Genomic DNA, 72089 nt, shown 5'->3' with positions numbered 1-72089 from the left:
AAACACAGTCAAACAGTTGAAGGAATTACAAAAGGAAATAGAAGAAATCAAGAAAGAACACATAGAAACAACCCTGGATATAGAAAAACAAAAGAGGAGACAAGCAGCTGTAGATACAAGCTTCACCAACAGAATACAAGAGATGGAAGAGAGAATCTCAGGAGCAGAAGATTCCCTAGAAATCATTGACTCAACTGTCAAAGTTAATGTAAAGCAGAAAAAGCTACTGGTCCAAAACATACAGGAAATCCAGGACTCAATGAGAAGATCAAACCTAAGGATAATAGGTATGGAAGAGAGTGAAGACTCACAGCTCAAAGGACAAGTTAATATCTTTAACAAAATCATAGAAGAAAACTTCCCTAACTTAAAAAAGATATACCCATAGGCATACAAGAAGCCTAAGGACACCAAATAGATTGGACCAGAAAAGAAACACCTCCCGTCACATAATAGTCAAAACACCAAACACACAAAATAAAGAAAGAATATTAAAAGCAGTAAGGGAAAAAGGTCAAGTAACATATAAAGGCAGACCTATCCGAATCACACCAGACTTCTCACCAGAAACTATGAAGGCCAGAAGATCCTGGACTGATGTCATACAGACCCTAAGAGAACACAAGTGCCAGCCCAGGTTACTGTATCCTGCAAAACTCTCAATTAACATAGATGGAGAAACCAAGATATTCCATGACAAAACCAAATTTACACAATATCTTTCTACATATCCAGCACTACAAAGGATAAAAGGGAAAAGCCCAACATACGGAGGCAAGCTGTACACTAGAAGAAGCAAGAAACTAATCGTCTTGGCAACAAAACAAAGAGAAGAAAAGCACAAAAACATAACCTCACATCCAAATATGAATATAAGAGGAAGCAATAATCACTATTCCTTAATATCTCTCAACATCAATGGCCTCAACTCCCCAATAAAAAGACATTGATTAACAAACTGGATATGCAACTAGGACCCTGCATTCTGCTGCCTACAGGAAACACACCTCAGAGACAAAGACAGACACTACCTCAGAGTGAAAGGCTGGAAAACAACTTTCCAAGCAAATGGTCAGAAGAAGCAAGCTGGAGTAGCCATTCTAATATCAAATAAAATCAATTTTCAATAAAAAGTCATCAAAAAAGATAAGGAAGGACACTTCATATTCATCAAAGGAAAAATCCAACAGATGAACTCTCAATCCTAAATATCTATGCCCCAAATACAAGGGCACCTACATACGTAAATGAAACCTTACTAAAGCTCAAAACACACATTGCACCTCACACAATAATAGTGGGAGATTTCAACACCCCACTCTCATCAATGGACAGATCATGGAAACAGAAATTAAACAGAGATGCAGACAGACTAAGAGAAGTCATGAGCCTAATGGACTTAACGGATATTTATAGAACATTTTATTCTAAAGCAAAAGGATATACCTTCTTCTCAGCTCCTCATTGTACTTTCTCCAAAATTGACCATATAGTTGGTCAAAAAACGGGCCTCAACTGGTACAGAAAGATAGAAATAATCCCATGCGTGCTATCAGACCACCACAGCCTAAAACTGGTCTTCAATAACAATAAGGGAATAATGCCCACATATACGTGGAAATTGAACAATGCTCTACTCAATGATAACGTAGCCAAGGAAGAAATATAGAAAGAAATTAAAAACTTTCTGGAATTTAATGAAAATGAAGGTACAACATACCCAAACTTTTGGGACACAATGAAAGCTATGCTAAGAGGAAAACTCATAGCGCTGTGAGCCTGCAGAAAGAAACAGGAAAGAGCATATGTCAGTAGCTTGACAGCACACCTAAAAGCTCTATAGCAAAAAGAAGCAAATACACCCAGGAGGAGTAGAAGGCAGGAAATAATCAAACTCACAGCTGAAATCAACCAAGTGGAAACAAAAAAGACCATAGAAAGAATCAACAGAACCAAAATGGTTCTTTGAGAAAATCAACAAGTTAGATAAACCCTTAGCCAGACTAACGAGAGGACACAGAGAGTGTGTCCAAATTAACAAAGTCAGAAATGAAAAGGGAGACATACCTACAGATTCAGAGAAAAATTAAAAAATATCATCATATCTTACTATAAAAGCCTATATTCAACAAAACTAGGAAATCGACAGGAAATGGACAATTTCCTAGACAAATACCATGTACCAAAGTTAAATCAGGAACAGATAAACCAGTTAAACAACCCCATAACTCCTAAGGAAATAGAAGCAGTCATTAAAGGTCTCCCAACCAAAAAGAGTCCAGGTCCAGACGATTTTAGTGCAGAATTCTATCAAACCTTCATAGAGGACCTCATACCAATATTATCCAAACTAATCCACAAAATTGAAACAGATGGAGCACTCCCGAATTCCTTCTATGAAGCCACAATTACTCTTATACCGAAGCCACACAAAGACCCAACAAAGAAAGAGAACTTCAGACCAATTTCCCTTATGAATATCAGTGCTAAAATACTCAATAAAATTCTGGCAAACCGAATCCAAGAGCACATCAAAACAATCATCCACCATGATCAAGTAGGCTTCATCCCAGGCATGCAGGGATGGTTTAATATACAGATAACCACCAACGTGATCCATTATATAAACAAATTGAAAGAACAAAACCACATGATCATTTCATTAGATGCTGAGAAAACATTTGACAAAATTCAACACCACTTCATGATAAAAGTACTGGAAAGAATAGGAATTCAAGGCCCATACCTAAACATAGTAAAAGCCATAAAAAGCCAACCAGTTGCTAATATTAAACTAAATGGAGAGAAAATTGAAGCAATCCCACTAAAATCAGGGACTAGACAAGGCTGCCCCCTCTCTCCCTACTTATTCAATATAGTTCTTGAAGTTCTAGCCAGAGCAATCAGACAACAAAAGGAGGTCAATGGGATACAGATCAGAAAAGAAGAAGTCAAAATATCACTATTTGCAGATGATATGATAGTTTATTTAAGTGATCCCAATAGTTCCACCAGAGAACTACTAAAGCAGATAAACAACTTCAGCAAAGTGGCTGGGTATAAAATTAACTCAAATAAATCAGTAGCCTTCCTCTATACAAAAGAGAAACAAGCCGAGAAAGAAATTAGGGAAACGACACCCTTCATAATAGACCCAAATAATATAAAGTACCTCGGTGTGACTTTAACCAAGCAAGTAAAAGATCTGTACAATAAGAACTTCAAGACACTGAAGAAAGAAATTGAAGAAAACCTCAGAAGATGGAAAGATCTCCAATGCTCATGGATTGGCAGGATTAATATAGTAAAAATGGCCATTTTGCGAAAAGCGATCTACAGATTCAATGCAATCCCGATCAAAATACCAATCCAATTCTTCAAAGAGTTAGACAGAACAATTTGCAAATGCATCTGGAATAACAAAAAACACAGCATAGCTAAAACTATCCTCAACAATAAAAGAAGTTCAGGGGGAATCACTATCCCTGAAATCAAGCAGTATTACAGAGCAATAGTGATTAAACCTGCATGGTATTGGTACAGAGACAGAAAGATAGACCAATGGGATAGAATTGAAGACCCAGAAATGAACCCACACACCTATGGTCACTTGATTTTTTACAAAGGAGCCAAAACCATCCAATGGAAAAAAGATCGCATTTTCAGGAAATGATGCTGGTTCAACTGGAGGTCAACATGTAGAAGAATGCAGATTGATCCATGTTTATCACCCTGTATAAAGCTTAAGTCCAAGTGGATCAACGACCTCCACATCAAACCTGATACGCTCAAACTAATAGAAGAAAAACTAGGGAACCATCTGGAACACATGAGCATTGGAAAAATTTTCCTGAACAAAACACCAATGGCTTATGCTATAAGATCAAGAATGGACAAATGGGATCTCATAAAACGGCAAAGCTTCTGTAAGGCAAAGGACACTGTGGTTAGGACAAATCGGCAACCAACAGATTGGGAAAAGATCTTTACCAATCCTACAACAGATAGAGGCCTTATATCCAAAATATACAAAGAACTCAAGAAGTTAGACCACAGGGAGACAAATAACCCTATTAAAAAATGGGGTCAGAGCTAAACAAAGAATTCACAGCTGAGGAATGCCGAATGGCTGAGAAACACCTAAAGAAATGTTCAACATCTTTAGTCATAAGGGAAATGCAAATCAAAACAACCCTGAGATTTCACTTCACACCAGTGAGAATAGCTAAGATCAAAAACTCAGGTGACAGCAGATGCTGGCGAGGATGTGGAGAAAGAGGAACACTCCTCCATTGTTGGTGGGATTGCAGACTGTTACAACCATTCTGGAAATCAGTCTGGAGGTTCCTCAGAAAATTGGACATTGAACTGCCTGAGGATCCAGCTATACCTCTCTTGGGCATATACCCAAAAGATGCCCCAACATATAAAAAAGACACGTGCTCTACTATGTTCATTGCAGCCTTATTTATAATAGCCAGAAGCTGGAAAGAACCCAGATGCCCTTCAACAGAGGAATGGATACAGAAAATGTGGTACATCTACACAATGGAATATTACTCAGCTATCAAAAACAATGGCTTTATGAAATTCGTAGGCAAATGGTTGGAACTGGAAAATATCATCCTGAGTGAGCTAACCCAATCACAGAAAGACATACATGGTATGCACTCATTGATAAGTGGCTATTAGCCCAAATGCTTGAATTACCCTAGATGCCTAGAACAAATGAAACTCAAGACAGATGATCAAAATGTGAATGCTTCACTCCTTCTCTAAAAGGGGAACAAGAATACCATTGGCAGGGAAGGGAGAGGCAAAGATTAAAACAGAGACTGAAGGAACTCCCATTCAGAGCCTGCCCCACATGTGTCCCATACATATACAGACACCCAATTAGACAAGATGGATGAAGCAAAGAAGTGCAGACCAACAGGAGCCTGATGTACATCGCTCCTGAGAGACACAGCCAGAATACAGCAAATACAGGTGAATGCCTGCAGCAAACCCCTGAACTGAGAATAGGACCCCCGTTGAAGGAATCAGAGAAAGAACTGGAAGAGCTTGAAGGGGCTCGAGACCCCATATGTACAACAATGCCAAGCAACCAGAGCTTCCAGGGACTAAGCCACTACCTAAAGACTATACATGCACTGACCCTGGACTCTGACCTCTTAGGTAGCAATGAATATCCTAGTAAGAGCACCAGTGGAAGGGGAAGCCCTGGGTCCTGCTAAGACTGAACCCCCTGTGAACTAGACTGTTTGGGGGAGTGTGGCAATGGGGGGAGGGTTGGTAGGGGAACACCCATAAGGAAGGGGAGGGGGGAGGGGGATGTTTGCCCGGAAACCAAAGAATTATTATTAAGTATTAAATAAATAAAAATAATTGAAAAAAATGGGTCACAATGTATACCGACCTTTCCATGCTGCTATGCAAATGGAATATTTTGATAATGTGACAGGTTTATAACTATTTCATCTTAGCTTCTCAGTAGTCTGTACCTTTATGCCTCTGAACAATAAATATGTTGCCCTATTATACACACAGAAAAAAAGAAAAGGAAGTTTCTTTAAAAATATTTCAAATTATAAAAGTATTCATTTTCTGTGTTAGCTGTGGGAAGGTTGTTTATTTGTTTTTGTTAATTTGTTTGTTTTAATTGAAAATTGAGACATATTTACAAAACATCAAAATAAGTGTGAAATCCATCACAATAGAATCCTCTGCATTCCAGTAATTTTTCTACAAGAGCAAAGTCCACTGAGAGGTCAACTATCTACAACAAACCTACTGCTTAATAATTGTCAGAGCTTTAAGTCTGTCTCATGTTCTCTACACTTAGATTTTTATAACTTTTGCATGAATGGGTGCAGATCTAATGTAATAGATCTAATAAGCTAGTATACGTGATTATGTCTCCTGCCCCCATGAGAAAGTACGTATTGTTTTGCTCTTTTGTTGTTGATGTTTGGGGAGCTATCTTTTTCATTATCCCCAATAGAAAATTAATCTAGTGATGAATTATTGAATAGAAACGAAAATTATGTATGATGATGAGAAGTTCCCCAAAACAGAGTGTACACAAAGTTAAATCTGAAATGTGTGTTGGTAGACATGCACACATGCTCTTGACTCATGTAGCTGACAAGCATTCAACTCCAGATCAACTTAAGTGATTTGGGAAATTAACTTATTTCACATAGAAGCAATCCAATGGGGAATATATTTTTTCTTAGTCGCTTCTTTAAGTGATCTAATGGTGAAATGGGATGTAAACAAATACTGTTACCCTGCATTTTTGTTTATACTAACATTTTAATTCATGTTCAATCTTCATGTGCTCTTTCTCTATTTTGTTTCTCTGTGTCTGTGTTTTGCATGAATATATAGGCACACATGTGTATGTGGCATACATGTGAGTGCATGTGCATGTGTATGTGTGTGTGTGTGTGTGTCTTATATGGTATTTGTAAACATAGGTAACATGTGTATATATAATTTGGATATACTGAAACTCACGTTTGATTTGTGGATCAACCATGTGACTGATCTACTCACAAATCTCTGAAATCCCATTATATCAAGTGAATAGAGAGAGAAGCTAATAGGCAGGTGGTATCTCCTATTCTACCCTTGTAAGGAGAAAGTATTTTTTGGCAAGAAAAGCCAAACTTCAGCAAAGACATACACACCCCAAAAAAACAGGTAAGGTTATGTCATTTGAAGAGAAAAGATATCAACTGGGAGAAAAATGAGTTTGACACATCTTCAATGCTTGAGAGACATGAGATTGAACTTCAGAAGATATAATGGGATGGGACCGACAGAATCTCTAAGGAGCCAAAATAAGCTAAACACTGGAAATTCTCATTACATGAGAGCTCACGGATTGGTAAGTATGGTAAAAATAATGATAAGAACTTTGCAGACCATATTCAATATCCATATAAGGCTACAATTTGAACAAGGTGAAATGTAGTCACCACCACAGTGCTAACAACTACTTTATCAGTTACAGTGTGAAATACAGAGTTTAACTGTAGACAGAAGAGAAGGATGATATCTGAAAACAGACAAGGCTGTGCTGGAACTGAACAGTTTTCCATGTAAGTAACCAAGCAAGAATACAGCAGCTGCCTGATGCAAAAGTGAGCAAAGAGGAATGAACTGCATAGACACTATGTGTACAGAAATACAGGCAATTTGGTAGAATTTTAAGATGTTGAGATGAAAGAATAGGAAGAAATTTCTATCTAGCAAGGCTCCATGTCTTGCTCTTACAATACCCACATTTAAGAGACCGAGGGAGAGGAACTAGGAATTTCAGGTTAGCCTGGAATACATATCAAGACACCACCTCTTTTTTCTCTTTTTTTAAATTTAAATCAATAGTCTGATTGATAGAATATCATGAACAATATTAAGAAAACAGTAATTTAAAGCCTACGCAATCATACTCTCTCTAAGAAAACATGTTCTATAAAGAGACTGGAGGGGTTGGGGATTTAGCTCAGTGGTAGAGCGCTTGCCTAGGAAGCACAAGGCCCTGGGTTCGGTCCCCAGCTCCGAAAAAAAAGAACCAAAAAAAAAAGAGACTGGAACTATTAAGTTACAGATAACAGCTGCCATATTGAACGATGCATCATGAAGAATTATGGTGTTGTTTGGTTGATCCTTCTTCTCTTTCATGGCTCATTTTACACTTCTTAAGATTTGTTTCTGTCCACATCATTATTGTGCAGACATCTAGATGTTCACTGCCTTTAAATTTATGTATGTAAACCAGTAATTATTTATTTATCCAATGATTATTTGATTTTAATTCATCTTCAAAAATGATGAGTCTTGAGGAAATGATAACTTTATTGTGTGGGTTTGAATATTCATAATGGCAAACAGAGAAAAATCTGGGCCCAACACACACACACACACACAAACACACACACACACACACACAAACACACACACACACACAGGGTGGTTGGAGAGACTATACCTGTGGCATCAGGAAAGCATAGAGATGAGTGGGTGGATCAGTTTTTCTGTATAACATTGATAACTAGTTAATGATAAGAATGTGTAAAAATCGAGATACACTCAAGGTTTTCTTTTCCTTCGTTTGAATGATAGCTTATACAGCCTGTGAAACTGAACTTAAACCGAAGGTAAATCTTCCGCCTGAGCATCATTAGTCCAGGACTACATGTTTCCAAATTCTTTTGTAAATATTTGGACACTTGGCTCAATGCTTAGCACACTTTGAAAAATTCCCTGGTGTTAAGAGAGAAAGTATAAGATATGAAATTATGTGAGAAAAAAATCTTTTCTAAGCTTTGATTTTTGTAACTGCAGACTGACTTTGACTCTGAAGTAACTGAGGCTTTAAAATACTAAAAAATTAATATCTCTCATCTACAATAATCCTAAAAATTGCTTACTGTTCTGTGTTTCTGGAGATGAGTGTCAATTATGTCAATTGCTCTTTGTGGCAGGAGAAGGGCTTGACTGTCAAATGCTTTGCAAATGCCAAGTTCTCTGAGGTCCCTGGAGAATGCTTCCTTCTGTTCACCCACATTCTTCTCTCATTGCCTTAGCTATCTTTACCAGCCCATCTCTACACACCCCCATGTACTTCTTTCTGGTGAACTTATGTATCCTGGAAATTGGTTACATGGGCTTTGTCACACCTAAGGTGTGGAGAGCCTTGTACTTACGACTCTCTCAGGAGGGATGTACCACACAGATGTTTTTCTTCACACTTTTTGGTATAACTGGGTGATGCATATTGGCACCCATGCCTTTGCCCAGGGTATGGCCCAGCTTCACTATGCAACCCAAATGAGTCATGGTCTGTGTGTCCATTTGGCAATTATTTCATGGAGAATGGGATGCCCTGTAGGTTTTTGACAAAACTAATTGAGGCCCAAATCTAATCACCCATCAGGAGTTGATAATCTCTTGGTCTATACAGCAGTGACATTCATGCTGAACACCATCATCTAAAGCCTAAATAAACAAGAAGTCAAGGCTGCATTGAGAAAAACTCTGGGTCTGAAGAAAGTTGTGATAACAAATAGGTAATTGAGGATCACAAAGTGCTTTTTCAAAAAGGTGCATAGTCTGTGAAAGAAAGAAAACAAAACCACTGTGCTCTTTCTGGCTGTCTTGAAACAAACTTTTAGAAACATAACTTTGTTTTAGAGTGTTCTCTACATTCACCACCATTCTTAATTGCAAATAGTGGTAAAGTACGATTACTATTAAATAAGTTTAGTAGATTAGTCCAGCACTTAAATATTTTGATATGGGCAGAGTTTAAACCACAGGCTAATGTCTCAGGGTCCTTGAAAGTTCTCTGTATCATTTTCTTAGCTATTTGGAGATCTTCCAAGAAATACTTCCAAGTGATCTCAGCTCATTTTGCTACAATTCCATTTTCCTAAGTACATGTAAATTCATTTCACTGGACTGGAACTCCTAAGTAGTTCTCAGGGGAGTGAATTGTTAGACTCTGCTTTGTGTACCATTTGGTCAGTCCACATGTCAGATTTGGGCTCCCAGCGCCTATGATTTTGGAACAGGAGTAATCATTCTTCCCTTTTATGATTTCTAACAGGGTGGTGGAAAAGAATTTCAGCCAGGTGATTCTCAAAATCAACATCATAGTTTCAGATAAACACAAACACACACACACACACACACACACACAAACACATCTGCATGCATGCACACATTATAAAGGAAAATAAGTGAGTTTACAAGTGACAGAAGACTAATATAAAAGGTCAGCTAGTGTTAGAAAATTAGATTCTGGTTGTTATTCCCCAATAAAATAAAATTAGAATCTTGGGTCTTTATGTGTATAATGAAAGAAAAATAGAATTCCATTTTGGTGTGCAGACAATATGGAAGATTTTAAAATATAAATTACAGTGATACTAAAACTAGAGTATTGTTTGAGCCATGAGTCACCCAAACATTAAGACAATGATTATATTTTCCTTAGAATTCTTGTTTTGAGTCTACTTAGAGGTAGGAAGAACCATTAAGGCCAAAGTTTTGGAAAAAAAATGACCGAGAAACTGAAAACAAAGCCTAAAATTTTGAAGAGACACACAGTCTTTTCATAGTATTTAAGTAATTCTTCTAAAACTTCTATTACTTTAAAAGGAAATCCAATAGAAAAATACATTAAAATATTTTTTAACTATCAAAGGAAAATAATTTAAAAAAATTTCATTGCTCTCTAATGGGGCGATATTAAGATGCCAGGTGTCCACCTAGTGCTGAACTGAGACAAAAAAAGCAGGAAACAATTTTTGGTATCTGCATCAAGTACATACAATCTCAACCTAAAAAAGAAAAAAACGCTAGGCAAATCCAAAATCAGAGACATTCTACCAAAGTAATTATTTCTCTTCAAAGGTCTGGTCATAGAAGATAAAAATAGTAATGAATTATCACAGAATAGAATAACGTACAGTATGTAATAATTGAATGTCAATGAATTTCTGGATTGGATATGGGCATAGAATATAGAAAGTGTACAGTAATACAAACATTGCTTTTATGATTTGGTCAACCTACTGTGGTACTTGTAATATGTTTTTTTTCAATTATCTAATTTTTGAGAATTAGTTATTAGATGGATTATGTAATATAAAATTCAGGAGTGGGGGTACGATACAAAAGAGTATTGTTTCCTATCAATTAAATCTGATTTTTTTCTGTATATTTTGACTTCTGCTTATTTTTTGTATTTATTCATTTTATTAATTTCTTTATGTCTCAAATGCTGCCCTCCTTCCTATTTTCCCCCTCAGAGTCCCTTACCTCAACCCCCATCCCTTTCACATTTCTTCTTTTAAAAAGACAAAACAACAGTAACTAAGGCATGTTTACTCCCTGAATAGCCATTCATTTGAACATGTATTAGAAAGTCTACAACATTGATAGTGCAGATATCAGAAATAGTTCCTAAAATGATCTTCAAAAATTATATATTCTCCAGTTATCAGCTATCAGCTATCAGGTATCAGCTTGACAAAACTGGAAGAATTCCAGAACATGAATATCCTTGTTCATATATACATAGAGAAAAATGATCAGACAACAAGAAAAACAGATAGCAGCATTCCTGGATTCAACAGAAGAGGACCTCAGTTCCTGTAATATATTCTGCATGAGTTTAGAGAGTCTATGAGCTAATACCTGAAAATAAACACCTACAATATCCAACAAAAACTAACCACAAACTGTAAACTTTATAAAAGTTAAACAAATATGTGGAAAGTATAATTTTTCAGCTATGTATGAGTATACTAAGGTATATTATATGTATATTAATAAAATTTAAATTTTATTACTGCAAATTTTTATTACAATTTTTTTAAATAAATAGATTTAATGTGACTCAGGTGATTGCTAACTTTTTCTGGCTTTGATTATTATGGATCAATACAATGTTTATTTGACTGTGATTATCACTTTGAAAATTCACGTAAATCAAATGATTTCAACAAGGAACAGCTTAGTACTTTTTGTTGTACTTATGTAAGTGTATTACCTGCTTGTCTACATGTGAGACATATGCATGCCTTCTGCCCAGGAGGTTGAAGAGCATGTGAGATTCCGTGATGCTGAAATTACAGCCACCTGTAAGCTGTAACATGGGAGCTGGGGATTGGCCCTGGGTCCTCTGCAAGTACAGACAGTGCTATTAATCACTGAATCATTTCTTCATATTCAGCAAACGCCATTTTTTTGTAAATATAGTGCCTAAGCTGCCTGTCTTTACACTTTACATCCAAAAATCGGTGCTCCGTCTTCATGGGATGGCAACACTCATTTTCGATGGCACCTGTAAAAAGACAAAGCTACACACTTGCTACCTATGTCATGGGGGCTCAGGTTCTGTCCACTTTCACTCTCTGATTGGTGGTTCAGTCTTTGGCAGATCACAAGAATCACTGTGAGTTGACTCTATTGTTCTTCCTATGGAGTCCCTCATATCATCTGGGCCTAAATTCTTCACCTGTTTTTCTTTGTTTTTTTTTTTTTTTTTTTTTAAGATTCCCCAAGCTCCAGCTAGTGTTTGGTCATGAATCTTTACACTTGTTTCTCTCAGCTGTTGGGTGGAGTCACTCAGAGGACAGTTATGCTAAGAATCTGTCTACAATCACGATAGAGTATCTTTAATAGTGTCAGGGATCGGTGCTTGACCACGAGGTAGTTCTCAATCTATGCTAACCATTGGTTGGACGTTCCTTCCATGTCTGTTGTATCTATATTTGTCTCAGAAGATCTTGTAGGCTGTGTTCATTTTGGTTTGAACGTTTTGTGGGTGTGTTTTCTTCCGTGTCACATCATTGGGAGTCATGCCTGGCTACAGAAATGGCAAATTAAGGTTCTGTATCTCTATTTCTAGAGTCACCCCAATAGACACCCTGGGGATTCGCCTTTTACCATTCTCTGGCAATTTCTAGAGATGTGCACCCCACACTTGTGATTTCCATTCCCTTTTCCCTGCAATCACTATACCTAATTCTTCCAAACTCACTATACTTAATTCCTCCTACATACTCCCTTCTCTACCTCCCCTTCTATTCAGTTTCCTCCCTCCCTCCATCCGAATCAATATCTATTCTGCTGAATGCATTTTAAAGTCAATATTTAGGAAAAAAACACTAAGTAAGTATAGGAAGTATTCCATAAGTACTTGTGGTGGAAGTTTAGGCAAGACATGAACATATTTAATTTTATAGAGGCCAAAATTACAACATATATTGTTAGAAGAGACACTGTCTACATTATATTCAACATGAAGGAAAACCATTTATATATTCTTTTAAGTTATACAAGAGAATCTATTAAAAGTGTTACACACATCACACAACTTTATTACTTTGAAAACTCTCTTTATTGCAAATATTTACACAATGAAAAGTACAAAGGTTTAAACTCATGTGAGTGTACTTTGTTGTAAAGTTAAAGTTTATATATACGGGTTGATGACAACAGCCATCTCAGATTCACAGGGGATAAATACATCAGGGAGTTCTCTATTACCTTACCTGTCTTCTTTCCTTTATTCCTGATGAAGACTCAACTCATCGGCAGCCCCTGCTGTGAGAGATAGTTCATAAAATGCCTAACGGTCTACAACCCAGAGTACATCGATAGAAAAGATAAAAGACAACATCTCCAAATAGTATATGCAATCGAAACTTTCTTGTAGTTTTTAAAAAAAAATTCAAAGAACAAACCACATCTGAGGTTATAACCACATATTGGAAACGGTAGCTGTAGGAAGCATTCAGGGGATTTTAAACATCTGCACCTAAGATCGAAACTGCCTCCGTGAACATGAAGATTTATTCCTTTGGCAAGAAAGTCAGTCTGTCTCTTGACAGTCGTGCAGTCTGTCCTTCACTAGAGTGACGGCCATGCTCTATGAATGTGTACAGATAAACACATACCGGTTTTCACATCTTCAAATAATTTCAAGAAGAACCTGAAAGAGAATATATAATGTTCCAGAGAAAAAAATACAGGAATTTAAATTAGCCAGCATTAATATGTTGTTAAAATTTTCTGCCTACAATATTTTAATAATTTTGACTCTTCCTGCTATGAATGAAAAGATGGTTATGTAATGTCTACCAACCCCCAAAACCTGTAATATTGTGAAAACTGTCTTATTTCTCCATAACTTGGGTCTTTGGTCACCAACCTTCTCATTGCCTATCTAAATTCTGTTCCTCAAATAGATCAGAAGACTATGTGAGGGTGTCACTCTCATGTAGAAGACCAAGGAACTTTCTGTACTTGCATGTATTTGCTCTTGGGAACATGTAAATGAAACTTTCAGTTTCAAGAACTAAAACATGGCCGTCGAATGGGACACACATGGAAAATAATCTTCCTGCCATCAGTGAACATTAGCACACTGGTAACAGCACAGACAATAAAATAATGTAATAATCCTGGAATAGTAATAATAATAATAATAATAATAATAATAATGATAATAATAATAATATAATGATGATTATTTTAATAATAATAATAATAATAATAATAATAATAGAATAATTCCCTAAAGGGATCACAGACTAAGTAAAGTAAATATTGAGACATGTTTTTCAAGGGTTATTTTACCCATGAAAGCTATTTTCACTAGGACAGACTCCTCATACTTGAAAATCACTCAACCTGTCATGACTTCACAGAGAGATTTGAAAATCAGGGTGGTCTTTTCTTAGGACAGGAGAAAGATTTGCCAACTTTCCAAAAAGAAAAGCAAACCACAGTCTGTGTGAGGATGGTTAGCTTGTGCATGACTAACACACACACACACACACACACACATACACACACACACACACATAAACACACATATCCACACACACACAGACACACAGACACACACACACATACACACAGACACACCAAGAGAGACACAGACAGACAAACAGACAGATACACACACACAGATACACACACATACACACACATAAACACACATAAACACACATACACACACAGAGACATACACACATACAAACACTCACACGCATAAAAATACACACACAGAGACACAACACAGGAACACACATACACACACATAAACACACATACACACACATACACAGAGATAGACACACACAGATGCAAACACACACAAACACTCACACACATAAAAATACACACAGAGAGACACACAGACAGACACATAGATACACAGACAGACACACAGATACACAGACACACACACAGACAAATAGACACACACACACACACACACACACACACACACACACACACAGACATCTCTGATGTATGCTTCTTAGAGTGTCCAGGTGCAAAAGGATGAAGTGGCCTCTGGAACTATTCGGTCAACAGAATATTGGTCAGCCTGCAAGTGAGTTGGGGGTTGCTCCAAGGTATTCAGTGTCACAACTCTGTTAGAAGGTATTCAGGGACGCGCTGTGTGCATATATTTTACTCAGGTTGAACAAGGGCTACACAAACCTTGAAGAGCGGGAAGGGGTTTTCGGGTGGATTTACATCGATGGAGGCTTAAGGTACCAGAAGGGCTCATTTGCTTGAGCTTTTATAATCTCTGTCCCAGCATTGGTCTGTTATTCAGGGATCTCCATTTGACCTCCTCAGAAACCGACTCCACTGAATGTGCCCCATCCCAAAACCTGAGGTTCCACTTGCTTGATTTCAAAAGATTGAAGGTTCGGACTCTGCGTTCTCTATCAGATTAAATACTCGGGAGGTTGTTCTCTAGACGCCATGAACTAACAAGTGCATCCATTGAGTTTCTGCATTAACCCATATGTCCCCTAATTCTGGCCGGTTCTCTCTGCACAGCGCTATTCCTCCATCTTCCCCACCAACCTTCAGCTCCTGTCTCAGTCGTCCGCACTTCAATCACAGAATCTGTTACAGTTTTCCTTTCAGAGAGGTTGATGCTTTCCCTCTCACCGGCCTTCTCCTTTCCTTTGTCCTCTCTCCATTTGTGGATTGTAGATAGAATATGATTTGCCTCACACCTGATACCATCCATAGGTAAACACGCGCCATGTTTGTGTCTCTAGGTCTCAGCTCGCTCTCGGGCTGTTTTTTTTGTTTTGTTTTGTTTTTGTTTTTGTTTTTGTTTTTGTTTTTTTTTCTAGTTTCAACTATTTTCCATGAAGCTTCATGATATCATGACCCCATCCCCATGAGGATATGCCCCACTCCCATGATGTCATGCCCCACCTACACGATGTCATGAGCCACACCCATGATGTCACGCCACCATCCCCGTGATGTCATGCCTATGCCCCTTGCAAGAATGGTTGTATATATTCACCAGGTAACATTCTGAATGCTGCACTGTCACCACACTCCTCCAGGCTCCCACCATTTACAGTCCCTCTTTCTATCCTCTCCCCATCTTCTCTGAGCGAGTGGAGTGCCCTTCTGGGTGCACCCTCTCCCCTGGCACATCAAGTCTTTGCAGGGTTAGATTCATCATCTCCCACCAGGTCCTGAAAACGAAGCTCGAGTAGGAGAACAGGATCCAAAGACAGGCGACGGGTTTAGTGAACCCTCGTGAAGACCACTGTGCTCCTCTGCCTCTTTCAGTCCTTTCCTCAGCTCTTTGGTTAGACTCTCTGAGCTCTATCCGATCTTTGGCCGTGCACCTCTGCTTCTGTGTCAGTCGGCTGCTCGGTGGAGCCTTGCAGAGAACAATAATGCTATCCTCCCGTCTGCAAACATGTCAGTGTTTGAGGTTTGCCCGTAGGATAAGTCTCACATCCGGCTACTTATCCTTTGTCCATTCCCTCATTTCTCTTCCATCTCTGTACCTGTGTCTTTTATAGAGAGGGCAATTTCTGTGTCAAAATTTTGGGGGTGGCTTTGTGTCCTTATCCTTCCACTTTTGGTCCTCTGTGGCTATGGAAAGTGACCATTTCAGTATTTGTATCCCCACTGCTCCGAGTCTCAACTAAAGTCACCCTCATACACGCTAGGGTAGCCTCACCAATCCCAGATTGCAGGCAAATCTTAGAGATAGCACCCACCCTGGACAGTCACTGATTTCTCTTTATTCTCTTGTCCCTCTGTCCCTCTTGCTCGTCTCTCTCAAGAAATGATTCTCAAACCCCATTTCCCGTCCCATCCCCTCAGCCACCCATTCCTTTCCTTCCATCTGCCTCCTCTCATTATTTTATTCCTCCTTCTGAGTGAAATTCAATAATTTTTCTTGGGTCTTTCTTCTTGTTTAGCCTCTTTGGTTCCTTAGATCTTAGTGTTTGAATTCTGTACTTTATGGCTAATACCCTCTTTTAAGTGAGTATGTACATGTTATTTTGGGACTCAGTTACCTCATTCAGAACAATACTTTCTCATTCCATCTACTCCACTGCATCTTCACAATGTCCTTATTTTTCATAACTGTGTAGTATTCCATAGTGTAAATGAACCACATTTTCTGTAGCCATTCTTTGGTTGAGGGGCTTCTGGGTTATTTATATTTTCTGCTCATTATGAAGAAAGCAGTTAGAACGTTATGGAGCACGTGTCCTTGCGGTATGGCAGAGGTTTTTTCAGATATAAGGCCAGGAGTAGTATAGCTGGGTCTTTAGGAAGAATATTCCCCATTTTCTCAGAATCCACTGGATAGATATGCAAAGTCATTATTCGAATTTGATCTTCCCCCAGCAAATGTTATTTGTATCCTGATATTTATCTGCTTCCTCAAAGGAGGTTGCCCCTGACTAGTCCTCTTTCATGGATTAAGGAGATCGCATATGAACCTTCTGTCCCTTTTAACTGTTCTTTAAATGTTAAAGCCTATGACAGTGAGGCAGAGGGGAAAGTTGATACTGGAGAGGTAGAGAGTCAGAAGAGGGTAAGAGAGGTATAGTTTATTACTATATAATAATTTAATATAGAGAGTCAGAAGAGGGTAAGAGAGGTATAGTTTATTACTATATAATAATTTAATATACTAACATAATATATTAGTATCAATTATATTTTATTATGATATAAATATATAATAATATAATGTATTAATAAAATATGACTATATTATTTATTTTAATAATAATATTCTTTAATATGTTAATATAGTATATTATTAATTATATTATTATAATGATTGTACATATCACTTTAATATATTAATTTATTATAATAATATTTTATATATGTGTATATATATATATATGTATTTATATACAATATAAATATATATGTGTATATATATATACTGCATGGTATGCAACATCCACAAAGTTAACTCCAGGTGGAGCTCGCACGTTAATGTGAAATGCTGAGGGCAGAATATTTTTTTTTCAGTTCAGTTTGCTTATATAGTGGATCACTTTGATGGGTTTTCATAGATTGATCCACTCCTGCAGCCTCAGGAGGTAGCCTACATGATGGCACTGAATGGCGGTTTTGATATGCCCTTGGATTTTATTTTCGAGCATTTTACCTAGTATTTTTTCCACCAATGTTGGTAAGGGAAATTCTTCTGAAATTCTTTCTTTGTTGTGTCGTTTGTGATTTATGTGTCAGGGCGACACTGGTGTCATGGAATCATTTTGGCGTTTTCCTCCTGTTTCTGTTTTTTTGGTGTAGGTTGAGAATTCTTTGAAAACCTGGTAGGAGTCTGCACTCAAACAATCTGGCCCTTGGGCTCTTTCAGTAGGGAAACTTAATTACTGTTTGTGTCTCATTAGGTGTTGTAGAGCTATTTACAGAGTTTATCTTACCTAAATTTACCTGTGGTCAGTGCAATCAGTCTACACAATCATCCACTTTAAAGTGAGAACTAATGATTATGTGACTTTCATCATTGTACATTGATACGGCTCCCTGTTCATTTCTGAATTTGTTATTTGGATGCTCTCTCCTCCTATTACATTATCTGTCTGAGGATTTGTCTGTCGGATTGATGTTCCCAAGGAACCAGCTCTTGTTTTTTTGTTTTTTTGTTTTTTTGTTTTTTGTTTTTTTGTTTTTTTGATCTTTGTATTCTCTTTGTTTCTGATGGATCACTCTCACCCTGAGTCTGATCATTTCTTGCTGTCTCCTCCTTTAATATGTATTTGCTTCTTTTTATTTTAGAGATCTAGGGTGTGCTGGGAAGTTGCTAGTGTGGGGTCTCTCTTTATAAAAGCACCCTGTGCTGCATATGCAGGTAAGTTTGGAGAAGTTGTGCCTTCATTTTCATTAAATTCTAGGAGCACTTTTTGTTTTTCATCTCTTCCGTGAACTGGTGGATCTTAAGTTGCCAGCTATTGAATTTCAATGAGTTTATACACTTTTTCTTATTGTTGAAGTCCAGTTTTAATCCATGGTGATCTGAAAAGATCCAATGGTTAGTGCAGTATTTCTGTATCCATTGTGGCTTCTTTAGAGTGGGAGAACATGTTCATTTTAGGATAAGGTTCCATGAGGTACTGAAAAGAGAGTGTGTACTTTTGTGTTTGTGTGAACTATTCTGTAGATATCAGTGAGGTCAATTTTATTGAACCCCGTGTTTGTTAAATCATTTATTTATTTATTTATTTTTAATTTCTGTCTCAATGGCCTGCCTTTGGTGAGATGGGACATTGATGTCACCCACTATTAATGTGTGAGGTTCGATGTGATATTTACGCTTTAGCAATATTTCTCTCACCAATATTTCTGCTTTTTGTCTTTGGCCTATAGACATCCAGAATTGAGATGTCATTTTGGTGGATTTTTCCTCTGATGCATATGAAGTATCCTTCCCCGTCTCTTTTGATTACTTTTGGTAGAAAGTCTGATTTGCTGGATGTTAGAATGGCTACACCATCTTGTTTCTTGTGTCCATTAGGTTGGAAATCTTTTCCAACCCCTTGGTCTGAGGTTGTGTCTATCTTGGTTGCTGGATTGTGTTTCTTGAGTGCAACAGAAGGATAGATCCTGATTTTAAATCCATTGTGTTAGCCTGTGTCCTTTTACTGTTGAGTAGAGGACATTAATGCTTAAAGTTATTAATGAGATATTGCGGGAGCAGGTTTTTTTTTTTTTTTTTTTTTTTTTTGCTTGCATGTTTTTTTGGTTCTTGTGTTTTCGATTAGGATGTTTGAGTATGTATGTGAGTATTACATCTGTTCAGTAGGGTGCATGATTTTTTTTGTTTGTATTTTTTTTGTTTTTTTGGGGAGCTATTGGAGTATGCATGTGAATGTGAGATCCTTTCTGTAGGTTATGCTGTGTAATTATTAATTTCTAGGGGGAGGCAGAGATGTTTCAATTTCTGAAAATCCATCAATATAATTCACTATATAATGAAACTGAAAGAGAAAAATCACATGATAATCTCATTAGATATTTAAAAAGCTTGCAAAAATATTCCAACCCACCTTCATGTTAAAAGGGTGAGAGCAATCAGGGATACGAGTCCTATGCAGAAACATAATAGAGGCAATGGACAGCAGGCCGGTACCCAGCTTCAACCTAAATGGAAAGAAATGTAAAGCAATTCCATTAAAGACAAGGACAATGTAAGGCTGCACACTCTCCCTAATTAGTATAATATTTGAAATTATATCTAGGGTAAAAGCATAGTTCAAATTTGGTTCTGAAATGGAGTATTGCCAAGGCCTGTGAAGGAGGAATGGCACAGAGCTTTAGAAATCCTGGGGTATGGCCCACTCTTCAGCACAGTCTCGTTGGACCTTGGTGAGTCATGAACCCCACGAGGATATCAGGCAGAGTGGTGCTCAGTTATTGCACTCATCCTCTCTTAATCTAAGAAGTGCATGAAAATCCTCATGGAGCTTTCTACCACTCAGAGGGCAGTGCCATTGGCATTTGCAATAAGAGTGATACAGGTCTTTTAGCAATTGCCTCTGGGGTAGATCATTGCTTCTATCATTGCCCGAGGAAATGTAGAATGATTAGCGAGGACCACAACCCATTAAAAGCTTTTGGAAAAATAAAATTGTTTGTGAAGCTGGCTAAGATCTTTTCCGTACTGACTCTGATATAAAAAACAATGTATGGAACAATTTGTAGTTCGGAAAGGCTGGGATCTTTTAAGGTCAGGGATCAAGAACTATGGCGGCACAGGCTAATGGTGTGACTGTCACAAATGCTGGACTGTTGATGACTGCTTTCTGAACCAGTTTTACCCTCAGCTTCCTGATAGGATTTAATAAGGTTTGCCAATCACAGATGTGCATTCTGATCATTTAAAGCAGATATAACATTTTTATACAGATGTTTAGATTTCTGTTTCTAAAAGATTCTTACAAGTCTCCTTTTAAGGATAAATAATACAATACTTTACCATTTCTCTGTGAATTCAAATTGCTTACTTATGAAGTTACGTTGACCTTGGGAGCAATTTGTTTTCTTTAGGTGTACTATATAATGTTTGTTCTAATACAGTACTGGGTATCACTTTTTTCATCACTAAGCAAGAGAAGAAAACTAGAATATGATCACATTTGTAATACAATATTCAATAAATTAAAGGTCTATAGAGAAAATACTGCCCGTTGCGAAACAGAGAAAACCTAGAAAATTGAACTGTATGTCACAGGAATAATCCTGGGAGTATAAATATTATCTAGAAGAATCACCTCCACTCCATCTTCCTAAATCTTTTCTACCCGTGACATGCCCCTGACTAACTTTCACCATTCAGAGCATGTAACCACTAATGAAGAAAAGAGAAGTATCTAACTTTATAGAGAGATGGAGTACGTAAATGTTTCCACTGTGACCCAAGAGACTCTCCTGGAAAAGGCACTCTTGAAACTGGTCAATGTAAGGAAAGCTGTTCAGCATGTAGGCCATGGGCGTTCTAAGAGACATTATCATTAGGCCCTCTCTGAAAAATCTCTTGTAACCTAGAGAGCCCTAGCTCCTTTTGTGAGGTCACAAGTGTTGTCCTGATAGCATCTGCCTCTCAGATATTTCTTCAGTACCCCTAGAGCTTACTAATTGGCCTTTAATTCAGAATAAACAGACATTTTTGAAGGGAGAACAAAGAGGATGAAGAAATCAGAGATGTGCAAAGAAAGCTTCCCTTCTGTTTTGGTATCAAAAAGGAAGAATTACCTGGTCCATTTGAGAGCTCAGTGAGTCCGGGGTAGGTGTTTAGTGGGTTCCCTGAAGAGACAGCCTTCATCTCAGCTTTCCACATATGGGAATGAGGACATGGGAGCCTCTCAAAATCATCTGGACTTACCTGTTCTTATGGTTCCTGGAAGTCAGAGAGTTTATATCATTCATTTCTTTATTCCAAAAGCCAAGGGATGGAAAGGGCACAGTTGTTTTCCTGAGAGTGCATGGCCTTTATTCTTTTTGACAAGAAGAAAAGGGACTTAAAGAACAAGGGAAGGACAAGTTTTGTAACCCTAGCTCTGTGTAAACTCCTCCATGCTTTAGATTCCTATAGTGCAGTTTGTGCCTGACCCTGATATCTGGGATAGAGAAGAGCTTCTATTTTAAATATCATCATCTCAGTCCTTCAACTATTATTTCTATGACTGTCATTACCTGATAGTGACTCATTAGATTTCTGAGTCAATAGCTGTAACTAGCTGGTAGTTTTCTTTACTTTTATTTCTTATATCTTTTATTTTTTTACAAATTTTATTTCTTTTTTTAAAATGTATATTTATATATTTATATTTAAAATACTGTTTCCTTTTAGAATTTCCTCCCGTACGATCCCTAACAGGTCCCTCTCCACTTCTTCTATAAACCATCCCATTACTGTCCCTTCACATTCCCTTTAAATGCAAGTCAAACCAAGGCAGGACCAAGGGCTTAACCTTCCTTTGGTGCCCAACAAGGCCATCCTCTACTACAAATGCAGTTGGAGCCTTAGGCCTTTCCATTTTCCACCTTTGAATATTGGTCTCGTACCAGAAAGATCTGGTTCATTGGCATTTTTATTCTTAAGGGTTGAAAGCCTTTTCAGCTCTTATTATCCTTTCTCCGAATCTACCAACTGGAACTCCATTTCCAGTTTACTGGTTTGCCATTGACATTCACATTTGTATTTGACATGCTCTAGCTTTGTATCTCAGGAAATATCTATATCTGTTTCCTGGCAGAATGCATTTCTTAGCTTCATCAATGTTATCCAGTTTTGGTGGTTGAATATATATATATATATATATATATATATATATATATATATATATATATATACTTTAGGTGCTTCCTACACCTATTAGGTTAGGTGGAATGATTACATGGATTCTGCACAACTAGGTCAAGAATGTAGAGTTTGCAAATGAGTATATCAAAGAGACTCCCTCCTGTACTTATGAAGGTATTGAGTTGAGGTTTCACTGTTCCTCAAGTCTTTCTTCCCCCTGCCCATGCTCCTGTTTCTTATATATGACATTAAGGAAGAATCATGGCAACACATCTAAAACCTTCAAGTCTGGCCATGGGAACACAGGAAGTAGATAGTGTAGTACAGATATCAAATGTGAATAGAGAAAAGAATTGTATACTCCATGTGGTCCTTTGCTTTATTGATGTTGGTAATTTTTGAATAACATAAGGATTTGGGAATTTATAATTGAAGTAGTTACACCATATTTACACTGTTATTCTCAGTCTATAGATGGGCCCAATTTGTTTCAAAAATCATAGCAGAGAATGGAATTTGAAAACAGAATTTTTGAGTACATATTCAGGAATATTTATAATGTCCCCTATGAAGGAATGTACAATAGGAAAGTGAAATACAATATTCATTCAACGAAAGGTGTGTAGGTAAAGTACTGGCCTTTATAAAATTAAGAAAACCTAGAAAATTGAACTGTATGTCACAGGAATTGACCTGGGAATAAAAATATTATCCAGAAGAATCTCCTCCACTCCAAGTTCCTAAATAATTTCTATCCATGCCATGCCCCTGACTCATTTTCTCCATTCAGAAGTCACTAGCTTTAGAGAGATGGAGAACGAAAGTTTCCACTGTGTCACAGGAGACATACCTAAATTGGCACCCTCAAAACTGGTTAATGTAAGGAAAGCTGTTTAGAGTCAGGCCACGGCAGTTCTCAGTGACAATATCATTAGGCTCTCCCTGAAAAATCTCTTGTATCCTTGAGAGCACTAGCTTCTTCTGTGATGTAATAAGTGTTGTCCTGACTGCAAATGCCTCTCAGATATTACTTCAGTACCTATAGGTTTTACTAATTGGCCTCAAATTCAGGGGAAACAGTCATTAGGGAGGGAGAACAAAGACGATGAAGAAATCAGAGATGGGGAGAACGAAGCTGGTCTTCTGTCTTGGTATAAAAGAAGGAAGAAATACATCATCCCTGAGAAATCTCACTGAAGCCTTGGTAGGAGTGGAATATGTAAGTTGAAGAGATAGAATTGATCTGATCCTTCCACACATGGGATCAGGAGCTGGGAGCCTCTCAGAAGAATCTGGACTTCCCTGTTTCTAATGGTTCCTGGAAGTCAGAGAGTTTATATCATTAATTTCTTTCTCCCAAAAGCCAGGTGTTTGGAAGGACACTGTTCTTTTCCTTAGAGCTCATGGATTTTTGTTCTTATTGCCCAGAAGAAAATGGTCCTAAGGAAGAAGTGAAAAATAAGTATACTTTCCTCAGCTCAGAGTAAACTCCTCAATTATTTGGATACTTATAGAGCAGTAAGTGTCTGATACTGGTATTTGGGAGAGAGAAGTGCTCCAAATTTAATCTTCATCATCTCAATCTTTCCACTAGTATTATTCTGACTATAAATCCCTGACAGGAACCCTTTGGATTACTGACTCAATAGGTCTGATTAGCTGCTAATTATCTTTTGTTTTTTTTTTCCTTTTTTTTTTAGCAAATTTTATACCTTTTTTTTTTGGTTCTTTTTTTCGGAGCTGGGGACCGAACCCAGGGCCTTGCACTTCCTAGGTAAGCGCTCTACCACTGAGCTAAATCCCCAGCCCCGTATATACCTTTTTTAATTGGATATTTCTATATTTACATTTCAAATGTTATTTCCTTTCCCAGTTTCCTGTCCTTAATATTCCTAGCTGGTCCCCTTATCCTTATCTATAACCTTTACTGTGCTTTGACATTCCCTTTAACTAGGGAGAACCAAGGGCTTCTCCTTCCATTGATGATCAACATCGCCATACTATGCCACATATGCAGTTGGAGCCACAGGTCTGTACATAAACAGTCATGGAATATTGGTTTAATACCAGAAAGCCCTGGTTAATTGAACTTGTTGTTCTTATGGGGGTTGAAAGCCCATTCAGCTCTTGTAATCCTTTCTCAACATCTACAAACAAGGGGTCTGTATTCAGTTCTCTGGTTTGCCACTAGCAATCACTTCTGTATTTGACATGCTCTAGCTGTGTCTCTCATGAAAGATCTAAAACCATTTATTGGCAGAATGCAATTTTATCTTCATCAATCTTATCTAGTTTTTGTGCCTGATATATATATATATATATATATATATATATATATATATATATATATATGTATGTATATGTATATATATACACATATATATATACATACATATATATAAGTGAATACATACATACATATATATATAAGTGAATACATACACACACATATATACATATATATACATATATACATATATACATATATATACATTTATATACATATATATATACATTTATATACATATATATATATATATATATATATATATATATACAATTTTGGTGGATCCTACAACTAGGAATTTTGGTTTAATATTTGGATGGATTCTGCATAACAAGGTGAAGACTATAGGATCCACAAGTGACAATTGCAAATAGACTCCCTCCTGTTTTTTATAACCTATTGAATTTGAGGTTTCATTGGACCACAAGCCATTCCTATCACTGCCCATCACTCAGAAACTGATGTGTGGCCTGAAGAAAGCATCATGGTAAAACATCCAAAACCCTCAAGCCTATCCCTGGGAACACAAGAAGGTAGATATTAGAGGACTGATATCTAATAGAACTTCAGAACCACATTCTATACTCCATGTTGTCCTTTGCTTTACTGATGTCTTGTAATTAATGGATAAAATATGGATTTGGGAGTTGATCATTAGAAGTAGGTACACAATATTTCCACTCTTATATTCACTCTATAGCTGAGCCACGTTTGATACCAAATTCATTGCAAAAAATGGAATTTGAAAAATGAAATTTTGAGTACACATGCAGGAACATATATAATGTCCCCTGTAAATGAATTTACAATCAGAAAATATAAAACAATATTCACTCAATTAAAGTTCTGTAGGGAAAATACTGGCACCAGCGAAACAGGGAAAACCTAGGGGATTGAACTTTATGTCACAGGATTTGACCGGAGAATAAAATTAATCTCGAGAAGAATATCTTTCCTTCTGTGTTCCTAGATCTTTTCTACCCATGACAAGCCCCTGACTAACTTTCTTCATTCAGAGCATGTAATCACTAATAAAGCAGAGAGAAGTCTCTAGCTGTACAGAGATGTAGCATGTAAATATTTCTACTGTGTCACAGGAGACACTACTGGAAAGTGCACAACCAAATCTGGCCAATGCCAGGAAGCTCTTGAGCAGGTAGGCTATGGCAGTTCCATCATCATTAGGCCCTCCTTGAAAATTCAATTGTGTCCTGGAGAGCCGTAGCTTCTTATGTGATATCACAAGTTTTGTTTTGACAGCAACTACCTCCTTCCATATGTCTATGGTTTAGTAATTGGCATCTAATTCAGAGTAAAGAGCGATTTGGGAGAGAGAACAAATAGGAAGAAGGGATCAGAGATGGGGATGAGGAAGCTGGCCTCTTGTCTTGGTATAAAAGTAAAGAAGAAATAAGTGGTTTTTGGAAAACACCCTGAGCAGATGGCTTTAGTTCTTTTGTTCTTCTATGGGTTAACCGAGCTCTTGGAGAAGTTGGTGAACATCCTAAAGACCTTTTGGCAGATGGTAAAGTTTCTAGACACCCCTTTTTGTATTTCAATGATCCTAGGGATTGTATGACTAAAGGTAATTGTTTTCTAGGACGAGTGCTAGAGCAAGATAGATTTTTAGGTGCTTTAAAAGACATGGAATTTTTCTGATATACTTGGACTAATGGCACAAGGTCTAAATGATTTTTTTTCGATGTGGACTTTCCCTCAGACCTTTGGTAATATAAAAAAAAAGGTTTTATATGTTTTAAGTCTAATTTGCACAATGACAAACCACTTTGAGCATGGAGAACACTTTCTGGAGCCATAGAGAGGGGTGAAGAAATTCTCTTAAACCCTAGGGTAGACGGTGAACATGCCTTTTTTGTAGAAGGAGGAGTTACTTGAGCATCTTGGGACAATATGGAATGTCCAGCAAGACCTTTCAAGGAATGGCATCTTTGCAAACTTCCTTCATATTTTTTGGAAATTCCATGGCCCTTTGGACAGATGGAGAAGGTTAGGACTCACCTGAGGAGAAGATGTAGCTTTTGCTGTCTCTTTGGCTGCAGAAGATGGCACAAGATCCCTTTTGGCAGAAGGGGGATGTTTGAAACTATCTTCTTTAGAGGAAATTTCTCAAGACTACATCAGAAGGATCAAATCTTAACCTTTTTTTTTTATAGAAACTGGATGCCTGTGGTCCACTTTGGTAGAGGGAGAATGTCGCCTCTTTATCCCCAGAGTAGACATGTTAAATAAATCTACTTAGGTATATGGGGATAGTTCTATAACATGCTGTTCAGATGCAGTAGATCCTAAGACATCCTTCTCAGATGAGGAAGGTCTTAATGTACCGTGTATACGTGTAGAATCCTTACTGTGATATCAGAATGGAGGGTATGTATTAGAGCTACCTATGAAAATGTGACCTCTCCCTGAGCATCATAGACATATTCTAGATATTGTTTTGTAACTGTGGAAGTTCCAAGAGAAATTTCTTCTGCTGGAGAAGTGGAAACCGACTTTCCTATAGAAGTGTCAGGTTCCCTAGCCTGCTTGAGAGGCAAAACAGGCTCTAAAGCCCCTTCAGAAGATGAGGTAAAATCCAGAGCTTTTGAGGTATTTGGCAGATGTTCTGGGTCTGCTTGTGGGTATAAAGAAGGAATGGCAATCCTTTCTGAATATTTGGAAGAGTGTGTAGCATCTTCTGTAGTTGGGGAAGATGGCTGATTTTGAGGAGATAAGGAAGTTCCTATAGCCTACTGTGGAATTTGTGGAGGTCGTATTCATTCTTTTACACTAATGGAATACAAGGAATCCCTTTCCTCAATTGTCGAGGATGCTACAGACTCTGGTGTTCGCATTTCATGGTTCACATATGTTTGGGTCCATAACCTTCTCTACAGATGGAATCTGTCCTAGAATATCTTTTGTATATGTGTCACATCCACAAGACATTTCTAAAGATGTGGCTATGGGTAGACCTCCTTTTGTAGAAGTTTCTTGTCCCACAGTCTCTTTATGAGATAGAGTAATACTCAGAGAATACTGCTCAGTTTTGGGAAGTTCTAGCATCTCTGATGTATATGTGGAAAATTTTGGAGCCTCTGCTTTCAGGACAGAACGACTTAGAGTCCCCTGAGGAGGTAGGGGATATTTTATCTTCTCTGCACATTGTATAAATATGGAGTCTGCATGGCTCATTGACAGTGTGTTTTGATAAACTTGGCTTTTTGGGGCCTAATGGGATGTCAGGAGGGTCCCTTCAGTGGTAGACGATATTTGAATAATTATCTATTATATAGGGACATTTGAAGTAGTGGGGGATATGGTGAGGCTGCTAGAACATATTTTTTATGTGCAGAAGGCACAGGAGTTCCATCGGTGGATTCAGAAATTTCTACCACATCTTGCGTGGGTGTGGAACTCTCAAGAGCCCCTTCTGAAACTGTCAATGGTCCTTGATCTAATGGTGTACATGCAGAAAATTTTGTCTCTTCTTGGGCTGGTATGTGTGTTATGAGGTTCACTTGGGTATTTGTAATTGTATTTTGTACGCCTTGGATCATAAGTGATGATTTAAGCGCATTTTTAATAGTGGAGGACCTTGAATGTCCTCTTGGCTTAATAGGGTAGTTCTGCAATCCGCTTTGTCAGCAGAATCAGGTTTCAAACTCATTTTATCCGAAGCAGATTTCATAAGCACGTTGGTGGAGATAGGGCACATCTTTGACTGTCTTTGTGAATGGACAGAGCTCTCTGCCCTGCTTTGGCAGCTGGCAAAGGAATTACAGTCTCTTCTGGAGAAGGGGCAGGACTTATTCCACTTGTGGAATATGAGAAATCACTGAGATTACCTTTAAGAGAAGAAGATTTCCAGCCCTTTTTTTTCTGATTGGGCCTGTTGTACCTCCCCTTAACCAGAGGCGTCTTCTCAAACAAAATTTGGAGGAGAACTGGAAAGACTGAGGACCTGTAAGATAGGGAGTGAACATTTGAAATCCTTTGGAAAGTCTGTGGGACAAGAGCTGAACACCCAGAAGAGTGTGCAATACTGAGACCTCAGCGAGGAGACCCTGCTACTTCTTCCCACATGTGCTCAGATCCCTAGCCCAAAAGGAAACTGCATAGTGCCACTGGATACATGAATATAGGAGCAGTCAATCTGCAGGAGCCCTGCAGTCCAAACTGCAGCTGAATCTGAACTTGTCCAAACAGTATTCTACACCCAAATGTCATGAGGGGTGGGGAAGTATTACACTGTCAGAGGGGCAGAAACCCGTGAGAACTCTGCTCAAATTCCTGACTCAAGAAAAAAACACCTAGCTCCATCTGGGCCTCCTGTGCATAGGAACCTAGGAGCAGTAGGGTCAAGAAACTTCTGGTTGCAGCCCTTATGGAAAGCTGAAAGTCAGCCCAACAAGTGAGTTCAGGCCTGAGAGAAGAGGTGATTCCAACTTTTCTGCTTGAAGCGAGCTCACTGGTTGACTCAGGACATGCAAAGGCAGAACTCCTCTGGGATCAGGCATTTCCAGTTTCTAGCTGGCTCCTGAACCTTGCTGATTCCAGCACAAAGCTCCCTTCTCCTAGAAACTGTGGGAGAGAGAGCTGATCACCCAGGAGTGTGGGCAGTACTGAGCATACAATGCACACAGACTACCACTTCTGCCCACAATTACCCACATCTCTGGCCCAAGACAAAATTGCATAGTGACTCTGGAATAGAGGAGGAGTAAATCTACTGGAGCACCATGTTCCAGACTGTGCCTGGATCGGAACTGATCTTGTCAAACAGCTCCCTGTACCCAAATCATGATGATGGGGTAACTAGAGCCTCAGAGAAGCAGACACTCCTGGGAAATCAGAGGAGACTACTCTCTGCCCAGATTCCTGACTCAAGAGGAAAACACCTTGTACCATCTGTGCCCCCTCCCCCCACAGAGGGACCTAGGAGAAGTATGGGAAGTTCCTTCTGGTTCCCGCCCACAGGGACAGCTGAAAGTAAGTAGACAGGAGCAACTACATGCCTGAGAGCAGAATACTCTGTTCCCTTAACTGGGTAAAAGAAAACAGGAAAACAGGTCTACAGCAGCCCTGACACACGAGCCTACAGGACGGTCAAGCCACTGTCAGAAAGAGCAAGACAAGCTAATTCCAGAGACCACCTGATGGCCACAGGAAAGCACAGGAACACAAACAACAGAAACCAAGACTACTTGGGCTCAACAGAACCCAATTCTCCCATCAAAACAAACACTGGATATTTAAACACACCAGAAAAGGAAGATCTAAATTTAATTTCACATTTATCATGATGATGGAGGATGTTAAGAATAGTAACTCCCTTAAGAAAATGCAGGACAATAGAAAAAACTGAAGTAAACAAATATAATGCAAGAAAGAGGGAACACAAAACTACCTTAAAGAACTACTTGAAAAACAGCATAACAGGAGAAGGAAATAAACAAAACCACCCAGGAGTTAAAAATGGAAACAGAAACAATAAATTAAGCACAAGGAAGATAACCCTGGAAATGGAAAACCTAGGACAGAGACCAGGAGTCATAGATGTGAGAATCACCAACAGGATAAAAGACATAGAAGACATAATCTAAGGAGCAGAAGAATCACACAACTGTCAAACATAATGTAAAACAGAAAAGACCTAGCTCAAAACATAAAGGATATCCAGGACACAATGAGAAGATCAAACCTAGTCTTAACAGGTATAGAAGAAAGTGAAGACTGTCAACATCAAGGGACAGTAATATCTTCAACAAAATTATAGAGTAAAACTTCCCTAATCTAAAGAAAGAGATGCCCATAAACATACACAAAGCCTACAGAACTCCAAATAGATTGGACCAGAAAAGGATATTCTCCCATCACATAATACTCAAAACACCAAATGCACAAAACAAATAAAAATGTTAAAAACTGTAAGGAAAAAGGTCAAGTAATATATAAAGGCAAAGTTATCAGAATTAAATCAGAATTCTTTCCAGATACTATGAAAGTCAGCAGATCATAGACAGATGTCATACAGACACTAAGAGAATAAAAACACCATCCCAGGGTACTGTATCCATCAAAACTCTCAATTAACAAAGACGGAGAATCCAAGATATCCCATGACAAAACGAAATTTACACAATACCTTTCTATATATCTAGTCTTATAAAGGACACTAACTGGCAAGACCGAACACAAGGATTCAAGTAAAACCATAGATAAAGCAAGAAATTAGTCTTTTCACAACAACACATAGAGAAGAGAAGCACACAAACATAAACTAACCTCCAATTATGAAAATAACAGAAAGTGACCATCACTATTCCTTAATATCTCCAACATCAATAGACTCAATTCCTCACTAAAAATACACAGATTGACACACAATATGTAATGAGGACCCAGCATTTTGCACTACAGGAAACACACTTCAGAGACAAAGACAGACACTACATCAGAGTAAAAGGCTGGAAAACAATTTTCCAAGCAAATGATCTGAAGAATATATAAAATCGACTTTCAACCAAAAGTCATCAAAAAGCATAAGGAAGGACACTTCATATTCGTCAAGGGAAAAATCCACCAAGATGAACTCAAAATCATAAATGTCTATGCTCCAAATACAAGGGCTCCTACATACACATAAGAAACCTTACTAAAGATCAAAGCACATATTGCACCGCAAAAAATAATAGTATAAGATTACAACACCCCATTCTCATCACTGGACAGATCACAGAAGCAGAAATTAAACAGAGATATAGACAGACTAGCAGAAGGTATAAACCAAATGGACTTAACAGATATTTACAGAACATTCTATCCTAAAACAGAAAGATAAACCTTCTTCTCACAGCCTCCTGGCACTTTCTCCAACATTAATCATATAATCAGTCAAAAAGCAGGCCTCAAAGCATACAGAAAGATAGAAATAATCCAACGCATCCTATCAGACCACCATGGGCTAAGGCTGTTCTTCAATAAAAATTAGGAAAGAACGCCCACATATACATGGAAGTTGAACAATTTTTTTTTTACTCAATGATAACTTGGTCAAGGAAGAAATAAAGGAAGAAATTAAAGACTTCTTAGAATTCACTGAAAATGAAGGTACAACACACCCAAACTCTTGGAACACAATGAAAGCTGTGCTAAGAGGAAAACTCATAGCTCTGAGTGCCTGCAGAAAGAAACAGGAGAGAGCATACATCAGCAGCTTGACAGCACACCTAAAAGCTCTAGAACAAAAAGAAGCAAATACATGCAGGAGTAGAGGAAGGCAGAAAATAATCAAATTCAGGGCTGTAATCAACCAAGTAGAAAAAAAGGGACCATACAAAGAATCAACAGAACCAATACCTGATTCTCTGAAAAAATCAACAGGATATATTAACCCAAAGCTAGACTAAGCAGAGGATACAGAGAGTGTGTCCAAATTAACAAAATCAAATATTAAAAAGGGAGACAGAACAGCAGAATCAGAGGAAATTAAAAAAAAATTGCTGTACTACAAAAGCCTAGGTTCAAAAAACTTGAAAATCTGGAAAAAAAAACAATTTTCCAGACAAATACAAGATACCAAACCTAAATCAGGAAAAGATAAACCATTTAAACAACCCATAACTCCCAAAGGAATACAAGCAATCATCAAAACTCTCCCACCCAAAAAGAGTCCAGGATTAGATGGGTTTAGTGCAGAAATCCATCCAAAATTCAACGAAATATTCATAACTATACTGTCCAAACTATTCCATAAAATTGAAACAGATGGAGTACTACCAAATTGCTTTCATGAAGTCACAATTACTCTTACAACTAAAACAAAGACTCAACAAAGAAAGATAACTCAGACCAATTTCTCTTATCAATATCAACACAAAAATACTCAATGAAATTCTTGCAAACCTATTCATACAACACATTAAACAATCATCTACTATGTTTAAGTAGGATTCATCCCAGGCTTGCAGGGATACTTTAATATACAGAAAACAAACAACATAATTCACTATATAAACTCCAAGATAAAAACCACATGATCCTTTCATTAGATGCTGAGAAAGATTTTGACAAAATTCAACATCACTTCATGAAAAAAGTCCTGGAAAGCACAGGAATTTAAGGCCCACACCTAAACATATACAGCAAATCCGTAACTAACATTAAACTAAGTGGAGAGAAACTTAAAGCAATCACACTGAAATCAGGGACTGAACAAGGGTGCCCACTCTCTCACAACTTATTCAATATAGTTCTAGACATCTTAGTCAGAGCAAGCAGACACTGAAGGAGGTCAAAGGGATATAGTTTGGAAAAGAAGAAGTTAAAGTAGCACTGTTTGTAGTTGATATGATTGTATACTTAGTGACCTCAAACATTCCACAAGAGAATTACGAAGCCTGATAAACATTTCAGCAAAGTGGCTGAGTATAAAAATAACTCTGCACAAAGCTAAACAAGCAGAGAAAGAAAGTAGGGATATGACACCGTTCACAATAGCCCCAAATAATATAAAATGTCTTGGGGTGACATTATCCAAGTAAGTAAAAAATATGAGCATATGAGCAGAACCTCAAGTCTCTGAAGAAAGTGAAGGAGATTTCAGAAGATGGAAAGCTCTCCCATGTTCATGGACTGGCAGGATTAATACAGTAAAAATGGCCATTATATTAAACGCAACCTACATATTCATTCCAATCCCCATCAAAATTCCAATCCAATTCGTCAAAGATTTAGACAGAACATTCATTAATTCATCTGTAATAAAAAAAAACACAGAATAGCTAAAACTGTCCTCAACAATAAAAGGACTTCCATGGGAATCACTATCCCTAAACTCAAGCAGTATTACAGGGCAACAGTGATAAAAAAAAAAACAAAAAACAAAAACAAAACTGTATGGCGTTGTGACAGAGGCAGGCAAATAAACCAGTCGAATAGAATTGAAGACCCAGAAATGAACCCCTACAACCATGGTCACTTAATTTTTGAGAAAGAAGTCAAAACCATCCAATGGAAAAAAAGACAGCATTTTCAGCATGTGGTGCTGGTTCAACTGTGGGTCAGTATGTAAAAGAATGCAGATCGATCCATTCTTACTGCCCTGTAGAAAGTATAAGTACAACTGGATCAAGGACCTCCACTTCAAACCAGATACACTCCAACAAATAGAAGACAAAGTGTGGAAACATCTCAAACACATGGGCACTGGAGAAAATTTTCTGAACAAAACACCAAAGGCTCATGTTCTAAGATGAAGAATCAACAAATGTGATCTTAAAAAAACTGAAAAACTTCTGTAAGGTACAGGACACTGTTGTTAGAACAAAATGGAAACCAATAGATTGGAAAAAGATCTTTACCAATCCTACAACTGATAGACAGCTTATATCCAAAATATACAAAGAACACATGAAGTGAGACTACAGGGAGACAAATAACCATTTGAAAAATGGGGTTCAAAGCAAAACAGAGAATTCACAGCTGAAGAATATCAATTGGCAGAGAAATACCTAAAGAAATATTCAACAACTATAGTATAAGGGAAATGCAAATCAAAACAACCCTGATATTCCACCTCACACCAGTGAGAATGTCTAAGATCAAAAACTCAGGTGAGAGCAAATGCTGGAGAGGATGTGGAGAAAGAGGAACACTCCTCCATTGTTGGTGGGATTGCAGACTGATATAACCATTCTGGAAATCAGTGTAGAGGTTCCTCAGAAAATTGGACATTGAGTTATCTGAAGACACAGCTACACCTATCTTGCGCATATACCCAAAAGATGCCCCAATATATAACAAAGACATGAGCACCACTATGTTCATAGTAGCCTTATTTATAATAGCCAGAAGCTGAAAGAACCCAGATGATCTTCCACAGAGGAATGAATACAGGAAATATGGCACATCTAACCAATGGAGTGTCATTAAGAGATACATTGAAATGCTAGCACTCTATACAACAGGGTTTTAGAGTCCCTTAGTGAGAGAATGGTCTTTTACAGCAAGGTCTTCATTATCAGACTTTGATTTAACCCATCTACCAATGAAGTGAAATTATCCCAGACATAAAATAGTGCCTCTCCAGAAACAGCTTTTATCCACAAATACGCATCTACTTCTATTTCATAATTGTCATGTTTATATGGGTTTAGGATACAAAATGTTCTGATTTATTAATGATATTTAAGTATTATTTGGGGTAATTTTGAAATTTTCAAAGGAACAAACCTATTTTATGATTGTATTCCATACTACTTTTAATTTGATCTTGAAGAATTTCATGAAAACTGAAGTATCAAAAATGTATATCTTCCCATTGAAAATTTGTAACATCAATCATGTGAAACTCCCGCTGAACCTCAGTGGATTGATTTCTCTGAAAGCATTTATAGACTCTCCTACTGCATTATTGCAACTCTACAGAAGCTTCACTCCCATAGTGGCAGTTCCAGATCAGATGTAAAAAAACAATTTTCTTTGCCTTGGAAAAGATTTAAAATATTTTCATTAACTTTTTATATGAAACTAGTAAGGATTTTGAGAAAAGGGGGCAGACAGGCCCCAGAAAGTATGTTTTTAAAATTCTTTTCTTAAAATTAGACTTTTTCATGCAATATATTTGAATTATGATTACTCTACCCTCTATTCCCCCCTTCTATTCCTCTCCTGTCATCTGTATCTACATCCTTCTGACTCTCAAAACAAACCATCATCAAAGGGATAAAAATAAAATGAAAGTTAATGAAGTGGAGTAGAACAAAACAAGCATATAGAAAAGAGCCAAAACAAGGTTCAAGAATCAGATACAGACACGGAGACCCAGACTTCCATTCACACACTCTGGAATTCCATGGAAACATAAAACCAGGAAAAATATATACACAAAACATACAGAGCAAAAATTAATAGATAAATAAACATAAAACAAAATGAAAAAGACATTCTGAAGAAAAAGTCCTGACCCATTATGAGACAAGGATCCTCCAAAGATGATGTTCAGTTCTATTAGTGCTTTATACGCAGTCTACCCTTAAAATTAGTTTGTGTACCCAGTGATATTCCCTTGGAGAAAACTAAGTTTTCATTTTCACATGATTATCCAATGGAGATAACTTCCAAATTAGAGATAAGGTGATATGCAGGCCTTGGGTTCTTTAAAGGGCTTATTAATAGGTAAGGAGATCTGTGAGGTGCTGTCCACTGAGCATGATACAATTGTGGCCCTCCAGAACTCAAAATACTTACATCTATCTGAACAGACCCTATATAATATTGACACTGCCTATTCAAAGGAACTAAGTGAAGTGCTGGAGAATAGAGAATGATGTAGCCATGGGTGTCTTACTTCATGCAAGAAGATTTTAAGAGACTAAAATTTACTATGAGTTGGTGTCTCAAAGTAACACCAGAAATTACACTGTTAACGTCTCACTAACACAACTGCCTAAACAACAGCTGAGGAAGAGAGGGAATGGGGAAGAATGGAAGTTTAGTTCTCTTTCTGTTTAAATTCCTTCTTCTTCTTCTTCTTCTTCTTCTTCTTCTTCTTCTTCTTCTTCTTCTTCTTCTTCTTCTTCTTCTTCTTCTTCTTCTTTTTCTTTTTCTTCTTCTTTTTCTCCTTCTTCTTCTTCTTCTTCTTCTTCTTCTTCTTCTTCTTCTTCTTCTTCTTCTTCTTCTTCTTCTTCTTCTTCTTCTTCTTCTTCTTCTTCTCCTTCTTCATCATCTTCGTCTCCTCCTCCTCCGTCTCCTCCTCCTTGTCTTCCTCCTGTTCCTCCTCCTTCTTCTTCCTCTTCTGCTTCTTCCTGCTCTTCTTCCTCCTTCTCAATGGCTTCTTCTTCCTGTTCTCCTTCCTCCTCCTCTTCTCCTTCTTCTTCTCCTTCTTCTTCTTCTTCTTCTTCTTCTTCTTCTTCTTCTTCTTCTTCTTCTTCTTCTTCTTCTTCTTCTTCTTCTTCTGCTTCTTCTTCTTCTTCTTCTTCTTCTTCTTCTTCTTCTTCTTCTTCTTCTTCTTCTTCTTCTTCTTCTTCTTCTTCTTCTTCTTCTTCTTCTTCTTCTTTTTCTTCTTCTTCTCCTTCTCCTCTCCCTCTGGTTTGATGTGTACGTCCTTGATTCACTTTGACTTAGGCTTCGTACGTGGTCATAAAAATGAGATAATTTGCATTCTTCTTCATGCTGATTTCCAGTTGAACCAGAATTATTTTTGCAAAATGCTATGTTTCTGCCTTTGAATGGTTTTTATCTACTTTTCCAAATATCAAATGATAGGTGTGTGGGTTCATTTCTGTGTCTTCACTTCTATTCTACTGGTCTATCCATCTGTGTCTTTACCAATACCATGCAGTATTTATCACTATTGCTCTGTAATACTGCTTGAGTTCAGGGGTGATGATTCCCCCAGAAGTTCTTTTCTTGTGGAGGATAGTTTAAGCTCTTCTAGTTTTTTCTTATTCTAAATAAATTTGGAAATTTCTCTTTTTATCTCTATTAAAGAAGTGAGTAGGAATTTTGATGGAGATTGCATTGAATGTGTAAAATTAAATTGAATGGCAAAATGGTCATCTTTACTATATTAATCCTGTCAATCCATGAGCATGTAAGCTCTTTCTATCTTCTGAGATAGTACTCAATTTCTTTCTTCAGATACTTGATCTTTTGTCATACAGATCATTCACTTGCTTGAATAAACTTAATCCAAGATATTTTATATTATTTGGGACTATTGTGAAGTGTGTGATTTCAATATTTTCTTTCTCAGCCTGTTTATCCATTGAGGAGAGGAAGGCTACTGGTATGTTTGAGTTAATTTTATACCCTGACACTTTGATGAAGTTATTTATCAGGTTAAGAAGTTCTCTGGTGGTACTTTTGGGTCACTTAAGTATATACTATCATATCATCTGCAAATGGTGATATTTTGATATCTTCCCTTCCAATTTGTGTCAGTTTGACCCCCTTGTGGTCTGGTTTCTCTGACTATAACATGGAGTCCTGTTTTGAATGAGTAGGGAGAGAGTGGGCAGCCTTGTCTAGTCCCTGATTTTAGTGGGATTGCTTCAAGTTTCTTTCCATTTAGTTTGATGTTAGCTACAGGTTTCCTGTATATTTCTTACACTATATTTTGATATGAGCCTTCAGTTCGTGATTTTGCCAGGACTTTTATTCACATGGGTTGTTGAATTTTGTCAAATGCTTTCTCACCATCTAATGAAATGACCTTGCGCTCCTTATCTTTGAGTTTGTTTACATGATGGATTACATTTATGAATTTTCCTATATTAAACCACCCTTCCATCCCTTGGTTCAAGTCTACTTGATCATGATGGATGATTTTTTTGATGTGTTGTAATATTCGGATTGCAAGAATTTTATTGAGAATTTTTTCATCAATATCCCTAAGGGAAATTGGTCTGAAGTCCTCTTTCTGTGCTGAGTCTTTGTGTGGGCTAGGTATAAGAGTAATTGTGGATTCATATAAGGAATGTGGTTGTGCTCCATCTGTTTCAATTTTGTGGAAGAGTTTGGACAGTATTAGTATGAGGTTATCTTCCATTCTCATTTCCCTGCTTTCCCTATACCTAATTCCTGCAAAGGCCACTCCCTTCCCAACCTCCCCTCTCATTCAGTTTCCTCTCTCCTGCCATTCTCCTCAATATCAATTCTGCTAACTGCATTTTAAAGTCAATATTTAGGAAAAAACACTGAGAAAGTATAGGAAGTATCCCATAAGCAATTGTGGTTGATGTTTTGTCAAGATATGAACATATTTAATTTAATAGTTGTCAAAATTACTACATATACTGTTAGAAGAGACACTGTCTTCATTACCTTCAACATGAAGGAAAACCATTTATATATTTTTTTAAGTTATACAAGGGCATCTGTTAAATGAGTAACACACATCACACAACTTTATTACTTTGAAAGCTCTCTTTATTGCATATATTTACACAATGAAAAGTACAAAGGCTTAAACTCATGTGAGTGTACTTTGTTTCAAATTAAAGTTTAGATATACAGGTTGATGACAACAGCCATCTCAGACTCAGAGGGGTTAAATACATAAGGGCATCATCTATTACCTTACCTTTCTTCTTTCCTTTATTCCTGATTAAGACTCATCTCATTTGCAGCCCCTGCTGTGAGAGATGGATCAGAAAATGCCTGAGAGTCCACAAACCAGAATCCATCTATAGGAAAGAAAAAAGACTACATCTACAAATAGTACACGCACTCAAAACTTGTTTGTAGATCTTAACACTTGAAATAAAATGCAAAAAGAAACCCATTTTCTAGGATATTACAATATACAGGAAATGGTACCTGTAGGAAGCATTCTCAGGGGATTTTAAACTTCTGCACCTAAGAATGAAACTGCCTCCATGAAGGTGAAGATTTTTTTCTTTGGCAAGAAAGTCAGTCTGTCTCTTGACAGTTGTGCAGTCTGTTCATCACTAGAGCAACGGTGATGCTTTATGAATGTGAATAGATAAACACATACCAGTTTTCACTTCTTCAAATAATTTCAAGAAGAACCTGAAAGAGAATATATAATGTTCCACAGATGAAATATGGGAATTTAAATTAGCCATCATAAATATGTTGTTAAAATTTCTGCCTTTATTAATTTTGACTATTTCTGCTATGAATAATAAGATGGTTATGTAATGTCTACCAATCCCCAAAGCCTGAAACATTGTGGAAAACTGTCTTATTTCTCCCCAACTTGGTTTTTGATCACCCTACTTTTCATTGCCCATCTAAATTCTCTGTTTCTCATGTAGATCTGAGGACTATGTGAGGATGTCACTCTCATGTAGAAGACCAAGGAACTTTCTGTACTTGCATGTATTTACTCATGGGAGCATGCAAATAAATCTTTCAGTTTCAAGAACAAAATCGTGGCTGTCCAAGACCCACATGAAACAATATCTTTCTTTGTGCCATCAATGAACTTTAGCACACTGGTAACAACACAGATAACAATATAATGGAATAGTCCTGTAATAATAATAATAGTGATGATGATGATGATAATGATGATGATGATGATGATGATGATGATGATGATGGAAAAATCCCCTCGAGGGATCACGTTATAAGGAAAATAAATGTTGAGATGTGTTTTTTTAAGTGATATTGTATCCAGGAAAGCAATTTTCAATAGGACAGACTCCTCTCACATGAAAATCACTCAAACTGTCATGGCTTCACAGAGAGAGTTGAGAACCAGAGTGGTCTTTTAGGACAAGAGAAAGATTCGCCAACATTCTATAAAGAAAAGCAATCCAGATATTCTGTGTGAGGATGGTTAGCTTATGCATGGCTAACACACACAACATATACACAAACACACAAACACACACAGACACATATGTATGTACACACACACAGATACACAGAGACACACAGAAAGAGACATAGACAGTTAGACAAACAGACATTCACACAGAGAGACTGACAGTAACAGACAAACACACAGACACAGACACACATAAACAGACACAAACACACAGACACACACACATATTCAGAAGCACAGACACAGAGACGATAACCAATATACAGATACACACACAGACACAGACAGACACACACACACACAAACACACTTATGTACACACACACACACATACACACACACACACACACACACACACACACACACACACTCATCTCTTGTCTCCTACCTAGAGTGTCCAGGTGCATAAAACGTGTGAAAGGATGAAGTGGACCCAGGAAACAGTTAGTCAGCAGAATATTGGTCTGCGTGCAAGTGAATTTTGGTGTCTTCCAAGGATTTCAGTGTCACAGCTCTGTTAGAAGGTATTCAGGGACACGCTATGGTTGTGTGCATATAATTTACTCAGGGTCAAAAGGGCTAAACGAACCTTGGAGAGCAGGAAGGGGTTTTTGTGTGCACTTACATCAGTTGCAGGCTTAAGGTACCAGGAAGTCCTCTATTGCTATATCTTTATAATCTCTGACCCAGCATCGGTCTGTTGTTCAGGGATCTCCATTTTACCTACTCAGAAATCGACTCCACTGAATGTGCCCCATACCCAACCCTGAGGTCCTACTTGCTCGATTTCAAAGGATTGCAGGTTCATGTTCTGCATTCTCTGTCAGAATAAATCCTCAGGAACGTGGCCCTCTAGACATCATGAATTAACCAGTGCTTCCATGGAGTTTCTGCATTAACCCGTATGTCCTCTATTTCTGGCCGGTTCTCTCTACACCCCGCTATCCCTCCATCTTCCCCTCTGAACTTCTGCTCCTGTCCTCAGTCGCACTCACTCACAGAACCTGTTCCAGTTTTTCCTTTCAGATAGGTCGATGCTTTTCTTCTCAAGGTGCCTTCTCCTTTCCTTTGTCCTCTCTGCATTTGTGGATTGTAGATGGAATATGATTTATCTCACAGCCGATACCATGCATAGGTAAACGCCTGCCATGTTTGTGTCTCTAGGTCTCATTTCCCTCTTGGGCTGATTTTTTTTTCTAGTTTCATCTATTTTCTCTTTGGCTTCAGGATATCATGCCTCGACCACTATGATGTCATTCCCCCACCCCTATGATGTCCTGCCCCACCCCCATGATGTCATGCCTTGGCCCCTTGTTAGAATGGTTGTATATATTCACCAGGTAACATTCTGAATTCTGCCCTGTCACCAGACTCCTCCAGGCACCCACCATTTACATTTCTTCCTCCTATCCTCTCCCCTTCTACTCTTATTGAGTAGAGGACCCCTCTGGGTACACCCCGTCTCCTGGCACATAAAGTCTCTGCAGGACTAGACTCATCGTCTCCCACTAGGTCCTGAAAACGCAGCCCGGGTAGGAGAACAGGATCCACAGACAGGCGACGGGTTTACTGAACTCATGTGAGAACCATTGTGCTCCTCTACCTCTCTCAGTCCTTCCCTCAGCTCTTTAGTGAGACTCACTGAGCACTGTCTGATATCAAGCCCTGTGCCTGTGCATCTGTATCAGTCGGCTGCTCGTTGGAGCCTTGCAGAGGACAATAATGCTACACTGCCGTCTGCAAACATAAGAAAGGACCATTAATAATGTCAGTGTTTGCCGTCTGCCCATAGGATAAGTCTCACATCCGGCCACTTTTCCTTTGGCCATTTCCTCATTTCCTCTTCCATCTCTCTCCGTGTGTCTCTTATAGAGGGGGCAATTTCTGGGTCAAAATTTTGGGGATGTGTTTGGTTCCTTATCCTTCCACCTTGGGTCCTCTGTGGCTACAGAAATTGACCATTTCGGTGTCCGTATCCCCACTGTTATGAGTCTCAGCTAGAGTCACCCTCATGGACGCCAGGGTATCCTCACCCATCCCAGATTGCTGGCAAATCATAGAGATAGTACCAACCCTGGACAGTCACTGATTTCAGTTTATTCTCTTGGCGCTCTGTCCCTCTTGCTCATCTCTCCCAAGAAATGATTCTCAAACCCTATTTACCTTCCCATCCCCTCAGTCACCCAATCCTTTCCTTCCAACTGCCTCTTCTCATTACTTTGTTCCTCCTTCTGAGTGAAATTCAAACATTTTTCTTGGCCCTTTCTTATTGTTTATCCTCTTTGGTTCCATAGAACTTAGTGTGTGAATTCTGTACTTAATGGCTAATACCCTCTTTTAATGAATATATACATGTTATTTTGGGTCTCAATTACTTCATTCAGGACAATACTTTCTCACTCCATCTTCTTGACCGCAGCTTCTCAATGTCCTTATTTTTCTTTCTTTTTTTTTCTTTTTTTCAGAGCTGGGGTCCTTATTTTTCATATGTGTATAGTATTTCATAGTGTAAATGAACTAAATTATCTGCAGCCACTGTTTGGTTGAGGGGCATCTGGCTTATTTCTATTTTCTGTTCATTATGAAGAAATCCACTAGGAACATGATGGAGCACATGTACTCTCTGCATGGCAGAGGTCTTTTCAGATATAAGACCAGGTGTAGTATAGCTGGGTCTTTAGGAAGAATATTCCCCATTTTCTCACAATCCACTGGACAGATATTGATAGCATTATACAGATTTGCTCTTCCCAAGCAAATGCAATTTGTATCCTGATATTTATTTGCTTCCTCAAAGGAGGTCTCCCCCCACCAACTAGCCCTCTATCATGGACACTGGTGATCACATATGAAACTTCTTCCCATTTTAACCGGTCAGTAAATGCTAGAGCCTATTACTGATAGCCGGAGGGGAAAGTTGGTACCGGAGGTATGACAGTGGGGTTAGGTAGAGAGGCAGAAGAGGGTAAGAGGGGAAGGGAGAAGACTGAAGAAAAAGAGGAGGAAGTAATGATGGAAACAATCCATGTGGCCTGAAGAATGCACATGTAGCAGGGGTTTTATGGTTGGAGTATAAGTTATGATAACATTAGATCTACCCAATACACGTTTATAGATTATAATTATAATAACCAAATTGTGTGTTTTCTTTATGGGTCATTGGGTTTGGAAATTCCAACAAGCTTTCCTCAACAGTATTTCTGAATCAAATTTTCTGTTAATAGAGATCACCCCTTGTAGGGGCTCTAACCATTGCTCCATAGTCCAGTAGATACAGCTGTTTCTTCCTCAGTCATGTCTCTTGTATTTTCTGTGGATATCTGTTTCTTCAGTGATCCATGCCCAGTGTTCCTTTTTCTCAAGGTTTTCAATGATCTCACCCAGAGGAGTTTCAGGTTTCTCAACTTGTTCCACTTAGTTAACTGCAGCTTCACAATGTCCTTATTGCTCATACCTGCATATTATTCCACTTTAAAAATTTTCTGATAACAGTGAACCGTCGTGAGTAGGCTAAAATTTCCCAAGAAAACATTAAACATTCAGTCTCTAAATCTAGATCTCCTCATCCCATTATGCTTGCTTTGCCTGAATGGCCATGGCATGAGCAGTTTTTTCTTAGGGACATCAAAGCCATTTCCTTCTCCAGTAATGGCTGCCATCCCTCTGTCACAGGTTTTTACCCTGGTTATTTTTGGTGATTGATGTGATTTAGAAATTGTAACACCATCTGCATGGTAGAAAGCCAGAGATGTTTCAGGTTGACCCTGCTTCCACAGCCAATGATGTCATATGTGCACAATGAGCAACCATGTGACACCCAAACAGCAAGATGATGTCATCTTTGACTCCACATGTGACTGCAAGATTGCCTCTTCTCCTGCATGCACCTTGGCAACCATGTCATCCTGACTGCAAGATAGGAACTTTGAATCTACACCCAAAACTAAGATGGCCTCTTTAACTCTCTTAATCCTACCCGTCTGTGAGTATGGGAGGTCTTTCTGTCTTCTGCTACCTTCCTCAGTGTCTCTTTTCAGAGACTTGGAGTTCACACCAGATATGCTTCTGATGTGCTAGGTTAGAGTTAATTTATATTTCATAATATATATATATATATATATGTATATATATATATATATATATATATATCCATTGTGATTGGCATGTCTTCCATAATTTCTTCTCAGCCTCTCTGTCATTTGCATGGCATATTATTTTCATTTAATTTTTCATCCATCCACTTGGCTGAAGGTGTTTTTCATATGTAGGTCATTTCTGGTAAAACTTTTGGATCACATATGTTCACTATTATATGATGTGTGAATGGCGATACACTGAGTTCTCCTTTTGCGATATCATCCCCTTGACCTCCTTTGGTTGTCTTATTGCTCTAGCTGGGAATTTAAGGACTTTACTGAAAGGATGCTGCGAGATGTGCACTCTGTTCTCATTCTCCAATTTAGTAGAATTGCCTTTTGCTTCCCTACCCCTTATTTAGATATTAACTGTTGGCTTGCTATATTGCATTTTGTGTAATATTTTTTGTATTTATTTTAGTATTTTATTACATTAGGTATGTGCCTGACATCCCTGGTCTCCCTGAGACCTTAAATATGGAACGACGATGGATTTTGTCAAAAGCATTTTCAGCATTTAAGAGATAGTCTTGCATTTTTTCCTTCTTTCTTTAATTCTGCTCCTTCACACCATTGAGTAATAGTGAATATTAATAATATTAATAAATCATATTAAATATGTTAATAATTAATATATTATTTTTGATATATTAATGTAATATATCCGTTACATTATTATATCAATATATTAATTTAATATAGTAACATAATATATTAATATTAATTATATTTACCTTATTCATATAATAATTTAATGTATAAATACATGTTAATATTAATATAGTATATTAATATTAGTTATATATTATGATGTTAGGATATAACAATTTAATATGTTACTTTATTAAAATATATATGTATTTTATTAAAAAAATATATATTATGATATGCAACTACCAAAAAGTTAAATCCAAGGGGAGCTCCCACGTTAATTTGAAGTGCAGAGGGCACAATTTTTTTTTCAGTTAAGTTTGTTAATATGGTGGATCACTTTAATGGGTTTTCATAGATTGATCCACTCCTGCATCCTCAGGAGAAAGCTTACATGATTGCACTGAATGGCAGTTTGAAATGCTTTTCATTTTGTTTTTGAGCATTTTACCTAGTATTTTTTCCACCATTGTCTGTAAAGAAAATTCGTCTGAAATTCTTTCTTTGTTGAATCATTTTGTGATTTCGGTGTCAGGGCGACAGTGGTGTCGTGGAATCTGTTTGGTGATTTTCCTTCTGTTTCTGTGTTTTGGAGTAGGTTGAGAATTCTTTGAAAATCTGGTAGAAGTCTGCGCTCAATGAAACTGGCCCTGAGAATTTTTCAGTGGTTAAACTTTCAATTACTGTTTGTGTCTTTTTAGGGGTTGTACAGCTATTTACATAGTTTATCTTACCTTAGTTTACCTGTGGTCAGTGTTATTCATCTACACAAACATCCATTTAATTCACAGATTCTAATTTTGTAGAAAGCAGGTTTTTGAAGTGAGACCTAAGGATTCTGTGACTTTCATCTTTTTCTATCAATGTGTCTCCCTGTTCATTTCTGATTTTGTTATTTGGATGCTGTCTTACCTCGTATTACATTATCTATTTAAGGGTTTGTCTGTCTGGTTGATTTTCCCAAGGAACTAGCTCTTGTTTTTGTTAATATTTGTATTCTTTTTGTTTCTGGTGGATCACTCTCACCCTGAGTCTGATCATTTCTTTCTATGCCCTCCTTTAATATGTGTTTGCTTCTTTTTATTCTAGAGACTTCATGTGTGCTGGGAAACTGCTAGTATGGGGTCTCTCCAGTTTCTTTATAAAATTGCTCTGTGCTGCATGTGCACGTTCCTCTTACACTGCTTTCCTTATGTACCTTAAGTTTGGAGACAATATGCCATCATTATCATTGAATTCTAGGAACTTTTTTTTTTCAAGTCTTCTCTGAACTTGTGGTTCTTCAGTTGCAAGCTATTGAATATCCATGAGTTTATAGACTTTTTGTTATTGTTGAAGTCCAGTTTAAATCCATGGTGATCTGAGAAGATCCAATGGTTAGCACAGTCTTTCTGTGTCTGTTGTGACTTGTTTATTGAGGGTGAAAATGATCAGTTCAGGATAAGGTTCCATGAGGTACAGAAAAGAAAGTGTGTACTTTTGTGTTCATGTGAAATATTCTGTAGATATGAGTGAGGTCAGATTAATTGAAACCTCTGGCAGTTATATATTCTATTTTTATTGTTTTATTTTTAGTTTCTGTCTCAATGACCTGCCCTTGGTGAGATGGGACATTGATGCCCCCACTATTAATGTGTGAGGTTCGATGTGATATTTGAGCTTCAGCAATATTTCTCTCACCAATGTTGCTACTTTTGTCTTTGGGATATAGACATCCAGAATTGAGATGCCATTTTGGTGGGTTTTTCCTCTAATAAATATGAAGTGTCCTTCCCCTTCTCTTTTGATTACTTTTGTTTGGAAGTCTTATTGCTGGATGTTAGAATGGCTACACCATCTTGTTTCTTGTTTTATTTCTTGGAAAACATGTCCCAACACCTTAGTCTAAGGTTATGTCTATCTCAATTGCTGGAGTGTGCTTCTTGAATGCAACAGAATGACAGATCCTGTTTTTACATCCATTATTTTAACCTCTGTCCTTTTGTTGTTGAATAGAGGCCACTAATGCTTAACGGTATTAATGACCAGTGATATTAACTTCATGCTATTTTGATGTTGTGGGTGCAGGGTTTTCTTGCTTGCATGTATTTTGGTTTTTTGTTTTTTGTTTTTTTTTTTTTTTGGGGTGGGATGTTTGAGTGTGTATGTTAGTATAAAATCTGTTCTGTAGGGTGAATGATTTTTTTTTGTTTTCATGTTGTTTTTGTTTTTTTCGGGGGGGGTTGTTAGAGTATGCAGGCGAGTACTTCCGTAGGTTATGCTGGGTAATTTTTAATTTCTAGTCGGAGGTTGGGATGGTTCAAATTCTGAAAATCCATCAGTATAATCCACTATAAGTGAAACTGAAGGAAAAAAATTACATGATAATCTCATTAGATGCAGAAAAAGCAATTCCAGCCCCACTTCATGATAAAAGAGTGTGAGTGATAAGGGAGACAAGTCCTATGGAGAAACATAGTAAAAGCAAGGGAGAGAAACCTGTAATGACCGTCAAGCTAAATATAAAGAAACTTAAAACAATTCATTAAAGTGAAGGACAAGGTAAGGCTGCCCACTCTCCCTATTCAGTATAGTATTTGAAATTCTATCCAGGGTAAAAGCATGGTTCAAATTTGGTTCTGACATGGAGTATTGCCAAGTGCTGTGAAGGAGGAATGGCACAACATTTTAAAAATCCTGGGGTATGGCCCACTCTTTAGAACAGCCTCATTGCTCTTTGGTGAGTCATAGCCCCAAGGACCAACTGTACTGAGAACTTCATGCAGCGTTTCGCTCGGTTGTTCCCCTCATATCTCTCTAATTCTAAGAAGTACATAAAAATCCTCCTGGAGCTTACCACCACTCAGGGAGCAACATCATTGGCATTTGCAATAATAGTGGTCGAGGTCTTTTAGGAATTTCCTCTGTGGAAGACCAATGCTTCCACCATCACCAAAGGAAATGTAGAATAATTAGTGACGACCAGCACCCTTAAAAAGCATTTGGAAAAATAAAATTGTTTGTTAAGCTGGCTAACATGTTTTAACTACTGCCTCTGATGTAAAAAAAAAATTAGGGAACAATTTGAAGTTCGAAAAGACAGGGACTTTTTAAGGCCAGGGATCAAGAACAATGGTGGCACAGGCTAATGGTGTGACTGTCACACATGCTGGACTGTTGAGGACTGATTTCTGTCCCAGTTGTACCCTCAGCTCCCTGATAGGATTTAATAAGGATTGACAATCGCAGGTGTGCATTCTGATCATTTAAAGTAGATATGACATTTTTATACACATATTTAGATTTGTGCTTTTTAAAGATTCTTATTAGAGTACTTTTAAAGATAAATGATACAATATCAACCATTTCTCTGTAAATTCAAAATGCTGCCTACAGTGAAGGGAAACCGAATGAGAAAACTACTTTGCTTACTCTTTGTTACTCTATAACAAATTGCTTACTTATGAGCCTTGTTGGCCTTGGGAGTAATTTGTTTATTTTACGTGTACTATGTAATATTTCTTCTCATACACTATCACTCTTTTCAGCATCAAGCATGAGAAGAAACTAGAACATTATCACATTTGCAGTTTTACTTGGCTTGAAAGATTTCACTAGGATATCAAAGCTATTTGCTGTGGTTTGCCCTGAAGTTATCTGTATTTTGATGCTAATTCCACTGCCCCAAGGACAGCTGCCTACTCATGTACTCAGAACTCAGGTGACTTCACCAAAACCACCTCCCTATTGAATTTGTAAAGTACAGGTGTGGGGCAGGTACATGATAGAAGGATGCTTTGGGAGTAATTTGTTTTCTTTACTTGTACTATGTAAAGAACTTTTCTTTACCATGTAAAGAAGGAGGTCATTGGAGGAGAAGGAAGAATGGGTGAGAGAGATGTTTGAAGAAAGAGGAGGAGACTGGAGGAAAAAGGGGAGATAGGAAGAGGAGAGGGTGAGAAGTCATGGCAGGTGAGGTTACAATTATGGTCTGTGTATTTACAGGTTATTATTAATGTTCCTAAGGGATGGATGGTAAAGGGCTTTGTATATTTAAGTGCGCAATTATATCTTAGCAATTGGGTCAAAATTTTTGTGATGTGTGTCTTCTATGTGACGGATTGAGTATAGGAAAGTGTGTGGCGGCAAGGGACACTGGGCTGACAGGGAGTAGGGATGTGTTTTCACCAAGATATCTACCTATTATATTAGGACACTACGGTGCTAGTGATAGCATGGTAAAAGACAAGTTTTCTTTTTTTTTTTTTACAACAACAGATGGCAAAACAAGGTGATGGGCAAGAATCCACTAGTAATCAAAAAGTTGAGAGAACCTTTTTATTTTCTAAGTAAGAGGACACCTGTGCCATATTAATTCTTGATAACTTAAGAGCAGAATATAAAACAAAAATGGGGAAGCAGCAAGGGCTGACAGGCTGTTGGTCCCCTGCTGTGTGATAAGTAATGGCAGTTCAGAGAGTTAAAAGATTAAAGCTGCTTTTTAATGAGAGTTGTTTAGTAAGTCTTTCAGGATACACATTTTCTTTTTAACATAGGCTCCACAGGGGAATTTTGTGTGGAAATCCTAGTTACACAAGACACTTCTTCTATTAAGGTATTTTTAACAAGTGATTAAGTTTTATTTAAGAAAGAAGAGAGTAGAGAGATTACCTGAATCAGGTGGGGATTTTCATCTACTGCTCAGAACTTAGGGAAAAATTAGGCACTACCAATTAGAGAGTTTTGATGAAATGTCTGTAACAACAGGGAAAGTGAATGCAGACATATATTGTAGAAGTTATTAACGATAAAGAAAAATCTGTGGCTTCAGGTAGAGAGCTTAACAGACTGAGCTATTTTGGGCAAAAGTCCTGGTTTGAAGTTTTCTTATTGATATTAGAATTGATAGAAGGTATTCGATTAGTTTTATGAATTATCCCACTATATGGCTCGTTGATGACGCTTAGCGATGATTTGTGGTTACTTTTGATATTTATGACAATAGCAAGTTCAAATTCTCTTAACATGGGCTCCATGGGAACTTTGGGTTTATTTCCTGATATCACCAAGTACTGAGTTATATCAGGCTCATTTTATACTTAAATTCCTTTTTTAAAAATTGTTTAATCTTCAGGATGGGTGTGACTTTGAGTTTTATGCTTATATTATTACTCTGGGAGAGAGTGCAAGATACAAGCTTCTCTGGTTTCAGATTAAGAAACAGAGTATTTTGGAAGAAATATTTTGTCCTTGTGTTTTTAAAAATTGTGATTAGGATTCTGGAAACCTCACAGAGTCATACTGATCAGGTTTGATATCAGTAGACGGCTATCAAATATATATTCAGGAGAATCAAACAAAAGATATATCGATTCTTAACCTTTTTCCTGAGAGTTGTATTTTGTAGAGTGTACCTACTTGGAATCCTGGTTTCAGTGAATTTCAGCTGGGTCCAGTCAGGACATATCGGCTATCGCATTTGTTTCATTTTTCCTACCCCCTACACCTAAGGATATCTCAACGCCCATGTACAACTTGAAGAAGTTATGGTGGATCCGTTGTCTCAATTACCTGGAATTTGTGGGGTGGGGCTGGAAGTGGTTATTTTAAAGATGTTTTTATAAAGAATTGAAAATTGGTTGAAATTTAGCAGGGAGGAATAAGCTAGATTTAGTTACAGTCATAATCGTATTTGGTAACTAAGCTTAATCTTATCTTTGTTTGGGTATAGAAATAATTTGAAAAAATTTTAAAATTACAAGAGCCAGTTCTATTATTTTTGTCATTACACACTTCTGAGTTGATTAAACCTGTGAGTTAAGATTGAAATATTAAAGTCATGCATCTGACTTTGTAAGAGTACTATCAAGAAAAAATTAAGATATAAAGACAACAGTCCAGATTGTCTTAGATAGATAGATGCTTTTCAAAAATGTAAGAAATCCACAAAATTTGAGATTTAAAGTTATTACTTATCTTTTGTTGAGTCATATCTTCTCCTAACTGTTCCCCTTTGGCAAATTTAATGAAGAATTTGAACATCTCTACCTCCAAATGAGGCAATACTTTGTGGCTAGGCAGTCACTGGAAAAAAATGCCTGTTTCATATGCAGATTAATACTATCCAGAAAAGGACAAATTATGCAGAGGATTTGAGGGATAAACCCTGCCAATACAGGGTAATCAGCCCTTCCAAGTCCGCCTTTCAATAGGCTGTCAGTTGATCTTGTGTCAGAAGGCTGAAGACTTAAGCTCACATGTTGCTAACAGGGGATTGTGCTATTGGAGATTTGTCTCTACAACCTCTCAGTTCTAGAAGCCCTCTAAGACATCCTATGTGTATAGATATTTGGACACTCTCAGATTTCTGACGGGGTAGGAGACTAATTATAGCCTCATTGCTTATCAGGCTGTATAACTCTGAATATACATATTTTACTGGATAGTTATCAGATAGTATACAAGCTAGCCAAGACATAATATAGATTTTAAGCCTTTCTGAAGCTGGAATGAAGAACTAAATGCTCTTTCTAACTGATATGGTGACATACTGGGTTTTGAGTATATCAAATGCTTTATAAATTGTAGAATAGTAATAATCTTACTCAATTGATATATATAAATGAAAAGTCTGTTTAACTGGACAAAAAGGGGGAAACGTTGTTTACACTAAAGTTATCTGTATTTTGATGCTAATCCACTGCTCCAAGGACAGCTGCCTTGTCCTGTACTCAGAACTCAGGTAAATTCTACAGAACAGCTTTCACATTAAATTTGTGAAGTACAGGTGAGGGGCAGGTACAGGATAGAAGCAGGCCTATCATTGGAAGAGAAGGAAGTATGGGCAGGAATGAAGTTTGAAGGAAGTAGAAGAGACTAGAGGAAAAAGGAGAGACAGGAAGAGGAGAGGGTGAGAAGCCATGGCAGGTGAATTTAAGATACTGCTCTGTGTATTTACTGGTTGTTATTATTGTCCCTAAGGTATGGATCGTACCAGGCTTTGTATGCTTATGTGGGCTACTATATCTTATCAATTGGGTCAAAGATTATTGTGTTGTGTGTTCTTTCATGTGAGGTTTTGAGTGTAAAAACATGTGTGGCAATAAGAGACACTGGGCAGCTGAGGAGTGGTGATGTATTCAACCAAGATATCTAGCAGAGACTTGGGAAACTACAGTGCCAGAGATAGCGGGATATAAGACAACTTTTTTATTTTTATATTTTTGCAACAACACATTCACTTCTGTATTTGACATGCTCTTTTTGTGTCACTTAGGGAAGATCTATATCTGGTTCCTGACAGAATGTGCTTCTTAGGTTCATCAATCTTATCTAGTTATCTAGTTTTGGTGGCTGATTATATATATATATCGGTGGTTCCTACAACTATGAGATTACGTGCAATTTTAACATGGATTCTGAGCAGGTATGTCAAGAAGGTAGAATCCACAAACGGCAATGCCAAATAGACTCGCTCCTATTCTTATGACCCTAATGAAGTTGAGGTTTCATTGGACCTCTAGTTCTTCCCTCCCTGCCAATCCTCCTGTATCTTATCTTTGGCGTGAAGAAAGAATCATTTTAAAACATCCAAAACCCTGAAATCTCACCCTTGGAACACGACAAGGTTGATATTACAGAGATCATATCTAATGGGACTACATAGTCCACGCTGTCCTTTGATTTACTCAGGCAGTTATTTCTTTGCACAAAATAAAAATTTGGGAGTTTATCATTTTAAGTAGGTACACAATATTTACACTGTTAAATTCACTTCATAGCTTAGCCACGTTTGTTGCCAAAATCATTGCCAAAAAACTGGAATTTGAAAACAGAATACTTGAGTACACATTCAGGAATATCTATAAAGACCCCTTTCAAGGAATGACCAATTAGAAAATGAAATACAATATTCACTCAATTAAACATCTGTAAAGAAAAAATGGCCTGTGGGAAACAGGGAAAAAATAGGAAATTGATCTGTTTGTCAGAGGAATGGAACTGGGAATAGAATTATTATCCAAAAGAATCTCCTACATCCCATGTTTCTAGATCTTTTCTACTCAATACAAGCCCCTAACTGAGTTTCTCCATGTAGAGCCTGTAACCACTGATGAAGCAAAGAGAAGTTTCCAGCTGTAGAGAGATGTAGTACATAAATGTTACCAATGTGTCACAGTAGACATTCCTGGAAAAGGCAAACTCGAATCTGGTCAATGTAAGGAAAGCTATTTAGGAGGTAGGCCATGGCAGTTCTCACTGACATCATCATTTGACCCTCCCTGAAAAATTTCTTGTACCCTGGAGAGCCCTAGGTTTTGTGATGTCACAAAAAACTGCATCACATATATTCCTGCAGTACCTCTAGGGATTACTAAGTGGCCTCTATTTCAGTTCAAACAGCCATTTGGGAAAGAGAACAAAGAGGATGTATATAACAAAAATGAGTAGAAGAAAGTTGGCTTTCTGTTTTAGTTTGAAAAAAATGAAAAAAAAAAATATGTGGTACATAGGAAAGTGCAGTGAGTGCCGTGTAGGGTTTGTGAGGGTTCAGTGAACACATGAGCCTTCCACATATGGGATTCAGGAAGTGGGAGCCTCTTAGTAGCAACTGGATTTCCTTGCTTGTTATGGTTCCTGAAAGTCAGAGGTTTTTTTTTTTTTTATCATTAATTTCATTATTCCAAAAGTCAGGTGTTGGGATGGGTACAGCTTTTTTTTTTTTTTTTTTTTTTTTTTTTTGAGAGCACATGGCTTCTATTTTTTCTTCCAGAAGAAAAAAGTCCTAAGGAGGAAGGGAAAGACAAGTATTGTATCCTCAGCTCAGAGTAAACTCCTTCGTGTACATGATTTCTACACTGTAGTTTGTGTCTTACACTGATATCTGGGAGGGAGAAATGCTTCTAGTTCAGACTTAATCATATCAGTCTTTCCACTAGTGTTATGCTGACTACCATTCCCTAACAGTGTCCCTCGTAGATTTCTGAATCAATATGTCTGATTACCTTGCAGTTTTATTTACTTTTATCTCTTTCATAATTTTTTTAAATTTAAGCTAATTTTAATATTTTTTGGATATTTCTATATCTACATTTAAATGTTATTTCCTTTCCCAGTTTCCTCTCCATAAGAGACCTAAATGTTTCCATTCCTTGACATTTAAACCACCCTTACTGTCCCTTGACATTTCCTTGAACTGGGAGTCAAACCTAGGGAGGACCAAGGTCCTCTCCTTCCTTTGGTGTCCACCAATGCCATCCTCTGCTACATATGCAGTTGGAGACATAGGTCTGTCCATGTACAGTCTTTGATTATCTGTATAGTACCAGAAAGTTCTTGTTCATTGTTCTGATGGGGTTGATAGCCTCTTCAGCTCTTGTAATCCTTTCTGAAAATTTATCAACAAGAGGTCCATTTACAATTCTCTGGTTTGCCACTAGCATTCAATTCGGTAACTGACATGCTCTAGTTGTGTCTCTCAGGGAAGATCTATAACCTGTTACTGGCAGCATGCACTTCTTAGCTTTATTAATCTGAATCGTATCTAGTTTTGGTGTCTGATCTATTTATTTATCTATCCATCTATCTATCTATCTATCTATCTATCTATCTATCTATCTATCTATCTATGCATATATTTATCTATCTATCTCTGCCTCTGTCTCTAGCTCTATCTCTTCTCTATCTCTATATATCTATATCTATTTATCTATATCTATTTTTATATATATGTACATATATTTGATGGCTTATACATCTATGAAATTAGTTGAAATTTTAACATGGATTCTGAGGTCCTAGGTCAAGAATGGAGAATCCACAAATGCCAATACCAAATATACTCCCTCCTGTTCTTATGCGCCTATCGAAGTTGAGCTTTTACTGGGCCTCAAGGCATTCCTCTCCCTTCCCATCATCCTGTATCTTTTGTATGGCCTGAATAAAGAATCATGGTAAAATATCTAAAAGCCTGAAGTCTCACCCTTGGAACACAGGAAGGTAGATATTCCAGAAATGATACCTAATGGGACTACAGAACCGCATGCTATAGTCCATGCTGTCCTTTGATTTACTGATGTCTGGTAATTTTTGCATAAAATAAAAATTTGGGAGTTTATCACTTGAAGTAGGAACACAATATTTACACTATTACATTCACTCTTCAGCTTGAGCAGCTTTGTTGCGAAAATCATTGCAAAAAACTAGAATTGCAAAACAGAATTTTTGAGTACATATTCAGGAATATCTATAATGTGCCCTATCAAGGAATGAACAATTAGAAAATGAAATACAAAATCCACTCAATTAAATATCTGTAGGGAAACAATGGCCTTTGGGAAACAGATAGAACTTAGGAAATTGAACTGTTTGTCACAGGAATGGAACTGGGAATAAAATTATAATCCAGAAGATTGTCCTACATCCCATGTTCCTAGATCTTTTCTACACATGCGAAACCCGTAATAACTTTCTCCATTCAGAGCATGTAACCACTAATAAAGCAAAGAGAACTGTCTAGCTTTAGAGTGATGTTCTACATAAATGTGTCCACTGTGTCAAAGGAGACACACCTGGAAAGGTCACCTTAGAATCTGGTCAATATAAAGAAAGCTCTTTAGCAGGTAGGCCATGGCAGTTCTCAGTGACATCATCATTAGGCTGGCCCTGAAAAATCTCTTGTATACTGGAGATCCCTAGCTTCTCCTGTGATGTCACAGTGTTTTCCAGACTGCAACTGCCTCTCAGACATTCATTCAGTACCTCTAGGGTTTATTAATTGGCCTTTATTTCAGTGTAAACAGCTATTTGTGAGGAAGATCAATGAAGATGTAGATATCAGAGATGGGGAGAAGGAAGTTGGCCTAGGAAGTTTTAGTTCAAAAAACGAAGAAATATGTGGTACATGGGAAATCACAAGGAGTGCTGTGTAGGGGTTGTGAGGGTTCACTGAACACATAGCCTTGATCTGAGCCTTCCCAATATGGGATTCAGGAGGTGGGAGCCTCTCGGTAGCATCTGGATTTCATTGCTTGTTATGGTTCCTGGAAGTCAGAGGTTGTTTATCATTAATTTCTTTATTCCAAAAGTCAGGTATTCGGAAGTTTACAGTTGTTTTTCTGAGAGCTAATGGCTTTCATTCTTTTTCCCCAGGAAAAATAGTCCTGAGGAAGGAGGGACAACAAGTATTGTATCGTCATGTCATCTCAAGGTAAACTCCTCCTTGATTTGGATTCCTATAGTGCACTTTGTTTCTGACACAGATATCTGGGACAGAGATGTGCATCTAGTTCAGACATCATCATCTCAGTCTTTCCACTAGTATTTCTCTGATTACCATTCCATGACAGTTACCCTTTAGATTTCTGTATCAATATGTGTGATTCATTGACAGTTTTCTTTTCTTTTAACTCTATCATTTCTTTAGGAATTTTTATTGCGTTTCTAATTGGATACTTCTATATTTACATTTCAAATGTAATTTCCTTTCTCAGTTTCCTGTCCATAAGAGCCCTAACCTGTCCCCCTCCCCTTTTTCAATAACCCCCCCTTACTGCCTCTTGACAGTCCATTGAACTGGGAATCAAATCTAGGGAGGACCAAGGGCCTCTTTTTTCATTGGTGTCACGAAGGCCATCTTCTGCTACATTTGCAGTTGGAGACATTGGTCTGCCCATGAGCAGTGTTTGAATATTGATTTAGTACTAGAAAGGTTTCGTGTATTGGCATTGTCCTTGTGGGGATTAAAGCCCCATTCAGATCTTGTAATCCTTTCTCAACATTTACCAACAAGAAGTCCATTTTCAGTTCATGGGTTTGCCACTATCATTTACCTCTGTATTTCACATACTCTAGCAGTGTCTCTCAGGAAATGTCTATATCTGATTCCTGGCCGAGTGCACTTCTTAGGTTCATCAATTTTATATCATTTTGGTGCCAGATGTATATATATATATATATATATATATATATATATATATATATATATATATATATATATATACTTTTGGTGGCTCCTACAGCTAGGTGGTTCGGTGGAATATTAACATAGAATCTGCCAAACTAGGTCAAGAATGTAGAATTCAGAAATGACAATGTCAAATAGACTCCCTCCTGTATTATGAACATATTGAGTTTGAGGTTTGACTGATAAACATGTCATTCTTCTCCTTGCCTATCCTCCGGTATCTAAGGTTTCTACTTAAGGACGAATAATGATAAAACATCCAAAACCCTTAAGTCTGGCCATTGGAACACAGGAAGATAGGTAGTGCAGAATTGATATCAAATGGGACTAGAGAACCGAATTCTGTAGTCCATGTTGCCCTTTGCTTTTCTGATGCCTGGTAATTTTTACAAAAAAGAAGCTTTTAGGAGTTTATTAATTGAAGTGAGTACACAGTACTCACACTGTTATGCTCACTCTATAGCTGGGCACACTTTGTTGCCAAAATCACTTTGTTGCAGATAATGGAATAGGAAAAAAGAATTTTTCAGTACACATTCAGGAATATTTATGAAGTCCCCTGTCAAGGAAAGTACAATAAGAAAGTGATATACAATATTCATTTAATTAAAGGTCTGTAGGGAAAATACTGGCCTTTGTGATACATAGATAACAAAGAAAATTGAACTCTATATCTCAGGAATGAACCTGAGAATAAAAATATTATCTAGAAGAATCTTCTACACTAGATGTTCCAAAATCTTTTCTACCCATGCCAAGCCACTGACTACCTTTCTCCATCCCAAGTTTGTAACTGCTAATAAAGCAAGGAGAAGTCTCTAGCTTTAGAGAGATGGAGTACATAAAGGTTTCTACTGTGTCACATGAGACATACGTGGAATGGGCACCCTTGAATCTGGTCAATGTAAGGAAAGATGTTTAACAGGTAAGCCATGGCACATCACAATGACATAATCAGTAGGCCCTCCCTGAAACATCTATTGAAACCTGGAGAGGACTAGCTTCTTCTGTGATGTCACAAGTGTTGTCGTGACTGCAACTCCCTTCAGATATCCCTTCAGTACCTCTAGTGTTTACTAATTTAACTCTAATCGAGAGTAAACAGTCATTGTGGAGTGAGAAGGAAGAGGATGATGAGATCAGAGATGGGAAGAAGGAAGGTGGTCTTCTGTCTTGTTATAAAAAAAGGATGAAATACATGGTACTTCGGAAAGCTCAGTGAGTCCTTGTAGGAGTTGAGTTGGATCACTGAAGAGATAGACTTGTTCTGAGCCTTCTGCATATGGGAATCTAGAGCTGCGAGCCTCTCAGAAACATCTGGACTTCGCAGTTCTTATGGCTCCTGGAAGTCAGAGTTTTTATATCATTCATTTCTTTATTCCAAATGCCAAGAATTTGGAAGGTAACAGATGTTTTACTGAGAGCTCATTGCATTTATTCTTTTTGTCAATTATAAAAAGGTCCTAAGTAAGAAATAAAAGGCAAGTATTGTGTCCTCTGCTCAGAGTAAACTTCTCCATGCTTTGGATACCAATAGTGCAGTTTCTCTCTTACACTAATATCTTGGAGAGAGAAGTGCTTCTAGTTGAGACTTCATGATCTCAGACTTTCCACTAGTATTTCCACTGACTAACACTTTAGATTTCTGAGTCAATTGGTGAGATATACTTGCCGGATTCCTTTCTTTCATTTCTTCCATTTTTTCTTTATTTTTTTAGAAAAACTCTCAAAACTCATCCTGGCTGACAATGTAGATTAGACGCATCAGATGAAATGAATTGAAAAACTCTCCTGGGAATGAAAGTGGTAAGGAAATCACATTGATGTATCCTAAATGCAGTGCTAAGAGCAATATTCAGACTAGTCTGTGGAGATGCTGCTGTCATCAGAGACCACAGACAATTAGTGGAGAATGATTCAGCATTAAACTGGGAATGGAAGATGATGGTTGATATTGTTCTAGTAGATCTCACTACATTAAAAAGTGTTTCTTCCAGATAACTGAATGATTATTGTAAAGCAAATCCCGGAATGAACTTATGAGACCCACCATCAGCCTGTCAAATAATGTGCGAAAGAAGAAATCTGTGTCTCTCCAGGGACAAATTGTTGCTTTCAAACCAACAGTAAAGTGTCCATTCTATGAATGATACATTGATATATACACATTATAGAAGGATGGATACAGAGTTTCTTAAGGTCCATGAATGAGGTATTCAGCAGTTGACCTGGATCAGAAATGAAGGTAATTTTTGCCAACTCTTCAAACTTGAGCTCCTTCACTAGGATCCCCATGATTGAAGAAAAGAACAAACTCAGACAACTTGTCTCAGATTTTTATGTAGTTAAGATTTCCTGGTCTTGGTCCTAGGAAGGAAGGACATCTTGCTTTCCAATTCTTGTTTATCCTATAATCCTCTCTGCTGCATTCATGCAAATAGATTACTGTGCATTTCTTTAATAGGTTACAATTGCTATTTTAATTATGTTGCCAAGAACTATAGAAAAAAAGAAGGACTGTATCAAAGCATCATATGAAAATCCGACTAAGGTAATGTGGCCATTGGAAATTTGTAACTGACCTGAAACTCTTACTAGAGACAAAATGCCATAAAAGGTCTTCTCTCGATATCTGGTGTAGTAGTTGGTGTTCCCCAACAGACAGTAAAGGATGAATCTCTCTGTACAGAGAAATCGGAGTAGTCACAATGATCACAGACTATGGAACACATAATTTAACAATGACTGACTATTTTTAAAGTCCTAGAATCCATTAGTTTATTAGTCCAAAAGGAAAGATGTCTTATCTGGTCATTGACATATGGATAAATATTCAGTATGCAGGTTCTAATGTCTATGAGGATTTGGTATCACTGTGAGTGCAAAAATGAAAAAGTAAAGGCTTCTTTCTTCCATGTTTTCTACGGGGATTCAAATAGAATGCATGGTTTAGAATACATTGGGTTTGCCATTCTCAAACAGACCAATATCTTCAACTAAACATTCTTTTCTTGGAAGCTGCACCCTGTCAGCATGGCTCACGTGTATGTGAACTGCAAGATCTAGTCTGGGAAGGCGGTCCTGTTCATCAATCCAACCTGCCCCTAATACTGAAATACCCAAGACTTCCTCAATCAACTCCTTTGCAAACATGGTCTTCTGGGATTTGAAGACATTACATCTACTAACAACACCAATGCAATTCAAGATTACTTTCAACAGCTCCCTGGAGTGAGAATTGTTCCTTGGGTCCTTATATGTAGAGAAAGACTGCATAGGCAGACACAGTGATCTAATCTACCTGCAACAGAATGAAGAGATGATGATGTGGCTGAAGCAGATTGGAGCTCTGCATTTATTAAAGGGATGGCAGTAAAAGCCCATGCTGACAGCAGACATTCAGACATGCTGAAGCCATGCTGAGACTTGATGTTTGTCACAGATGATGTCAGTATTTTCTTATGACTGGGATTTTCAACAAATTGGCTTTCATTCTATTCCTCATTCCAAAAAATCTGTTGCTGTAGGCCTCAACCATGGGGTAGGGAAACTTAAGAGACAACAGAGGTTTGATAATCCAGTCTTCATTCACTGACTTGTCTCTACCTCTAAGTCCATGTTTCACAATCCAGTGCATTTAAATCTCCAGGGAATCAGTTACTGTTTCTCTACCAGGCTGGTCTGCTGAAGTCATTTTACAGAAGTCCACTTCCAAGTAATTATTAAAGCAATGAATATTTTGAAGTTGTTTATGATCTACACACAGGCTTTTTACGCCCCAAGCATGTACCATCCCACTTCTGCATTTGCAGCTCTCAGCCAGTGTTCTCGACCTATCCATCCAGCAACCCTTAGATTCCACACTTTGTATGAGGATAATATTTGAAAAAACAGAAGAATAGCTGTAGCATAGTTGTTCTTCACTGTAGCCATATTAACACAGACGGCAGAGCATATGATGCATTCATCTCTGTTTGTAGTGTTTAATTCCCCGTAAAGTCCCAAACAATTGAGAGTTGATTCTGTCAGAGTACCAGCAAAGTCAAATAGGAAATGCAAAATTTCAGAATTCTCCTGCCAAAGATGTTTGTGAAAGAAGTTGTTTGCAAAACACTGTCTTAATAAATTTATTCCATTCTCACTTTGATATTTTGCTTTGGTGTCTTGAAGTGACGTTTAATTATCACTGAAATGCAGGTCCCCTCTATAGTCTCCAGTAAGAAGAATTCATTCCTCAAAAGGATGTATCTGCAGATGCCTGAAAAAATAATAGAAAGAATATTTCTTGATAAAGATCTAGGTTAAAGTTGAAACATCCTACCACAAAGATACATATAAGAAGTTCATTTGACATTGACCTTATATTATGCAGAAATTCTTCACATATTCCCTCTATCGTTGGGGTTTAATTAATCTCCAATGAATAGTTGACAATGAAGAGTAGCCTTTAGAATCATTTTACCCTTTTCAGTAATAGTTTTAAGCAAATGGAACACTAAAAGATCACAAAGAAGAAATGGTTATAATCAAAAGATACATGTGGGACAGTCTAACTCTCATGGTCAAGATGACTTTGCACATGCTCCTTATGGTCATGGATTGCTCTCATAATACTCTGCAGAAGGTTGTTCCTACTGCCTCACTTTAAGCTCCAGGAATTCCAAGCTACCAGAGCTGTTCAAGTTCCCTTACAATGCACTTGAAAGCCAAATATGCTTAGGAACTTTTGATGTGCTTTAGCTGTATTGTCAGGTTTTTTTAAGCCTCTACCAAATAGCAAGCTCTCCTTTTTACCCCCTTCTCAACACCTCTAAATCTGCCCTAACTCAATTTCTCAATTGACATTAGTCATAGCTCAGCACCCCAAATATGCACTCATCTTACTGTGTTTCTAACATCCTGCCTGCTACACCAATGGCCACTCCATACCAGATCTCACATGACTGGTAACTCTTGCTCCACCCTAAATCCTTTCTCCACCCTTGTGTCTACTAGCCTGTTGGTAGAAATCCACACAACTGATTGGCCAAGAGCATCTTTATTGAACTATACAGAATCAATTTGGGAACAGGACCTTCAGTGTTCGCAGGATGATTCCCGATCTAAGAATCAAAACGATAGCAAACAAGACTCAATCCATGTCTCTGGTTTTGGGAGGGAGATAGAGCACTTAGATTCAGAGTTGAAATTTAAATAATTATAATATATATGTAGTATTAATTATGCCAGGATAAAAGGATCCAAAAAGTGGAAATGGGCAACATTAAAGGCAAGAGAAAAATCCCTAGTACAGCAAACAATGTGGACCTGTTAGAAAGACTGGTCTCTTTCCAGCCATCTGAATTTGTACTTGAAATTCTTCTAACCACTCTTGATCTCTGCATGTAGAAAAGAACAAAAAGAAAAAGAAAACAAAATAAAACAAAAAATCACCAAAATGAAACCAAAAGCAAAAGCAATAGCTAATCAACCCAATCCTAAAAGAAGAGGACCGAGTGAAGATTGCTTGAGGTCCTCATTTTTAACTACAACTACAAGTCACCAATAGCTTTCAATGCAAAAGTTTGTCATTATTTTATTTGAAACTTCTCTGTGGGTCAAAGAAACAAGGTTTATAAGCTGCAACAACAGGAAAGAGAAAAAAATCATACTGTAGAGCTCAACACTGATATTACTATGGTGACTGTGGGCAATGCAGAGAATATTGGTGTTTGACAATGGGTCTTGTGGTTTTCTATATGCTGGCAATATCTATGACTCTGAAATGAATTAGAGTCATCACCAAATCATCACTAAATGAACTGCTCCTTTCTTTGGAGCACAAGATCTGGCAAACTGTTGACTGACTATGATTTTTAACTTGGATCTAGCCTCTGTGGTAAAGCTAAGGCTTCTGATGGAAAATCCTCCACCAAAACACTGGACTATCAATTGTGCTGCCAGCCAAAAACCAAGTCCTGACTCTACCCTGCAATCCAGAAGAGGTTTCAAAGTGTCAAACATAACAATATTTTAATTGTGGCTTTGTCTTTTTTTCACTTTTTATTTTAAATAAAGTGTGATTTCTGGCATAATTCCTGCTAATTTCTTCCTCACATAGAACTTCACTTTTGACCTCAAATTCCATTCATGAAGGGGTACTCTTATCTTTCGTTGGCTAAGTTTTCTATTTTGCTTTTATGGCTTGCTGTGATTGCTTATTGTGACTGTCTAAATGATGCATTATTGAGCAACTGACTCCATAAGAATGGCTTGCGGGCATCAGTATTTTGCATTTTCTTGATGGTTAGTTTATGTAAGGTGACTTAGCCCACTGTGGATGGTAACAGCACTAGTAAGCTGAGGAGGTTACAGAGAAAAGGTAGATGAGCAGATTAGTAAGCAGAGTTCCTCTTTATTTTCATGCTGCTGCCTTGTGTTCTTTTCTTGGATTCCATTGATTATGAACTGGAACTTGTGAGGTGAATTAAACCTTCAATTTCCCACACTGGCATTTTTATGTTTACTATAACATAGTCATACTAACTGGAACATTTGGCACTTTCTTGAGATCTGATCCGATAGTCCATCCTCCTGCTGGCATGTAATCTACCCTTTTAAATTAATAAATAAATCCAAGTCACTCCAAACTTTTGACATATTCACTCTGCCAACAAAATCACACTGTGTATGTAACTTACTTTTTTAATCTCATATTTTTCCTCCCACATTTTTTCTCTTTAAAATTATCTCCCTAAACATGTTAGCACTTTGTCGTTTTAAGTTATCTTATGTCCCATAGAAATAGTATAGTCAAATTTTTGATTTTCATAAAAGTGGGTGATTTGTAGTAGTAAAATATTCTAATCAATATTTATTGCATTAACTTTATTAATTAATCAAAAATTGACATTATTATACTATCTAGTTATCCTTAAAACTATAAAAGATTTGATTCATTCAAGGCTTTAAGGTCCTTCAGAACATCAGCTGGAACGTTCTTATGTATAATCTGGATGTATCATGGTTACTTCATATGTCTTCTAACTCACTGTGTTCTTTCTAACAATGCGAATTCAGGGTATTTGATATATATTTTAAGAGTGTTTAAGTGGAATATTTCCCTGATGACTCGCCCATAGTTTGAAATTGGAAAACAAAAAGATAACGTGTTTTGAGTGTTCACTTTGAATTCTACTATTTCATGAATGCATTTTCAGCTTTAAGAAACTTAATCTTTTAAAGAAAAATTGTCTCTATTCAGGATCACGTCTAGCTAATTCATAGTGCTCTTTGCATTTTAAATACTTTCGTCCACAATATTTCGTTTTGTATTTTCAGAGTATTGTGAGGGAAATTTCACCCATATTTCCTCACAGTATGGTTTGGATTGGCATAAAGGAGGCTAAGGAATGTTGTGTGTTCGTATGATATTCTGCTATTATGACTGTATTTTTCAGTCTTAAGAGACTGACATATTTTTAGAGTTTTTAAAATGGTATCATGACATCTGCAAATGAGAACACTTTCATTTCTTCATTTTTCATTTGTATTCCCTGGATCTTCTTCGGTTGTCATATTGCTCTAGCTAAAATTACACATACTGTAGTACATAGTTGTGAAACCAGTGTATATTCTTGTCTTCTTCCTGCTTGTAGTGGAACTGCTTTGAATTTTTCTCTCTTTAGCACGATGCTTGTGCTGGGCTTCTTGTACCTTGCCTTTACTATGTTGAACTATATCCTCTATATCTACAGCTTCCCCAGGACGAATCAAACTTTTATGTCTGGGATTTGAAGAAAGCTTATCTGGTAGAAGATTATTTTTAATGTTGACTTGAATCTGTTCACAAGTATATTATTGAGAATATGTTTGTATATGTGTAAATTAGTGTGTAATTCTCTCTCTTCCTCTCTTTGTGTCAGTCGTTTGTAACTCTTTCTCCCTCTCTCATTACCTTCCCTTTTGCCTCATTGTCCCCCTGTCTCACTCTCTCTCCTTATTTTGTCTGTCATTGTTAGATAATACCAGATTCAAAATACAATTTTAATGTATTCAATCCTTTTGTCTACTTTATTGAATAGTCTTAGACACTTTAAATGCTATTTAAATGTATATTCATTTCTTTTCAACTGAATACATGTGGTCCTATGATATTTCAGGTAGGAGAAATTAAAAACCTGATTCTTTGTAATTGTTTAGTATAGAGCTTTTTAAATTATGCAAAATGAGCTGATTTAATATTGGTATATAAATACATCTAGTATTTACTGTCACTTCCAACCCCGACCAGCAGGAAAGGAGTGACACCCCACATTCTTCTCAAAGCAGTTTATTCAGGAACCCTTTTGTCTGCAAGCAGGAACAATGCCTCCATCCAGCCCCCGAGCCCACTCCCTTATATCCTCCCTCAACCACCTCAACCGTCCAGTCTGCGTGACCTCCATTCCTAGGTCCACGTCACATGGTCTGATCTATCCTCATGGTGTGCCTGCGCAGCTCTCACGATGGGGAATGGCTTAATTTCAGGTTCTATTAATGAGACGCGGCAGCAGTCCCGGGCTCCATTTTGGGATTGCCGCTATACCCGCTCCCCACAGTAAATCCGAATGCTTTAAAAAAATTCTAGATTTTGGACTGTAAATATAAATAATCTGTGTTTTCTCCATGTTTCCGATTTTCTCTTTCATTTTATTAATTCAAACCTTTCATTACCTAACATGGCAAGAGGTTATGACGATCCTGTTAATACTTTCCAAGAGTGACCCCTTCCTTTCATTCATTATATTGTCTACATTTGTCTACATTTTGTTGATTTCAGCCATGACGAGTTGGATATACATGTTATACCCCTTCCCCAAGGCTAAAAAGCCATCCTGAAACAAGATGCAAAGAGAATATAGGTCCCCAAAATTGTGGATGGGATCAGACATAAACCGTCTTCTTGATACAAGAGGTGCTGCCCTCATGTCACATAGCAGCTGTGGTTTCCTGCAAAGCTTCAAGCCAGTCAACAGTCAAGAATGCAGTGAAAAGGCCTAAAAACTGCTGTACATAACTGACATACTATGGACAGTAAGTATCTTCAGTTGGAGGGTTGAAAAATTATTTGTAAGGGTTTATAATAGTTATTAAACAGTACTTTAATGTAGAAGATATACAAATTTAGGATTCAAAGAAATAGAGTGAGTGGGCAAAATAAATGGAAAGATTATCATCAAAATTCTTTGGAAATTCTCAAAGAATAAAATATATGAACTCTATTCCTCAACATTATGTACATAGAAAATGTTTTATTATATAGGGATACTTCATGAAGCGACCTTATGATTTCTGTTGGTTAAAACAGATCTGCCAATTCTGTGAGTTGAATATGTGCATTATGTAATTTGATCTCAATAAGTTTAAAGTGGCTATTTTCAAAAATAGTAAGCATTATTTCCATGTACATGTTCAAAAACGGGCTTCAATAAATAATAATAATAGAAAAAACTAAAACACTATATATCAAGAAAACATAATTAAATTTGGCTACATGTCTAAGCAAAATATTCAAAAGTGAAGAAACTCAAGTGACTCAGAATCGAAAGTGAAATATTTATCATCCTTATACAATACAGAAATGCAAATCAAAATTATTCTGAGATTTTTTTCCTCCCTTTCAGAAATTTTAGTTTTATAACACATGAGTCAACTTATGTTTGCTGTGTTATGGGGAGAGGGGAACATTGATATTCTTCTGGTGGGAATGCAATCTTCTACAGCAACTTTGGAAATCAGTATGATGTTTCTTCAGGAACATGGAAATGTATGCACCTAAAGATATAACGCGAGGAAAATATATCCAAATGTTGATTCATGCTAGTATAGAGACTCTTGAATATTTAGAAATATTCACGTTGTTTTTTAACAAATGAATGCATAAAGAAAATGTGGTGCTTTTACAGATTGGAAAAGGAAAGCATGTAATTTTCAGGATAATGAATGGATCTTGTGAAAGTCATAATAGATGAGATAATCCGGACCTAAGAGAAAAATGGGATATATTTTCACTTTAATCTGAATATTAATTCTCCACACTGTATCAGTTTGATTAGTTTAGTGTAAAAGTCAAGGGATGTGGTCCAGACTATCCTCACTTTGTGATGTACAAATGTACTTATGGATTGCAGAGGAACACTGTCAGGTACAGGAATGTCAAATGTGAAGAGAGTGGGAAGAGTATGACAATGGAGGGAATGCAGAGATGTACAGTTAAATTGGGAGACGTTTGAGGCATTGAATGAAAACCATATGCAACAGAAATAAAAACTATTTTTTATTTAATTATGTTTTTTGTCAAACTAAAGATTTAAAGCTATAAGGACAGAAGATAAAACATTGATTGGGTGTTTCTATGTGAAATTTCAATAATAAGAAACTCACAGTACTTATGGATTTCAACTATCAATAAAGCTATAGTACAGATAATGCAATATACAGTCCTTAAGGAGACAGATGGGAATATCTCTGCTGTTAAAAAATATTAATTATATACATTATATATGTAAAATAATCTATTTATTTGCTTACATTTCAAATGTCATTTCCCAAACTGGTCTTTCTTTCTTGAATCCCCTAAGCTATTCTGTTCCTCATTTTTCTAATATGGTGCTCCCCATCTACATGCGCACTTCCGCTTTAGTCCTCTAACATCCCCCTTCTCTGGGATATGAAGTCTCCACAGGACCAATTGCCTCCCTTCACACATATGGCAGATGAGGCAGTTGTCTTCACCATGTACTCTGCTATTTGTATAGCAGAAGTCTTCGACTGGGCAAAGCATACTCTGGGATGTGGAAAATTTCCTGAGGGTCTGAAGGTTATATTTAGTTGATACTGTTATTCTGCAAATTGGGTTGCAATCCCCTCCAGATACTTAAGGCATTCCCCTAACTCTTCTTTTGTGGCTGTCAGGTGCTGTCAAATGCTTAGGTGTTTCTGCATCTGTCACAGTCAGGTGATGGCAGAGCCCCTCAGAGGGCAAACATATTAGGGTCTTATCTGTAAGCACATTTGAAATCAGGAATAGGGCCAGGATTTAGAGTCTGTGGAAGAAATGTTTCTTATGGTGGTGTGTCTCTGAAGGGCCTTTCCTTCAGTTTTTGCTCTGTTTTTGTATTTGTCTTTTTTTAGACCTTGGTTGTATATAGGATAAAGATTTTGAATTGTGTGGGAAGCACCATTCCTTCACTGGTGGGCACGTCTAGCTACAGGAGGCAGTCTCTAATGGTTCTATCTCTTTGCTGCTTGGAATTTCAACTACCATCATCCCATTAGGTTTATCAGAACCTCTTGCATCCCTGGCACCTGGGACTTTCCTGGGGACATCCAAGTTCACCACCAACCACTGATGCTTATTGTCATTTATTACACTTTTCCTCTGGAATTCTCTCCTGTCTCTTTTCATTGTTGCAACTCCCCCCACTTTGTCCATCATTCTCTACCTCTAAATAAGTCCCTCCGTCCCTCTGCCTTCCATGATTATTTTGTTCTCCTTTCTAAGTTGTTTGCAAGGATTTGCAATCTGGCCTCCTAACATGTTACCTTTCATGTGATAAATGCTCTCAATAATGGGAGTTCTGAGCTTTATTGCTAACATCCATTTGTCACTAAGTTCATCCCATGTTATGTCCTTTTTGATCTCTGTTACTTCACTAATTTCCAGCACCATCCCTTTGCCTACAAAGTTCTTGGTGTCCTCATTTTTAATACCTTAGTAGTGTTCCTTTGTTTAAATATAGCACACTTTCTCTATTTATTCCTCAGTGGAGTTGAGGTAAATCACGCTTGCGCCCAGCATTCGACTATTGTAAGTAAGGCTGCTGTGAACCTGTTCAACCTCATGTCCTTTTTGTATGTGGATCAAGGTTGAGTATATGTGTTGAAGTGAGTGGTAAAGCTGGGTCTTCAGGTAAAGCTATTTGCAATTTTCTCTGAACGTCCATATTGCTATCCAAAGTGGCTCTACAGGTACTAATAACACCAGCAGTGAGGGAGTGTTCCATTTGTCTACATCCTAGCTTACTCTGCTACTGCATCAGTTTTTTATCTTAGTCTTTGAGATTGGTGTAATGTAGAATCTCTGGTTCATTTTGATTTGCCTTTTTCAGATAAGTATGGATGTTGAACATTTCTTGATGTTTTTCTCAGCTATTGAGGTACCTCAGTTGAGAATTCTTGGTTTAGCACTCTAACCAATTTTAAAAGTTTGGATATTTATTTGTCTGGGACATTAAGTAAGGGGATATCAATGTGGAGGGGACAATCACTATAAAAGGTGAGGGGTAGAGGTTAGCGGTGATGGACAGGAAAGTAGACAATATCATCTGTGATCTTTAATCAGTGTAAATATGCATGTATGTATGTATGTATGTATGTATGAATGTATGTATGTATGTATGTATCTATCTATCTATCACTCTGATCTATCACATATTGCAGTACTTTGATATATTTTCTCCCTCACATAGGTCTAGTATTATCTTCTAATTATATCACATGCTGGAAAAGCTAATTAGTTATGTTTCATGCTAAAAGGTATACAGTCACATAACTAAAGTAAATATTTATGTTTTTATGAAATAGTTGAGAAATTTGATAGCATAAAAATTAATTATCTTTATTGAATCTGTTTTCTGAACTGAAATTTAACCTGAATCAAAATTTATAAAGCAGCTTTTAAAATTCTTGAGTACTAATGTATACATCAGAATTGTTTCATAAAATTAGAAAATAGAGTGCATTTGTATGTTACATATATACACGTACAGACACACATATATATATGTACACACATATATAAACATATATATACACACACACACACACACACACATATATACATGTGGCCACATACACATATATACAAATATATACATATATACATATACAAATATAAATATATGTACAATATATAAACATATGTCCTTATGTACTCATACACATATAGACATACACATACATACATACATACATGCATACATACATACATACATGCTTTTAAAAAGCAAAATCCTTGCTTTAAAAGAATTTCCCTAGGCATGATGTATATGGTTTAGCCAAATAAGAGAAAAATGCTGTTATTGCTAAATGGCTCTGTCTTAGTACTCATTTCTGCTTGTTTAACATGATGATGGTACTACCAATCCGACTTCTATGTACTTGGGGATTGAAATGATGTCCTTTACTTCTCTAACTCACTCATACACTTTCTCCAAAAATAAGTGATTCCTTATCCCTACAACTAGATGCCATGTGCCTTTAGCCAAACATAATAGGAATAATAAAATAGGAGCTTCACATCTTGCAAACATTAGTTTATAAACTTGCTTGAAATCATAGTTTTGATAATTATCATTTTGATCAAAGGCACCATCAGGCTTACACATTCAAAAACACCTTGTTTTCACCTTTTTTAACTAACTTTATTTTATTACATACAAGGGTAAGAATAAGTAACTGCTATTGAGGTGGTTTTAAGAGTTTGCAGTACCATTAAAGCTCACAGGTTTTTAAACTTCTTATTTTGGAAACATGGTCAAAGCATCTCCTCTGATCACATATTGGATTACCCATTTCACCATTAGCGGCAATAGCTCTAAAGGATTGGAATAGTCTCTATCCCTCTGAGGAGAAAATGTTGTACAGGATTACTCAGCAACAGTAATATATTTGTAGCAGCAAACGTTTCAAACACCTTATATATTTCCAAGGGAAATCTGGCAATACAGACTATGACAAACAAATAAAGCAGCAGGAACAATGTTTTGCATCTTGAGTCTCTGTTGATCTTCAATTCCCTGAGAGAACCACAACATAGAATGTCTCTCTGTCCAGGTGACTGACAGAAGCCTGGCTGTTATACTAGATTGTGCCACTGCTGCTCTTTCCTGTTTGTTATGACAAGTCTACAGACCAGAACTACTAGTGTATTCATGAAATGTTTGCTAATGGAACAAGCTGCCTATTCCAACTTGAGAACTGAAATTCTGGTTTCCAGAGAACACAGATGGGAGTTGCTCCAATGAACCTTTCTAAAGAGGGACACCACCCCCACTCCACAATGCCCCCATCCTTTCTTTTACCGCTGGTGCCTGGAGGGCTAGAGGGAGGTTAAAGATTTTAAGAGTCATCAACAAATAGTGATATTTGGAAAAAATAAAGTTTTAGTTTGTAGAGTTATCAGCTTTAGGCTCTCCTTGGGGTGTAATATCACTCAGGCATTTGACATATGCTGCATGGAAGGAGCCTGAGGATGCCAAGTTAATAGCAAAAAAGACAGGTATTTTCTGGTCCTGCATATATCAGTGTATATAAAGTATTTATCAACAGTGGTAAGAAGCAGGAGATTTGGGGTCTGGGAGGAGAGAGAAGGAAGATGGTTACTATGTGTAAAATGCATGGCATCTCAGCTCCATAAATTCAAAAAGATCTGGGTCAGAGAGGGTGTGACAGGCACACACCAGAGATGCTGAGTACTGTACAAAAATGATAGCGTGCTAAGTTTTGTGCTCTATATATATTGATACAAAACAAAACCAAAGAAAACAAAAAAACATATAAAGAACCATGTGTGTGTGTAAAGATCTGCTGGAAGAAATTTGTCTGAGGCTCTCAATATTCAACACTAAATAAATTATCTCAAATAAATGATGACCCACTCACTCATGGAGATGGCCACCAAGTAATACTGGCAATAGTATTTTGAAACAGCATTGAACCCCACGGCAAGTGTTCATTACACAACATTTGGAAAATATTTGCATGCTTTTTTTTAGTGGGAACCAAGCTCTGGTTACATGTGTTCATGCATTTGTCTGAACATTCAGCTTATTGAGGTCCAGGGTCACTGACCATTGTTTTCCCTACTGCAAGGACAGCACTGACAGCAGTGAATCATAATAAGCTTTTGTCCAGTGAATGAAGAAGGAAGTGAGGGATTAAATACCAATCAAAGAGTACACATGGAGGTATCCATGGCTTCAGCCTCATATATAGAAGAGCATGGCATTTTCTGGAATGAATAGGATGAAAGGACTTGGTCCTATGAAGTCTGGTTTCTCTAGTGTAGGGAATGCCAGAGT

The 72089-nt window shown here is 37.4% G+C and overlaps 1 long non-coding RNA gene across 7 annotated transcripts; it reads left to right on the top strand.

The window, feature by feature from the left end:
- Positions 1-21441: 21441 nt before the first annotated feature.
- Positions 21442-59128, top strand: LOC134484171 (uncharacterized). 7 transcript variants are annotated; one of them, XR_010061631.1, is made up of 3 exons: positions 21442-21643; positions 56172-56229; positions 58704-59128. It is a non-coding gene; the product is annotated as an uncharacterized LOC134484171 (long non-coding RNA). The 7 variants fall into 7 exon arrangements; XR_010061632.1 differs by lacking the exon at positions 21442-21643 and adding an exon at positions 23174-23882; XR_010061635.1 differs by lacking the exons at positions 21442-21643; positions 56172-56229 and adding an exon at positions 23174-23882.
- Positions 59129-72089: the final 12961 nt, after the last annotated feature.

The sequence above is a fragment of the Rattus norvegicus genome, chromosome X (genome assembly GCF_036323735.1).
Source record: "Rattus norvegicus strain BN/NHsdMcwi chromosome X, GRCr8, whole genome shotgun sequence".
Taxonomy (NCBI): domain Eukaryota; kingdom Metazoa; phylum Chordata; class Mammalia; order Rodentia; family Muridae; genus Rattus; species Rattus norvegicus.
Note: the sequence above shows the minus strand (reverse complement) of the source record. Positions and strands in the feature narration are given on the sequence as shown.